This window comes from Cornus florida, unplaced genomic scaffold (genome assembly GCF_030987335.1).
Source record: "Cornus florida cultivar Cherokee Brave unplaced genomic scaffold, ASM3098733v1 CherokeeBrave_3.0.0_Hap2_Chr07, whole genome shotgun sequence".
In the NCBI taxonomy this organism is placed as follows: Eukaryota; Viridiplantae; Streptophyta; class Magnoliopsida; order Cornales; family Cornaceae; genus Cornus; species Cornus florida.
Window position 1 is genome coordinate 17,103,902 of NW_026775577.1, and position 72,089 is coordinate 17,175,990.

The 72,089-nt window shown below is 32.9% G+C and overlaps 2 protein-coding genes, 2 non-coding genes and 3 pseudogenes across 4 annotated transcripts; 1 reads left to right on the top strand and 6 right to left on the bottom strand.

Annotated features, from left to right (window-relative positions):
• Positions 1–4: 4 nt before the first annotated feature.
• On the bottom strand, positions 5–1,437 carry LOC132267521 (uncharacterized). The gene is made up of 3 exons (XM_059768676.1): positions 1,136–1,437; positions 519–668; positions 5–424 (listed from the first exon to the last, which is right to left on the bottom strand). The coding sequence occupies exons 1-3, from the start codon at positions 1,184–1,186 to the stop codon at positions 260–262; spliced, it is 366 nt and encodes a 121-aa protein (XP_059624659.1). The 5' UTR covers positions 1,187–1,437; the 3' UTR covers positions 5–259.
• Positions 1,438–6,024: 4,587 nt separating this feature from the next.
• LOC132267713 (U2 spliceosomal RNA) lies at positions 6,025–6,147 on the bottom strand (annotated as a pseudogene).
• Positions 6,148–7,423: 1,276 nt separating this feature from the next.
• Positions 7,424–7,558, bottom strand: LOC132267716 (U2 spliceosomal RNA; annotated as a pseudogene).
• A 9,229-nt stretch (positions 7,559–16,787) lies between these two features.
• Positions 16,788–18,473, bottom strand: LOC132316329 (putative disease resistance protein RGA3; annotated as a pseudogene).
• Positions 18,474–22,742: 4,269 nt separating this feature from the next.
• Positions 22,743–25,739, top strand: LOC132316330 (receptor-like protein EIX2). Its single transcript, XM_059814824.1, has one exon. The coding sequence runs from the start codon at positions 22,743–22,745 to the stop codon at positions 25,737–25,739; it is 2,997 nt and encodes a 998-aa protein (XP_059670807.1).
• Positions 25,740–28,034: 2,295 nt separating this feature from the next.
• Positions 28,035–28,109, bottom strand: LOC132268025 (small nucleolar RNA Z105). The gene has a single exon (XR_009469169.1). It is a non-coding gene; the product is annotated as a small nucleolar RNA Z105 (small nucleolar RNA).
• Positions 28,110–28,205: 96 nt separating this feature from the next.
• LOC132268048 (small nucleolar RNA Z161/Z228) lies at positions 28,206–28,302 on the bottom strand. Its single transcript, XR_009469190.1, has one exon. It is a non-coding gene; the product is annotated as a small nucleolar RNA Z161/Z228 (small nucleolar RNA).
• Between the last annotated feature and the right edge of the window lie 43,787 nt (positions 28,303–72,089).

Sequence of the window (72,089 nt, forward strand, 5' to 3'; positions counted from 1 at the left end):
GGCTACTCATATACTACTATAGTATAAAATTCGCAAGATTAATCATTTGACCCTCAACTATTTTAAAAATCAATTTTAAACTTTTGTGGGTATTACACATAGGATTTACTACCAAACACAACCGTCATTCCAAAGTTGAAGTCTATCAAATACCACAAATAATCATTAAATCAATCAAAGAACATTAAAATAAATTGGTATTTAGTTACTGAATTAATTTTACCTTGGTCGATTATAGTAACTTTTTTACGCGTGCATATCAAGACATCCGTATCCGTAATTCCCAAATACACCTTTGCTTCAAAGGTTTCCACAGGATTGTCATCCTTATCCTATCCTTGGCCTCAAAGGTAATATAATATATGAAACCACCAACAGTCATCGAGTTTGCCTTCACAACTTTCACAAATTCGTAATTTGCATCCTATAAGAAATTTTACAATATAGAAGAAGGGTTAAAAAGAATTGAAATTTATTGCACAAAAGGATAAACAAATGGTAAAAATAAAACTACACACGTATCTTCTGTTGTAATTATCAACTGCTAAATTCAAACATCTGTTAAGCTGTTTAAATGATCGGTGATCCGTGAACTCCACACCAGGCCTGAGAAATGGAATAATGATACCCAATGCAAATGTTTGGGGAAATTCAGGAACATCAAACCCCTGTAATGTACATAAAATTTAGTCATGCAATAGATTATTGACATTCAATACATATATATTTATATACAGATTAACTATTGAGGGCTTTACGTTGATGTTCCAGTATAATTGGCTATAGAAACTTAAGGTGTAATCACAGTTCAGAGAAAACAAAAACAAAGAAGTTCAAATGACAATAAATTATTGACATTATTCATATAGATCCATACAATATATATCTCCACTGTTTCATCTCCTCAAATCAAGTAATGAGAAAACCTCACCATACACATCAAATTTTACTAATAAAAGAAAATAGCAAAGCAGCAATCATTCCAAATTTGAAGTCTATGAAATTCCACAAATCGTTATGAAATCAAATCAAAGAAAATTAAAACAAATTGCTATTGAGGGCATATATATATATATATATATATATATAGACGAACAATTGACGGCATTAGCTTGAAAATCGAAGAGACACTTACATCGCTGATTCCAACAGCTTTATAGTACTCCAGATACTCTTTCTTGGTCATCCCGCAAAGCCCATCTCCATACCCATCAGATTCGCTTTCGCTATCACTGCCGATATCAGGGACAACTTCGTCTTCATCAGAGACTTTGGATTTCTACTTTTCGTCTTCATCGTCATAGTACAACTCGTGGCAATGAGGTATTTCTTTCTTCGGTCATGTATCAGATTCTTCAAAAGAGTTCGAACCACTGCTAGAACCAGAAGAATCCATGTTCGCAGCAGCAGCGATTTTGTTGAAAAAAAAGAGAGAACCCAAACCCAAAGACTATTGGAGTATTTTATACTATGCTAGAACCTCATATATATATATATACACATATATATACATATATATATATTATGCACGTAATGAATGTTTTGTAATTTATAAAATAAAAAAAAAATTATATACTTTTTAATTATTTTATAAAAATTATTTTATTTTATTTATATATATCCTTATCTAATTATATTTTTTTTTATTATTAAAAAACTTATAATAAATAGATAAATACATAGGTTATATGTGATAGAGTTCTATTTTAAAATAATTAATAATTTTTTATATTAAAAAATAAATACTTAAATGTTAAAATCTTTACACTTTTATACTTTATTTATATGTATTATTATATATTTTCTTTAAATATATAATTGTCTAATATGATAGAGTTTTATAGAAAATAAAGATAATTTGTGGTAGAGTTTTATAGAAAATAAAGATAATTTGTGGTAGAGTTTTATAGAAATTATTTTATTTTCTTTAAATACATCCACATATAGCTTGTTTTTATTTTCATTTATTAAAAAACTCATACTAAAAGATAATTTGAGGTACAACTTTAGAAAAATTATTATATTTTTTATATCAATTATTAAATATTTTTTATATTAATAATTCTTGTCCAGTTATTATATTTTCTTTTATTAAAAAACTCATAATAAATACATAAATAGGTAATTTGTATTAGAGTTTTATATAAACTCTTTTAAAAAAATATTTTATTTTCTTTAAATATAAATAGATAAATAAGTAATTTGTGTTAGAGTTTTATAGAAACTCTTTAAATACATCTTTGTCTAATGTGATAGAGTTTTATTAAAAATAAAATATGTAATTTGTGATAGAGTTTTATATAAATTATTTTATTTTCTTTGAATATTTCTTTCTCTAATTAGATTTAATTTTATTAAAAAAAATAAAATATGTAATTTGTGATAGAGTTTAATAGAAATTATTTTATTTGCTTTAAATATATCCTTATTTAATTAGATTTCATTTTATTAAAAAACTCATAATAAAAGCTAATTTGCGGTAGAGTTTTAGAAAATAATTATTTTATTTTATGTATCAATTAATAAATATTTTTATATTAATAATTCTTGTCTAATTAGATTTTATTTTATTTAAAAATTCATAATAATAAATAGATAAATAGATTAATTTGAATTTTATTAAATAGATTTTAGAGTTTTATAAAGTGCTTTTTTAAAAATAAAAAAATAATAATAATAACTCTTTTCATATCAATCAATAAATATTTTTTTATATAAATAAATAAGTTCTGAAATACTAAAACTCTTTGTACATTTAATAATAAAACTCTTTTTTGCCATAGCTTCTCTAATTTATAGATAAAAACTATTTTTATATCAATTAATAAATATTTTTTAATATAAATAAATAAATACTGAAACTTTTTGGCAGAGCTTCTATAATTCTTGGTCTATGCCCCACTGAATTTATATAATTCTAAATTTTTTTTAGGAAAAACTATTTTATTTTTTATATCAATTAAAAAATATTTTTTACATTAATAATTCTAGTCTAAATAGATTTTATTTTATTAGAAAACTCATAATAAATAAATAAATAGGTAATTTGTTTTAGAGTCTAATAGAGACTCTTTTAAAAACACTTTTCATATAAATTAATAAATATTTTTCATATTAATAATTGTAAATGAATATTTTTTATATTAATAATTCTTGTCTAATTAAATTTTCTTTTATTAAAAAACTCATAATAAATAGATAAATAGGTAAATTGTGTTAGAGTTTTATTGAAACTCTTTTAAAACCACTTTTTAGATCAATTAATAAATAATTTTTTATATTAATAATACTTGTCTAATTAGATTTCCTTTATATTAAAAAACTCTTAATAAATATATAAATATATAATTTGTGTTACAATTTCATAGAAACTCTTTAAATATTATATCTTTATCTAATGGGACAGAGTTTTATTGAAAATAAAATATGTAATTTGTGATAGAGTTTTATATAAACTATTTTATTTTCTTTAAATATATCATTGTCTAATTAGATTTAATTTTATTAAGAAACTCATAATAAAAGTTAATTTGTGGTGGAGTTTTAGAAAAATTATTTTATAATATATCAATTAATAAATATTTTTTATATTAATATTTTTTGTCTAATTAGATTTTCTTTTATTAAAAAATTCATAATAATAAACAGATAAATAGGTTAATTTAAATTTTATCAGATAGATTTTAGAGTTTGATAGACTTTTTTTTTTTTTTTTTTTTTCTAAAAATACTCTTTGCATATCAATTAATAAATATTTTTTTATATATAAATAGATACTTAAATACTGAAACTCTTTTCACATTTAATAATAGTATAGATAAAAATTTTTTTTATTTCAATTAATAAATATTTTTTTATATAAATAAATAAATGCTGAAACACCTTGGTAGAGTTTCTGTATTTTACTATGAAAATTAGATTTTCTTTTATTAAAAAATTCATAATAATAAATAGGTTAATTTAAATTTTATTACGAAGATTTTAGAGTTTTATAGAGTTTATATATATATATATATATAAACTCATTTCATACCAATTAATAAATATTTTTTATATAAATTCATAAATACTGAAATACTGAAACTCTTTACACATTTAATAAATATTTTTAAAATAAATAAATAAATACTAAAACTTTAGATTTACTTTTACTAAAAAATTCATAAAAATAAATAGATAAATAGGTTCATTTTAATTTTATTAGGTAGATTTTAGAGTTTTATAGAGTATTTTTGTCTTTTATTTATTTATTTTTTATATAAAAACGCTTTTCATATTAATTAATAAATACTTTTTATTTAAATAAATAAATACTGAAATACTGAAACTTTTTGCACATTTAATATTTTATTTTCTTTAAATATATCCTTGTCTAATTAGATTTAATTTTACTAAGAAACTCATAATAAAAGTTAATTTGTGGTATTTTAGAAAAAATATTTTATTATATATATCAATTAATAAATATTTTTTATATTAATAATTCTTATCTAATTAGATTCTCTTTTATTAAAAAATTCTTAATAATCAAAAGATAAATAGGTTAATTTAAATTTTATTAGATAGATTTTGGAGATTGATAGAGATTTTTTTTTTTTTTTTTTTTAGAAAAACACTTTTCATATCAATTAATAAATATATTTTAATATAAATCGATACTTAAATACTGAAACTCTTTGAATATTTAATAGTAGTATAGATAAAAAAATTTTTTATATCAATTAATAAATATTTTTTATATAAATAAATAAATCCTGAAACACTTTGGTAGAGCTTCTGTATCTTACTCTGAAAATTATATTTTCTTTTATTAAAAAATTGTAATATGTAATACGTGTTAGAGTGTTATAGAAAATATTTTTAAAACTCTTTTTATATGAATTAATAAATATTTTTATATTTTAATAATTCCTGTCTAATTAGATTAGCTTTTATTAAAAAAACAAACTCATAATAAAAGGTAATTTGTGGTAGAGTTTTACAAAAATTATTTTAATTTTTATGTCAATTAAAAAATATTTTTTATAATAATAATTCTTGTCTTGTTAGATTTTATTTTATTAAAAACTTATAATAAATAAATAGGTAATTTGTGTTAAAGTTTAATATAAACTCTTTGAAAAACTCTTTTTCTATCAATTAATAAATATTTTTTATTTTAATAATTCTTGTCTAATTAGGTTTCCATTTATTAAAAAACTTATAATAAATAGATAAATAGGTAATTTGTGTTAGAGTATTATAAAATCTCTTTAAATATATCTTTGTTGATAGAGTTTTATTGAAAATAAAATAAGTAATTTGTAATAGAGTTTTATAGAAATTACTTTATTTTCTTTAAATATATCGTTGTCTAATTAGATTTAATTTTATTAAGAAACTCATAATAAAAGCTAATTTGTGGTAGAGTTTTATAAAAATTATTTTATTTTATATATCAATTAATAAATATTTTTTATATTAATAATTTTTGTCTAATTATATTTTCTTTTATTAAAAAATTCACAATAATAAATAGATAAATAGGTTAATTTAAATTTTATTATGTAGATTTTATATCAATTAATAAATAAATACTGAAACTCTTTGCACAAAGGCCGAGAAAGTAGTACTACACTTGATCTTAGCTAGAAGATCAAGAAAAGTTAGCCAAAAGGCCAACTCAAAAAAATTTAATACTACACTTAATCTTAACCAAAAGGCCGAGAAGGTGTGATTATTATTTCTTTAACTTTATAGTTTTATAAGAGGTTTTTATGTAATCTTTTTTACTTAAAACCAATGTGGGACTTTGTAATTTGAATTAAACTCTTTTTATATTTGTTAATTTGAATTAATTTTAATTTTATTAGGTAATTTAAATACTAAAATACTATTCTATATATCGTGGGATATAATAATTAATGAGAGCTCTTTATTGTGAATTAAACTCTTTTTATATTTTGTTAATTTGAATTTTATTAGGTGATTTTGAGTTTTATAGGATTTATATCAATTAATAAATAAATACTGAAACTTTTTGCACAAAGGTCAAGAAAGTAGTACTACACTTGATCTTAGCCAAAAGACCAAGAAAGGTTAGCCAAAAGGTCGACCCAAAAAAATTTAGTACTACACTTGATCTTAGCCAAAAGGCCGAGAAGGTGTGATTATTATTTCTTTAGCTCTATAGTTTTATAAGAGACTTTCATGTAATCCTTTTTACTTAAAACCAATATGGGACTTTGTAATTTGAATTAAACTATTTTTATATTTTGTTAATTTGAGTTAATTTTAATTTTATTAGGTAATTTTGAGTTTTATAGAATTTATATCAATTAATAAATAAATACTGAAATACTGAACTTGATCTTAGCCAAAAGACCAAGAAAGATTAGCCAAAAGGCCGACCCAATAATTTTCATCAAAGAAAAGTTCTATTTAAATAATAATAACTGCAGGATTCTAGTTGTGCGGCAAATGGATTGAAAACATTTTTCAAGTAAATTGTTTTCTTGTATGTATATATCAAATATGGTGAACTTTTTGTCCACAGATTTTTCCCAAAGATCTTAGTTAGTTAACTGCGTTAGGTACGAGGCTGCGCCATATATAACAGAACAATATTTTAAACAAAATATTTACTTTTTCATATATTATTCCAATGATCCTGAGAAAATTGTAGGCTTGAATTATTGGAGTCTAGTTTTTGTTTGCTTGAATTATTGGAGTTTAGTTTTTATTGAGATATTTGAAAGAAATACAATCTTTTAGTTGTCTCTTCTTCACTCATGAACATCTTTTAACAAGAGTACACTTGATCTTAGCCAAAAGGTCAAGAAGGTATGAATATTATTTCTTTAGCTCTATAATTTTATAAAAGGCTTTCATGTAATCTTTTTTTACTTTAAACCAATATGGGACTTTATAATTTGAATTAAACTCTTTTTATATTTTGTTAATTTGAATTAATTTTAATTTTATTAGGTTATTTAAATACTATTATATATATCGTGGGATATAATAATTAACGAAAGCTCTTTATTGTAAATTAAACTCTTTTTATATTTTGTTAATTTGAATTAATTTAAATTTTATTAGGTAATTTTGAGTTTTATATAATTTATATCAATTAATAAATAAATACTGAAACTCTTTGCAAAAAGGCCAAGAAAGTAATACTACACTTTATCTTAGCCAAAAGACCAAGAAAGGTTAGCCAAAAGGCTGACCCAAAAAAATTTAGTACTACACTTGATCTTAGCCAAAAGGGCGAGAAGGTGTGATTATTATTTCTTTAGCTATATAGTTTTATAAGAGGCTTTCATGTAATCATTTTTACTTATAATCAATGTGGGACTTTGTAATTTGAATTAAATTATTTTTATATTTTGTTAATTTGAGTTAGTTTTAATTTTATTAGGTAATTTTGAGTTTTATATAATTTATATCAATTAATAAATAAATACTGAAATACTAAACTTGATCTTATCCAAAAGATCAAAAAAGGTTAGCTAAAAGGCCGACTCAAAAAAATTTAGTATTACACTTGATCTTAGCCAAAAGGCCGAGAAGGTGTGAATATTATTTCTTTAGCTCTATAGTTTTATAAGAGGCTTTTATGTAATCTTTTTTACTTTAAATCAATGTGGGACTTTGTAATTTGAATTAAACTCTTTTTATATTTTATTAATTTGAATTAATTTTAATTTTAATAGGTAATTTTGAGTTTATAGAATTTATATCAATTAATAAATAAATGCTGAAATACTGAAACACTGAAATACTTTGCACATTTAATAATAGTATATATATATATAAGGACATGTAAATGAGGTATAAGGACAAATAAATGTAAATTGATTTAAGGACATGTTTGGATAAAAGTATAGGACGAAAAACAGATGCTTACATTTAACCCCCTTGACTTTCACCACTTTGCAGTAAATTCCCTATTACTATTTATTGGGTTAATTTCACTGACATCCCTCAGATTTGACCAAATATCACCCTCAAATATTTTTCGAAAATAACTATCACTCGTGTTATAAACTTTGTTTCGTTTTTCACCCAACCGTTAGTTGAACATTTCAGACACGATATAAAATGACTTAAATACCTTTTGACTTTGTCGAAACAACTCTTTAGCCTAAACCATTAGATTAAAAGACTAAAATATCCTTAAAATTTTGTAACTTTACAAATTATATATATATATATATATATATATATATATATATATACCAACATATACGTGTATAGTAGTGTTCAATTGCTCCCTGATAAGCAAGGACTAGTATGCTCACTTTTAATTGTAGTTGTTAGATTTAATCCAACAAATGTCCTTTATTTGTAATAATTTAGGAAACTCTTAAAGGGTACAACTTTATTGAAGGAAATAACATCTTAGAAAATAAAAAAAAATCATGTTTCCTCATCATAAAAGAACTTTACCCCACAAAACAGATTGATCATGATCACAATTGATCGAAAAAATTATAATTGATTGAAAATATAAAATTTAAGAAAATCACAATTAATGGGAAGCCACTAGGTCATCCTCCTAACAAAACAATCAGGTAGTCATGGCTCAAAGTTGTTTTTATTATTAGTTAGTCTGCCACATTTTTTTATTATTTTCTTTTGCTCACATATATGATTATTTTTCTTAAATTTATATTTTTGATCAACTCTGATTTTTCGACTAGCAATAATTAATTATGTTTTGTGATCCAAAGTTAAAAACAGGAAGCTCTTAGGAAGGGAGAGGGAAAGAAAGAGTGGGAAGACCTTTTACAGCTATTTTAAACCCTCTTCAACTGATGATGCACCTTATAAATGATGTAGCCTATTATGTCAACAATACTGCCCTGCTTGGAGCCATAAATTCAATTAGTCACCATCAATCATTAGGGAAACCCTAGAAAGTGGTCAATCGGATTGATAGGTCCTTCATAATCTGAACAAGCCCTTCTATTGTAATACCCATAGTTTTAAAAAGGATATAATTGAAATTTTATTATTTATCTTATTGTTTTAGTTATTTATTTTATTATTTTTAGGTACTTACGTGGCTATGTGTTTAGATGGTTTCTTGTTTTATGTGTAATTGAATTAAGTGTTGTGTGGAATTATTTGTTAATTGATTTTGATGAGGTGTGTATTTAATTGTAAGTTTTATTTGCTAGATTAATTATGTATTTTATTTTAGTTTAAAAGGATGGATTGGAATAGGAGTAATGGATCGACCCAAAGGGGTCTCATGGACTATCTGAATGGAGTTAATTGTGGGTACGGATATTTACTCATATATGGATGGTTGTATGGATTTATATGGGTATATACGTATATAAGGATAGGGTATTATTTTATTAATAATTATTTATTATTAATACTAATAATGGTAGTTTAGGTTAATAGGTGATATATACATATATAATTATAAACTATGTATATATTTATTTATCACGACATTGCATTATTATGTATTATATTTTTTATTTTTCTTTCCGGGCTTAGTTTTCAATTAGGACTAGGGTTAGTTTCTGTTTAAACTATAAATATATACGATGGTCTGCAATAGGGTTTGAAAAACCCTTATAGCAGCAGTAAGGGACGGGAGGATATAGAGAGTTTTTTAGAGAGAAACTGAGAGAATAGAAGCTAGGGTTTTGGCCAAGGATTGTTGGTTGGACCAAGGAGGAAGGTTGAGGGCTGTTCGAGGGTTAGAACCGAAGCAGAGGAGTCCTTGACGGCAATCACGATCGCCAGAAAAACTTCGGAAGACGGCGACGAGGTTTTTATTCAAAAATCACAGAGGCAAGTTTTATTCTGTCTCTCTCCCGTTGGCCTGTGTTCTGTGCATACCTAGATGATCTCTAGGATTTTAATCGGATATTAACTGATTCTTGCATGATTAATAAATGTTAATTTGCTCGTCTGTATGTGTCTGCAATTGTTTTTGCAAGTCAAAATTTTTTGTCTGATATTAAAACATAATTGAATCGGTAATTGTTTTTGTTGTTCTTTTTAATGCAAATTGGTTGGAATGAATAACTGGGATGATACTGGATGCAAATTATACTTTTAAGGTCAATATAAATAAAGAACAAAGGGGTTGGAAACGGTCGGAAACGAAGCAAGCGAAGCGAGGAGGAGCAGTGCTCTTAGAGAGGGAGAGAGAGTCGGCTCCAGGAGGTTGGGAGCCGGCTCCCCTCTTCACAGAGCCAGCTCCAAGGTTTGAAGAGCTGGCTCTGAGGTGGTTGGAGCCTGCTTCATCTTCTTGAGAGCAGACTCTATGGTTTTGGTGCATTCTAAAATGGTTTTGGTGTGTTTTGGAGTGGTTTTGCGCACTGTTTGGACAAGTTTGGTTGCTCGAACTGTGTTGGAATGTTAATGAGGGTTATATATATTAATTCAGAGTGTATTAAAACCCTTTGATGCATAGTCTTTGGTTGTATGCTAATAGTTTGAATTGTATCAAAAATTAAACAATTTTGCATGTAGTTAGCGGATTGGAAGGATTAGATTGTTAAATTTTGTTTTAATAATTTAATGGACTGTAGCATAGACTCTAAACATTATATTATATAGTATTAGAGCCTGCCTTGCATATTTATTGTCTTTGTGCTCATGGATTTAACAGTAGGAAAGTTTAACCGATCTTGCATACTGTTAATGGATAGACATGATTAAATTGTTTAATTTTGTTTTAACAATTTAATGGATTGTAGTATGATTTATAAATCATGTTCTGGATGCATAATAGAGTCATTCAATTATTAGACTTATTTTATACTTACTTTGTATTAAAGTTGCTGAGCTATTAAACTTTACGGTTTTAGAGTTTTAATTACTGAGATATTAACATTCTATTCTGCAATTACGTGGATTAAATGCTTGGATTCTCTTTGCAAAACTATTAAATAATGTTCTAGCAATTTACAGGGATGTTATTTTGGATTTTGGTTGATGAACTGTTTAAATTCTGTTTTATCAGCTATATGGATTATGCGGATTATATTTGATATACTGTATGAGGTGTTGCATCATTTACGGATCATTTGCATTATATGCACCGGTACGGGACGGTGGCATATGGAGGGACAGATTAGATCAAAACGCTAATTCCTACCCATTCATACATACGGAATAGATTAACTAAAACAGTTAAATCCTACATGGTTTCATGTTTTGTCAACTAAAACAGTTGAACGACATATTAGATGGTTGTTTATATTTCTGTATTAGGAAGAATAGGGATTTAATTAAAACATTTAAATCCTAATTATATGTCGTATCTGGATGATGAACAGTTGACCGACACAACATTGTATTTGGATGGAATTTATATATATTATTATGGTACCGCGATATGAGCTTGAGTCTCATAGTCGACGGTTAAGGAGCGTATATGCAGTAAGATGCGTAGCTGGCTATGTTGATTGAGGTATACCCTGTTAGGCTTAGGTAGTCATGCCCACTCAGGTGCGTTTTGTATGTTGCCTTCTGTTCAGGTTGAGACCCTCATCATAGTCCAGTGAGAGTCCTATAGTATGGATATATATATTTATTTACGGACTATATAGATATGGTTGAGACATCTAGCATGTATCTCCGTATCGGGTTTTTGTTTGAATTGTAGTTAGGATATAACTTGTTCGTGGGCCTGACCCACTATTATTTTTCAGGTAACGGACAGTTTCAGGTTTAGATACTTGTTCGTGCTGAGCAGAGACGGCTACCCATTCTTCCGACTACGTAGGAGTTTTCTTCATGGTTTAGCATTAGATTTTCTTCAGGTGTTGTCGTTCAGTGTTGGAGTTTTATAAGGGGTCCACCAGATGGATTCCCGAGTTGTATTAGAAATGGAGAAGTTGAATGTATCAGAATAGTTTCTTACTTATAAAATTTATTCTGAATTTTCAGTTTTTGGATTATCATTTTAGTTTCTTTTCAGCAATTTTGTTTATTCCTGTTTATCTTAATTGTATTCTGTGTTCGATTATTGCTAATTGGTTTGATATCCCCTGGTAATCAGGCGTGGGCCTGGCCAACCCATATCCGGAAATCCTGGTGTATCACATCTATTGATTCAACAAATTTTTTTTTTTCTTGCTAAACAAAGAAATCATTACATAGAACCATGCTTACAATAATCCAGAATAAGGATCAAAATTTTTACATAGATACACATAACTACTGATTCCACAATTTATTAAAACCGAAAGGAGTATATAAGAAAGCAATATGCATTAAGTTGGTCTAAGAAAAATTATTCCCCAAATTGTTCTTCTTGATTTAGACTCTGAAAATCATAGACGCGAAGGGAAAAAATGAAATAGGGCATACTAACTAATACTATAGATATATTTTATTTCCTTCAATAAAGTTGTACCCTTTTGTCTTTTATTCCAATTATATTCAATGATAATAAAAAGATTTAAGAGTTTCCTAAATTATTACAAATATAGGACATTAATTGGATTAAATCCAACAGCTACAATTAAAAGTGAGCATACTAGTCCCTGCTCACCAAGGAGCAATTGAACACTGCTGTATATGTGTGTGTGTGTGTATATATATTACACAGACATATATACCCTTCTCTCTCTCCACCACTGTACCTCTCTCTCTCTCCACCACCACAACCACCACCACCACCACCACCACCATTTGTAATACCCCTAATTTTAAAAGGATAGTCTCGGTATTATTTTAATTGTTTTAATTACATTTTTATTTATTTACCTGATTATTTGGCTATTTGGTATGTGTTTAATTAACTGGTTAATTGAAAGTATGTGCTTGACTGTTATTTAATTTAGTTGATTTAATTGATGTGTTATTTGTCTTAAATTAATTGTAGATTTAATAATTAAATGTTTATTTTGGTTAGTAGTAATGGGCCAACTAATTGGGTCCCATGGACTACTTGGATAGAAGTCTAACTGGATATGGATAATTATTCACGGATAATTGTATATATATATTTAAGGGAATGTATATATTTAAGGATAATTTTTATTATTACTATTAGTGTTATTATTTTATTATTGGTAATTATATAAATAGACATTAATCTGATATACACACACATATAACATGTTAAAGATGTATATATATATATATATATATATATATATATATATATATATATATATATATATATATTACATGATTTGGGAGTTAGTATTTTATATATAAAAGATATATTATTATAAGTTATATAATATATATACACATATAAGTAGCAGACTTAGTATATATATTTTTTTCCATTTCTTTTATTTTTCCCTAGGTTACTGGAGTTGGAATTGAAATAGGACAATATAGTTATTTATATATAAAAGTTGCATGTGTCTGCCAAAACGGGTTGTTCAAAAACCCTATTCACGGTCATAGTGGAGGCAGCAGTTTTAGAGAGAGAACTGAGGAAAAAGAAGGAGGCTTAGGCAAGGAAAAAGGAGATTTGGGTTTTAATCTAAAATCCTAAGGCAAGTTTCTTCTCTACTCTTCTCCATTGACTTATGTTCTATATATATCTAGTTTAATTCCAAGATCTTTAAATTGGATTAATAAACCTGTTATGCATATTTTAAATCTGAATTTACACTACTTGTATATATGTAATGGGTTGTATGATTTTTACTTGTTTTAAATAACTTGATGCATGGTATGTGTTTTAAATTGATGTATGAATGTTTAAACACTTTAAAATCATTATGGGAACACTTTGGGATGTAGTTGATAAGCTTTGAATCTTCAACAATGGAGGTTTGAAGGAGATGAATAGCCGCGGAGTTTAGACAGACCGATTTGGCATTTCAGTTGACCAAAGTGGTTTAGAGGAGTAGGACAGGTTGGTATTTTGGTTGACAGTTTTAGGTTTCGAACGACCGAAATAGCTTTATCGGCCGATCGGTTGGTACTTCGATCAGCCGATTTGGCATAGGGATGGGTTTTGGTTTTGTGATGCAAATCTATTCTGCATGTTTGTTTGAATATATTATTACATGTTCTAAATTTGTATAAAATAGATTCATGGGGGATTGGAATGCATAATTTAAATTATTATGCTAATGATTTGAACAATATGAATTGTTATAAATTTACATGTTGTTAAATGATTATTTAAATTGCTTAAAATTTAATCTAGCAATTTATGTGGATGCTATATGATCTTAATCATGAATTTGCAGTATAATATAATCGTGTATATTATCAAATTTTATCATGCTTATATTCTAGAATTGATGGATTGTTTAATTATTTCATCAATTATTGTATTATTTGGATAGAATGCACCAGTATGGGATGGTGACATTCTCGAGATGGATTAACTAAAAAGGTTAAGTCCTACCTATTCAGATTTATAAGGAACGGATTAACTAGAAAGTTATATCCTACTTATTTTCATGTCAGGCCACTAAATAAATTGGATGACATGCCAGATATTTATTTATACTTTAAATATAATGGATTGTATATATATATATATGTATATATATATATATATATATATATATATATATAGTTATGATCCATGATATGAGCTTGAGTCTTAGGATCTATGGTTAAGACGCGTATATTGCCAGGGATGTGTAGCTAGATATAATGTAATTGTGTACCTTGGTAGGTCTAGGTACTCGTGCCCACTATATATGCGTTTTGCATGTTGCCTACTATTCAGGTTGAGACAACCCTATAGTCTAGTGAGATTCCTTTAGTATGTATATATATATTTATACAGACTATATAGTTATTGTTGGATTGACTAGGATGTATATGTATATCGAGTCTCTGTTTGAGATGTAGTAGATTAGAACTTGTTCGTGACCTGACCCACTATTAATTTTCAAGTGTTCGACAATTCTAGTCTTAGAGTTTGTTCGTGCCAAGCAGAGACAGTTATTCACTATTCCGACTACGCAGGACTCTTCTTCATGGTTTAGTTTTGGATTTGATTTCAGTTCAGTTATTTTCAATTAGGATTTTATTAGGGGTCCACTAGATGGATTCTCGAGTTGTAATGATATCGGATGTTTTGAATATTTCATTTGGAGGATTATTTCATTATTTAGTTAAGAAGTTATTATTTAGTTTTCTTTCCACTTATTTATTTATTCTTATTTCTTCTTTTTGTACTCAATTCTTATTTATTACTTAATTGTTTGATATTTCTCTCGGATTTGGGCTTGGGTCTGATCAACCCATGTCTCAGAGTCTAGGGGTATCACACCATTCCTCTCTCTTGACCACCTCAACCACCACCATCGTTCCTCTCTCTCCACCACCACAACACTGTTCCTCTCTCTTCCTACCACCACCATCGATTCTATAACCCAAACACCAAAATTAAAACAGGATAATTTTTGCCCAAATTCATTATTTGCCTTCGAGATGTCAAAACACACATAGCCTCGAGCCCAAGTCAAATAACCAGATCGAGAATATCTATCTTGCCGCAAGTGGATATCTGTGTCAACTGTTGGCTTGGTTGAGGAAGATGCCATCATGGCCGCTGGAGATGCCGACTTTGTTCTCTGAATTTAGGTTCAATCAATGGAAAAAAAAAAAAAATAGGTTTAATCAAACACAAATGTGTATGAATGTGTTTTTGATTTGATAAGTTAATTCTGAAATTGAGAGAAGTAAGTGCTCTGGTGTTTTATAATTGACATCAATTGATGAATTTTATTTTATTTTTTATTATTATTACTTTATTATTTTTAATTTTTTTTTTTTTTTCTCTCGGAAAGTAAAGTATTGTATATAACTGTGCAATTGTACAGATGAGTCGAACCCCAAAATACAGCCCAGGCATCATTGAGTCCAAGCCCAATCTCTAAGGCAAAACTAACAATTAGAACGTTAACCCTAATTGTATACCGAGTTGATAGCTAACAAACTTGTGTAGCCACCCACAGTTCAGTGTGTGAGGAGGGAAGAAGCAGAGCAGATCCGATTCGATGCCGCGGAGCTATCAGTCCGGAGGCTCCGGTGGCGGCCGGATAAACTCAGGAAGATCCCAATCAAGCTGCACTCAGGAAGATCCCAATCAAGCCAGACTGAGCAAAATTTTGCAGTCAGTCAAACTTGACAATCTCTGGAACGTGACGAAGGTACATGGGAGCAGTGGTATACATTTGAGCTTACATTTTTTTTCTATAGCATCACCTTTTGTGTTTGCATCTATCACCAGTAAATGTGTTTAATGGCACAGATAATAAATGCTGTACATCAAAATGCACTGAGATGTATAGGTCTCTCCAAAATTTCTTTGATTTTGGATTTCTCTTCCATGTAAATTAATTTCCAAAGAATAACATTAATTAATTCTACAGTTGACTCAGGTGGTAATGCTTAATTCAGTTCAAACAACTCTGCAAAAATAGCTCGGCTAGACTTTTGTAATAGAAAAACATGCTCTACAACATCAATCAGTTTTTCATTTTCTGTAATAGCACCTTTAACCTTCCTATATAGCAGAGTAGGATTCAGTTTCAATATCAGATCATTGGTTCTTTCTGATAAGCGCTACCTACTGGCCGGGGACTTGATTACCACAAAATGTCGAACACATGTTCAAATACAAGCCAGAAGCATACATGACATTGGACATGAGATGGCATGCATCTCAGGTAATAGCAGTAGCAACTTTCCCGAGTGAAAGTATTGGCCTAAAATACTGCCTCACGATCGAATGTGCAGCAGTTACTGCCTCATTTGGACTTTGTCTGACAACAGACATCCATTGAAGGAAAAAAAGAAAAAAAAAAAAGAAAAAGATTTAACCGTTTCATGGATTAAAGATCATCATGCAGACAAGAAAAGACTTGAGCAAAACTATAACCAGTTGGTGTCTACAATCAGCATTCAGCACCACCAAAAAGAAAACAGAAATTGAACAAGTTTCACTGAAGCTTTTGAGTCTAACAAAATAGCAACAGGACAACTTCATCATGAACTTGATACCTACATATAATTTTTTTGACGAGAAAAGTTGATACCTACATATAAGCTGCCTATTCTGATTGTATTAACAATTTCATTCCCAATGCCAAAACCCAACGCCAGCCAAAAGAAAACAATTCCCATGCTTGATGACAGCAACAAATAACCAAAAACACACAGTGAAAATGATTCTGTAAGCAAAAGAATACAAAATAAATGGAGGAAATGAAACCTATGTCCTACCCATTCAAGGATTGTAAAGCCCAGGGGGAAAAAAAATGTCATAGAGCTTGTATAGGATATAAACGATTCACCAGACAAAAGGATATAGAAGAAATTGAATGAACAATAATAAAGTAAAAAGAGCATTTCATTACCTCAAATTTTCGGAAATGATATAAGGGTGATCAGATCTCTTCTTATCTGCCCATAGCCATTGACCCCCCAGTCCAATCCCCATGAATTTTTTACCATGTAATACTTAATTCCGGTCAGTGTTATAACTCGCAAGTATGAATGCATGACCACCTTGTGCTATCTCACCAGGGTCAGGGCCTTGATAAATGCCCTATAAACAACCAAAAACAAATAAACAAATTAGTAGCAATTTTTTATTTTTGGTAAGCAAGCTTTGAATTTTAAGTTGGGGGAGCGTTGTCTTACCGAGCCCTCCAATACCAAGTATAGGAAGGATGGAAACATCCCTAGAGTCACTTTAAAATGATGCTTTCTTTATCCTTCTCTCTCCCATGCACACGTGGTTCGGTTAAAAAAGAGCTGGTTTGGCGCCATTCAGGAATTCCAACTGCATTCGCCACAGCCAGCTCATTCGATTGAAAATTCCTCCTCTCCTCACCAATTGAATCTAAATTTTCATTGATCTCCTTCATTTTATACAAAATCTTGGAACGAAACAGAACATTATCGACAAGATGGTAACAGGTTAAGAAATAACTGCGTACCTTATCAAGCAATCCAAAATTATAGGCTCTGGACTCCAATCGGGCAGCTTCAGTTGCACACTCGTCCAAGACCTCGTCTATATCATAAGCTACTTGTTTGAGCTTCTGCAACCAATTTTTTATTGCCCTGTCTTGCAGCTGCTTCATCTCAGCATCTTCGAGGATTGCCTTGATAGCAGAGAGAGCTCGAAAGCCTTTTCATCTCCTTATTAACACCCCAAAGCAATCCAATATTCGTTTGTATCACAGAGTACAAATTCTCAATCACAATTTGAAGAAGTGCTTCAGCCATTGTCACTTGATTATTGCAGATCAAAAAGCTTACAAAATGCGAAGTAGTAGTATTGTTCTAGGAGATGGAACATAACATGAAAGGAATAGAGTATATATTCCGCGACCACGGAATTTTTTTTTAGTAATGTTAACATTCGGAAAAAACAAAAAAATAAAAAAATTGCATACATGTCATTTCCATGCTAAGCATTATTCCAAAGACAGTATGAGTGACCCTGCCAGCTGGCAAGTCTCTTTTGGATGATGCTAACAGTTCTCATGGCATTTGCTCCGGTCAAATTTGTGTGACACCATGCAAACTACCCCTCCACAAGGATCGGGTAGAGCTCAGGTTTTTAGTCTCAAATGTAGCTCCTAAGGAATTGTTTGGACTCAATAAAAGTCGAACTTTAAACCTAATAATTTATGAGACACGACTTACCACTTGAACCAACCCGTTAGAATTATTTATAACTTCATTCTTATAAAGCAAATATTGTTAGTGATGTTCATGATTTAGAACGCAAAAGGGCACAGAGTAGAAGGAATTTAGAGGCTGTAGGCCCAATATATAAGTGATTAAAGTTGACTCTTGCACTGCTTGTTGATTGAAAGAAAGCATATAGCATAAACCAAAAGAAAATTATGGAAAATTATCAAGAAGTTTTTCTTCTCTTATAATGATCAATAAGTCCTATAAAGTGCATATACAACTACCAAGTCCTATTTTTGAACCCTTTTTCCACCTAAGCTTTCAGTCTCTGGATATTAGTGCTATTTCGTCTATAAAGTTAGATCTATTTTACGAGAACTTCTACAATATTCTGGGTATGAGACACGACTTACCACTTGAACCAACCCATTGAATTATTCAAGTGAACCCCATCATCATATCCAATGGCTGAAAGACGTGGGTGTATAATATTTCTGAGTCTCCCAAATAAAATGAAAACTAGCTACCATGCCATGAATCTCTATAACTAAGTTTTATCGAGTCCGTAATAACCATTTTCATGTTCCCTCCCATTATAATCCACTAATGCATTGGAGTTTTACTTACGTAGTAACATATTTTCCGGATTAATTCTATCAAATTGTGGTTGAAAGAAAACATAAAGCATAAACCAAAAGAAAGCATAAATCACAATAAATATAAGTGATTAAAGTTGACTCTTGCACTGTTTGTTGGTTGAAAGAAAGCATAAAGCATAAACCAAAAGAAAAATATTGAAAATTATCAACAAGTTTTTCTTCTCACTTACTTATAATGACCAATAAATTTTATAAAGTGTATATACAACTATTAAGTCCTAATTTTGAACCCTTTTCCCACCTAGGTTTTCAACCTCTAGATATTAGTGCTATTTTTGTCTCTAAAGTTAGATCTATTTAATGAGAAGTTTTACAATATCTCGGGTACAGTACCCCGGGTTTCCTAGACTAAGATCTCGGGCTCTCTCAATTGTTGAATTATTCATCAACTAGACCCCATCACCACATCCAACAACTGGAAGACTCGGGTGTATAATATTCCCGAGTCTCCCAAATAAAATGAAAACTAGCTACCATACCATGAATCTCTATAACTAAGTTCTATCGACTCAAGTAATAACCATTTTCATGTTCCCTCCAATTATAATCCACTAATGCATTGGAGTTTTACCTTTCTAAAAAATAACTAAATAAATAAATAATTGGAGTTTTACCTATGTAGTAATGTATTTTCCGGATTAATTCTATCAAATAGTGGTGAATTGATGTTGTAGGTGATAATTTTGTGTCTGTATGAGAATCTATGTAACATGGAGAGTTTGGAAGCACTTGTCCTTAGGGCCAATCAATTATCTGGAATCTCCCAATAGTGTTACAATGAATTAAAGAGTTAATCTTTATTCATATGACAAACATTAATAATAATATTCCAAGCACATTGTACTTCTTTTCTTGATATTGGGGCATACCCAATTGCTAGGAATATGTATCATGATTTACATCATTTACTGCTGTAAGGTGATAAAGGGTTCGCATATTATTGCATTTCTTATAGTAAGATAATTCTTTCTCGAGGCGAAATTGGACTTGTCATTTAAAAATTGAAGCCCAACTCATTGGCTCGGGCGGGATTCCTCAACAAACTCATAAAAAGCTTTGAATGGTGGAGGAGGTGGTTTGGCTATCATCAGGAGTGGAGCTAAGATTTGAATTCAATGGGGCATAGTGGGAATTTTTTTTTTTTTAAAAAATAAGAATAAGAAGAAAAAAAAAAAGAAAAAAAAAAAGAATTTTGAAGGAAATAAATTAGAGCATGATTAAATAAGAGAAATTTAACCTTTTTAAAAAGATAATTAAATAAATTTAAAAAGTAAAAGAGAAAAAATAGAAAAAGTTTAAAAAAAATTGGAAGGTAATAATTTTAGGGGAGGCATAATATACAAATATATATATATATGTGTGTGTGTGTGTGTGTGCGCACGCGCGCGTGTGTGTGTGTGAAAAATAAACTAAAAATCATATATATACATAGGGCGGGGCCAGGCCGAGGGACGTGTGCCTCCCGGGCACACATTTGCTCTGCCCTTGGCTATGGTGGATGCGGTTGTGGTGGTGGTGGCACATGGCCTAGGTTTTTGATTTTAGTATAACAATATATATATACACAATATTAAATATATAGTAAAATATAATTTGACGAATAACATAATAATTTTAATTTGATACTCAAAAATTGTAATAGTTATAAGTTAATTTGTTTGGTCTTATGGAATTAAGAACGAAAAGAAAATCAACTCTCTAGTGCATGTCATTTACATCTAGGAATTGTGTTGATCGAGATAATAAATGAAGACTTTAATGTTTGCCATTATCAGGTCTTCCTTGACTCCACTATGTAACATATACGTTGAGGAGCCAAAATGAGACTTTATTTAGTAACAATCACACAGCAGTTGACTGTGACCAGTGGTTTGCATAAAGAGAAAATTACACGATAAATTCAATTAGAATTACATACTATTGACGTTATGAATGGGAATCCACAGTAGGCAGGATTTCGGTCTTTCGAATCAAATAAGAATCAACATTCAATAGGAAGGGGGCTTACCTATTTTAAGAGTCGCTTTACAGATTAGCCTTAGCATTAGCATATACTACCACGCAACTCCTTGCAAAAGATGCGGAAGAACCCTAACACCCTACATAGTGGTATGGATGAGATGATGACAACGAACAAACGTATATATATGTACCACCAACATATGTATATATATGTACTACAACATAATATAAGGGTAGAATTGGCATTTTCAATTTTCAGCATATGCACGTGACTATTTTATGGCCAAAGTTTACCGGAATGGTGTCATTTGGCTTCATTTTTTTTTTTTTTTTTTTGCTAAAAGTGTGATAGTTTAGGGAATTTTTTGTTAAAAACATAGTTCAGGGAGATTTTTTGGAGTGAGAGAATAAAGTTAGGGGATTTTTTTTTTTTTGGTAAATAGTTTAGGGGATTTTTTTTCACTTTACCTTATATAATATATATTATGATTTCTAATGACTTGACATGTGGCCATTGTAGGATCACCTCATTGGCTTGACTTGAGTCTTTTGGTGGAATGACTTATTGCACCAATTCCATAGTAACGATGACTCAAGTCTTTTGGTGGAAAGACATTGCATCAATTTTAAAGTCACAAATCACAATGCACATGTTTCATGCATGTCTCAAAAAATAAAAAAAATAAAAAGTCATTAATTGAAACTTCAAAGTCTTGTGTCATCGCTATTAGCCTCACAAAGACTAAAAGATACAAATTGAGTAAACTATTGTGATTTTGTCAGTTCAGTCACATAAGTCAGTCAGAATTATCCAACTTTCGAATTCTAAATCATTATTCTTATAAATTTTTATATAAGATGTGTATAATGTATAAAAAGTAAAGATGTGAAATGATTTGAACTAAAATTTAACAATAACTAGAAAAAAATCTAAAACAAAGTTCCCACCTCATAACTAGCATGCATGTGCTTTTGCATAAACAGGAGAATAAATTGGAGGATAGGAAACCAATTGTCATTGTCTGTGCCATATGAATACATTAATGATTTGTCTGTGCCATCTGCATACATTAATGATGCTTTATAGTAGTAACCTGAATTCATTGCGAGCTTCAAAGTCGTCTGCTTCTCTCTCTCTCTTGTCTGTGTGTGTGTTTGTGTAAAATATAATTTGATGAATAACAGAATAATTTTAATTTGATACTCAAAAATTGTAATAGTTCTAAGTTAATTTGTTTGGTCTTATGGAATTAAGAAGAAAAAGAAAATCAACTCTCTAGTGCGTGTCATTTACTTTTAGGAATTGGGTTATTGATTAATAAATGAAAAAGTCTAAATAGAGTTGGTAAATGGTGGACTAATAATTGTTGGTGTACTAATCCTCTGTGGAAGTCTTTGGCGTTAATTTGGGGCAAGACTAATGAATAGTAGTAACTTCTCTGCAAACGACTTCACGAATGCTTATAAAAGACAGCTGTGTGAATACTACTACTATCATTGCATATCTTCAAGAACACAATGGCCAATAATAGCACATTTCTTAGTCTGCTTCTTGTTCGTCTCGTTTTTCTTGTAATGTTGTTTTTAGGGTCATCGTCATTTTTGGTGAACAATATGACTAAACACACCTCTGCCAAGTGCATTGAGATAGAGAGGAAAGCACTCGTCAACTTCAAACACGGTCTCAAAGATCACGCGGGTAGCCTTTCTTCTTGGAAGGGCGAAGATTGCTGTCAATGGAGGGGCGTCGGATGCAACAACATAACCGGACATGTCGTCAAGCTCGATCTCCGAGGCAAGGCTTTTGATCCAAATCAGGAGGATGATGTACAGAAGACATTTGAATTACATTACCGAAGGTCGCGTTTGGGAGGTAAGTTAAGTTCTTCTTTGCTTAAGTTGAAATATTTGAATTATTTGGACCTGAGCTCCAATGATTTTGGAGGAATTCGAATTCCTAAATTCTTGAGTATGTTTGAGAACTTGAGATATCTCAATCTCTCTTCTTCCTTGTTTGGCGGTGAGATTCCACCTCATCTTGGAAATCTATCCAGCCTGAATTATCTTGATCTCGGGGTGTACGGCTACCTACACACTTCAAATTTGAAATGGCTCTCAGGTCTCTCTTCTTTGAAATACCTTAACATGCAAAGCTCGGAAATCAGTGACACTAATTGGCTGCAATTAGTTAATATGCTTCCTAACCTCATGGAGTTACACTTGCCTTGGTGTGGTCTACCGAGCCTTCCACTCTCACTCCCGTTTGTTAACTTAACTTTGCTTTCGGTTCTTGACATTTCTGGTAATGGGTTTAACTCCTCAATGCCAAATTGGTTGTCCAATCTCACGAGCCTCACCAAACTTGATCTTAGCTATAATAATTATTTTAGTGGTGTCATTTCAAGTGAATTCGTGAAGTTGACGTCTTTGGAAGACCTTGATTTGTCTTATAATAGTTTTGAAGGTCAAGTACCAATATTTTTTGGGAATCTTTGCAAGCTTAAAACTTTACACCTTCAAGTAAACAATTTCAACGGTGAGGTGGTTGAGTTTTTTGGTGCATTCTCGGGCTGTCCAACCAGTAGCTTAATGTCACTAAGTCTAGCAGACAACTCTTTTGAAGGGGAACTGCCCGATTCAATAGGAATACTCAACAATCTTCAACGATTGTATCTCTCGGGAAACTCTTTCTGGGGTTCAATTCCAAAATCGATTGGAAATTTGTCATCCTTGCAAGAGTTTGGTCTCTCTTCCAATCAAATGAATGGAACCATTTCTGAAAGTTTTGGACAGCTCTCAATACTCAGATCCTTATTTCTCGAAAGCAATTCATGGGAAGGAGTCGTCACAGAGACCCAGTTGATGAATCTCACAAGATTACAAGATTTTACAATATCAACAGAAAAATTCGGATCCTTGATTTTCAATGTGACATACGACTGGGTACCTCCTTTCAGGCTCAAATTTCTTGCAATAAAAAACTGCCTGGTGGGTCCTAGATTTCCGGTATGGCTTCAAGTTCAAAATGAAGTCACTGATGTGACCCTTAAGAATGTTGGAATTGCAGATACCATTGCCGAGGAATGGTTTTCCATGTTGTCTTCTCAAGTTGTCTATTTGGATCTGTCTAACAACCAAATAAAAGGGAAGCTACCAATCCATTTAGAATATCCAGAATTATATTGTATTTACTTGAATAATAACAGTTTTGAGGGTTCGCTGCCACTTTGGTCCACGAATGCGTCCATTTTTTATCTTCATAGCAACTTATTTTCGGGGCCAATTCCATCGAATATTGATAAATTGATGCCGAAGGTAAATTATTTCTATCTATTTGAGAATCGTCTAAATGGTACCATTCCATCATCGATCTGTACACTGGAGAGTTTAATAGATCTTGCCTTGGGGACCAATCAATTATTCGGAGAGCTCCCTCATTGTTGGAACGAATTGCAAATGTTAAGTTTTTTGGATGTAGCGAACAATAGTCTTTCAGGTAATATTCCAAGTTCAATTGGTTCTCTAAGTTCTCTTGAAACATTATTGTTGAGTAGCAATAATCTAAGTGGACAAATTCCTCAATCCTTGCAAAATTGTTCAATGATTTGTATCATTGACCTTGGGGGAAACAGATTAAATGGAAAACTACCTTTGTGGATTAGATATAATACAACTCCATTTCTTGAGTTGTTACGCCTACGATCTAACTCATTCAGAGGAAGCATTCCTCAACAATGGTGCAATCTTAAAAGCCTTCACATCCTAGATCTTGCACACAACAATCTTTCGGGGGTCATTCCCACTTGTTTCGGAAATTTATCATTATTGGCTACAAATAATTCATTTGCAATTGGAGTGGAGCAAATAAGTTTGGTGGCAAAAGGAAGAGAGCTGAGATATGGCCGGACTCTACAATATGTCAACAGCATTGATCTTTCAGCAAATATCCTAGTTGGTAAATTCCCTGAAGAGATAACAAACCTAGTTGCACTTGGTACCTTAAATTTTTCAATGAATCGTCTGTCTGGACGCATACCAGAGAACGTTGGAAATTTGCGATTTTTGGAAACCTTAGATCTTTCAAATAACAATCTCTCAGGACCAATTCCTCAAAGTTTATCTTCACTGACACTTTTGGCCCACTTGAATCTGTCTCACAACAACTTGGTAGGAAAAATTCCAACTGGCAATCAGCTCCAAACACTCGATGATTCGTCAATTTATGAAGGTAACCCGTTACTGTGTGGGCTTCCTCTTCCAACCAAGTGCCTAGGCGATGTTACATCTAACGTGCCTCCTCTCAATGGAGGTGATCTGAATGATCGTGACAACGGAAATGATCTTGACATGGCATGGTTCTATTATAGCATGGGACCGGGATTTGTTGTCGGATTTTGGGTTGTTTTGGGTACTTTGTTGATAAAGAAGACATGGAGGCATGCCTTGTTTCAATTCGTGGAGAACATGACCGAAAGGATAGCCCTTATGATTGCATTGAGAAGGGTTCGTTTGTAATCTATTTTGTTTTCAGGGTGTATCCCTGTAACTATGTGTGTGTAACCCATAGGCAAGTGCAATCCTTTGTGATTTGCTTGGATGTGTAATTGTGTGCGCAATAATATATACATTGTGTGTGTGCAATAATACATGCATTGTCTTGTAAGTATATGTGTGTAACCCCCATAGGCAAGTGCAATCCTTTGTGATTTGCTTGGACGTGTAATTGTGTGTGTGCAATAATATATGCATTGTCTTTTATAATTCCATCACATTGCAAATTGTATACCACTCGAGCCTGTCGCAAAATAAGCTCCTGATTTCACTCACCTACTGACTATTGCAATAATATATGCATTGTCTTTTATAATTCCATCACATTGCAAATTGTATACCACTCGAGCCTATCGCAAAATAAGCTCCTGATTTCACTCACCTACTGACTATTGCTAGATTAATTTAAAATTAAAATTTTACTTAGTGGGACAAATAGGATTTGTTGTTGCTCCTTATATTAAAATATTTGGTTTAGTTTTGTTAAAAACAGATTTTTTTTTCAAATATAATTTTTGAAAAATCATGTGACACATACAAGTTTACATATATTTATGAGATGGGGAATTCAATTATGCTAGTGAAAATTATTCTAGAGACTGAAATATCCGCAAAATATTGTGATTCCCATAAGAAATTACTATTAAATTTGAATATAATTTTGATTTTTATAATAAATGTAATGCACCGAATATTTCAATATCCACATATATAGATAATCAATTTTTTTAAAAAAATTCAATACAGCCAACAAAGCTAAAATCTAAAATCTAAGAAAAAGAAACACAAATATCAAAGAAATAATTACAATACAGCCCACCGAGCTAAAATGTTAGTAAGTTGTTTAATCACATGAAGAAATTATTTTTTTTTATTTTTTTAATCTCACAAAGGAGGGGAAGGAGACCTCGAACATGAGCATATCTGCTCGAAGAGCTGGGCACTAAACCAACTAGTTCACTGGATAATAACCTATCACATAAAAATAATTAAGACAAAAATGAACATAGAGAAGTGAAATCAAGATGTTAATTAAGAACCAAACTCTCACATAATCAACTAGTTCACTGGGTAATAACCTATCACATAAAAAAAATTAAGACAAAAATGGACATAGAGAAGTGAAATCAAGATGCTAATTAAGAACCAAACTCTCACATAATCGTCCAGATCCATGGTGTTTCATCCCCCAAAATCCGTGGTGTTCCAATGCCAACCTAGCATCATCACAAACACATGAACAAAACTGAAAATTGACAATATGATATAATGGTAGTTCAGAGAAAACAATAATAGAGAAGGGTAGTTGGCAATATATTATTGCCATTCATATAATATATATATACATATATATATATGAATGGCAATAATATATCCAAATAAAAGATCTCTACTGTTCCATCTCCTCAAATCACTTTACCAAACCTAATACACGGTGTCACGTTCCTAAACTTAGTGGTCGACTCTAACCCAACCTTACCAACCATCCGAAAGAAACCCAATATACACAATAAACAGGAGTGAGCCAACCAAATCACGAGCTCTAATTTGTCACATGCCTCTCAGGAGTGAGTACTTGAAAAGATATAAAGGAGAAGTTCAGAAATTGCTAAATACAATCCTTGTTCAACAAATCAATCCAACCATGTACTTTCATGTATAAATACAACTCATATAAGGTACATTAATCAAATATAATTTATCTCTAATCACTTTATATACATTATCACCATTCATTTCATATAATAATTAATATTCTATCCATTTATGACCCGCCGCCATTGACGGATTGGGAATGGGTTACTTACTCATTCATACTCAACCCATTCAAACTTCTGATAGCAAACTTCTGATATTGTGATAGCAAACTTCTGATATTGACTTTATTTTTATTTTTTTTACTTTTGCAAACTTGATCTTTTGTGATAGCAAACTTCTGATATTGACTTCAACTGTCAACAAATTTAAAATGACAAACAAGTTCAAATTTTTTTTTTAATCCTCAAACAAGGTTTCTTTGACTACCATATTAAACTGAAAAAAAACAAAGATTAACTTAATTCGATAAATGGTTATAAAAACCGACTTACCGGAAAAAATAAAAAAAATTACAGAATTTGAAAAATGATTCTCTACTTAATTCAACAAATGTTCTATTCTATCAATTTACTTATATATATATATATATACACACACACACACATACATACATACCGAGATGCAAAAATCACAAATTGAATACAAAATATAAGCAAGCATTCAGTATGAGTAGGAGGTTATGTATTCCTTTCATGAAAACAATCGGAATATATGTTTAGTTCATCATCATTATGCTTGCTTTATCAACAATTTTAATTTTTATATATATATATATATATAGTAAATATATATAAGTTATAATGAGAACAATAAACAATATTAAGATATTGAAACCATCAGAAACATTGGATGATAGCATCAATTATGACACATTGAGGTGTCTCAGATGACCGTCGTGAGAAACTTATCCAAAATCATCATCTGATTTCACTGTTTCTATAGAATCATAAATGAGAGAGGAGAGAAAAAAACACATAATGCATAAATATATGTGTATGTATGTACATAATCAAACAGACAGATATAGATCAGAGAGGGTGAGAGCAGAATGGACTGAAAAAAAGAATGATTATTGCTTTAGTGACTGCTGTGAGACCACAGGAAAATAAGAGGAAATTTAGAGCTTCAGTGATTATATATTTATAGAATCATAAATATTATAAAATTATGTTTATTTATTATTTATATATATATATATATATATATATATATATATATAGGAAGTTGAAGGGTGAGGCAGAGAGAGAGAGAGAGTGAGTGAGAGTTATCAGTGGGAAAAAAAATAATAATAATTTGTTTGAGCGGGTTAAGATGGATACCCACATTTAACATAATAATCATCATAAGGTCATCCCTGTCATCCCTGCCATTCCCTCCGACTCTCACCTAAAGTAATAGTGTGAACCAAGGTTATTAAAATCGGGGATGCTAACCAACTTTTGGGAGAGATGCTAGTGCTTCTAACTTAGATGTTACTAATATATGAATTACTGAATTATAAGATAAAGTTATAAATATTATACACTTAACAAAATTATCAAATTTATATCCAAAAACAATAGAACATAAACATAACAGATTAACAAAGGTACAAGTACAACTAGAGCTACAAAATGAACCGAGCCGTTCATGAACGACTCGGGCCCGACTCGTTAAAAGCTCGATCCGGGCTCGTTCATGAGAGCTTGAACACATTTTTAGGCTCGTTAGGCTTGTGAATAGGCTCATTTAAGAAGCCCATATATTCTTATTTTTATATTAAATTAAGGTGCTAGCCCATATATATTAGAAGTGTGGCCCAAAGTTCTTTATGTTTTAAGCCTGCTTGTTAAGGCCCATAAAACTAATACCATATGAGCCATTAGATTACATTAAAATCCAACGGCCCTAAACAAACTTTAGTACAACATATATTCACTTCACTTTCACTTGAACCCTAATTGCCGCATCGACAATCGCCTCCTCTTACGCTGGTTATCTCCCCATCCTCTATCTTCTCACTCTTTCATCTTTCTCTCAAATATCTTTCTATCTTCTCACTCTTTCATCTTTCTCTTAAATATCTTTTCTACCTTCTCACTCTTTCATCTTTCTCTCAAATATCTTTCTATCTTCTCACTCTTTCTCTTTCATCGTGGTCTCAACTTTGAAGATCGACCAACAAGTGCCATACACATCACCAACCCAGAACACAGACGATGGTTGAGAATCAGGCGCTGACGGAGATCGACGACCATGGGACTTTCATCTTCTGAGTATGTGTGTACATATATAAACAGATCTTGGGATGTTTTGTGTGTTTATACGCATGTGGTTGTATATATATATATATATATATATATATATATAAACGAGCTTGAGCCGAACCGAGCCCGAGCCCGAGCCCAACCAAACAAGGATGAGCCGAGCCCGAGCAAGCCTTTGATTTTCGGCTTGGTTCATTTGCAGCCCTAGGTACAACTGATCAAGAAATACCAATGCATAATCAATTAGGAACATCTGAACAAGAAAGTAAGAAACCAAAAAAAGGCTTGATGTTGAAGAGCAACTGAATTTTGAGTCTTCAATGTTCCCCAAATTCAGAATTTCGTCTTTATCTTTACTGTTTTGGGCAACAAGATCATTGGGATTTCTTATTAAAAGAGCCCAACCCATCAAAACAGTGTATAACCCCAAAAAAACATGGCACACAATAAAATTGTATAGAATCGGTAGAATCTTACGATTCTACTGTAGGATTCTACGCTTTTATCATAGGATTCTACACAAAAGGGCGATTTTCATGCAATTTAACTTGTTTTGGGGGACTTGTTTTGGGGGTCTAGGGCACGATTCTACAAACTAGAATCACGATTTTAACAACTTTGATTCAATACATTCTCAAGCATTGTTCGCATCCTCAAAAGTGTAATCATCCATCTGATATATCATTTACAATTGTACAAGCATTATCCGCCATCTAGGTAAAGTGTTTTGCACTTATAGAATTAACATTCCAAGCATGAACTCAAAACTTAGGAAGAGTATATCTAAAATTCATTATCCATATTCAGGTATACCTGTGTAACTCTGCTTCCCCAGACTCTCTAGTATTTTGAATAGTATTTTGAAGAACCAATTTTTGGGTAATTATATTATTAAACAGCCTATGAGTCAGTCTAAAATTACTTGATTAAGTAAATTTTTATTTAGAATTAGCAACTATATTTTTTTGGTAATTTATGAAATTTTCTAAAACTCAATTCTATTGTTCTCTAAATTTTATTAATTATAAATACTATTAGATGGATCAGAGGGTAGGCCCATCATGCTGTCCTAAGCATGTGGAGTCAGGAAGGTCCATTATGCCGCCAAACCACCACCCATCGAAGCCTCACACGTGTATAAGCATGAACTCAAAACGTACACGTTTAAAGGGTTACACAAGTTTATAAGCATGAACTCAAAACGTAGAAAGAGTAACCCTTTACTGTTTTCCCATAGAAGTACCAATTTTTTTGGTAATTATATTATTAAACAGCCTAGAGTCAGTCTAAAATTACTTGATTAAGTAAATTTTTATTTAGAATTACCAACAATATTTTTTTGGTAATTTATGAAATTTTCTAAAACTTAATTCTATTTTTCTCTAAATTTTATTAATTATAAATAATTATCAGATACGCTTATTGATTTTTCAAATGAATTCATGTGCAGTTTTGTTATCCAACTTGTCTTGTTCATGAACTAAATAAATAAATAAGTTGCTCCACTTAAGCTTTTGGAGTAACCATTTTTTGACATGGTATTGTAACATGAAGGTGGTATGTTCAAACACCAAGACCTCCTCGATAGAGTACATTACGGCCATGTGCGTACACTACACACAAGGGTGTTTGTGCCGAAATAGAGTAACAAGTACACTACACACAAGGGTGTCATCAATCTTCTCAGCCTCAGCCTTCATTGGAATCAGATCATCCTCTGCTAAAAGGGCTTTCTCCTTTGAAGTTTGAATCTTCTCCTGTAAGTCTACAATCTCCATCTTGAAGCTTTTTACCTCTTCCTCTTTTTTCTCAATGACTCGAACCTTTCTCCACTGCTTCACCTTTAGGAGGAATAGCCCCTGAACAGCTGTGTGGCCTTAAAAATATCATCCAGCCTCTGATGCAGCCATCCAACTTCCATCTTTACAGTTTCCAAAACACGAACTTGATCAAACATGGATTTGAGGTCTTTATGTGTGATTCGTGTGAATTCTGTATGCTGTAATTTTTGGACAATGTCACAGATAATCGCCAAGAGAGAGATGTAATACTCAGCAAAGCGCAGTCTTTAGCAATATCTCCATGTTTCAAAAATATGGCTTCAAGGAGGTGCCCATTCTGGCTTCACTCTGTATCCATTAACTGTGTCCAAAGCAGAATTAGGAGAAGATCCAACCTCATTGAGATCACAAGAGTTGTCGTCGAACATTTCAGCCATTCCCGTTAGGTTAAGACTAAAAGTTCGGCCTAGATGCTCTTCCCTTTGGTTATCATTGTTGGCACTTCCTTCTAGTCTGCTCCAAAAAATATTTGATGCTTCATTAGCCTCCCTTATTGGCCAACGGTTATCAGACACAACCTTATAGGATACAGACAAAGCAGCAGCTGGTTCGATTTCTTCATCTCTCTGAGTTTGAGAAGCCCTGTACCAAATAGAACAAGTAACAACATGTTTTGAAATCAATTCGTGCTTAAACAACACTGACCCATCAAAAATCGCAAACAAAGCCAGTTTGTGAAGGGCAACCAAATGGAAGAAGAAGGTACAAACCGAAGCGAATCGGTCGACAACCTCGTTAACAGAGGAGATGTTGATGAAGCCATCTCTCTTTCTGGACGGGTAGTTTTGAACTCATCGCATTCGGATCCTCAATTATCCTCTGATCTCTTCGACTTATCCGAACTCTACCACTCCAAAGTCTTCTCTCTCAAGGCCGACGAGGCTCACTCTCACACACTTGTCATCAGACAACAGTCTCAATGGCTTTTAATTTCTCGGGTTTTTTATGTTGTCTTTTGTTCAGGGATTTAAATTTTGATTTAAATTTTATAAAGAGTCGGAAGAAGAAGGTCTTGCAGCTTCTTGGGTTACAGCTACTAATGGGTCATATAAAGAGTTGAGCTCAAATTTTAGTTCGGTCATGGATGCAGTGTAACGTATGCAGGCATAACATAATGAAACTAGCGTCACATTCCTCTGTTCTTTTTCACCTCACACATAAGGCCTTAAGGCCTCAAATTCACCAGTATATAAATTTCTACTATAGAATTTAATAAATAGAGTTTCGAATGAATTTAATGATTTTTTGTTGAACTTTTAAAGATATTTTATTACAACTAATAACTTGTGCATGGATTTTAAGTTGTTGACAGTAAAGGCTTAATAACTTAGCCTTGTTGGTAAATTAACGACCAATAATAGGCTATGATGTGAAATAAATAAAAGTTATGAGACACATTAATACATTGTACAAGAATAAGTGACACATTAATACACAGTGCAGTGGATAGGATCTAAAACAATATTAGATAGATCAAAAACATTATACATTATATTGAAAAATCTGGTAGATCCAAATAAAACCTGTAGATCTTGTGCAATTCTATACTATGGATATGATTCATGTTATATTTAGCCATTTAAAAGAACAAACCCAAAAAAAATTGAAAATTTACTGATCAAAACTGTATTTGATTCAAGATATTGTTGAAATTGATATTTGAAATTCAAATTTAACTTGTTTTTGAGTTTTAGAAAGAGAGAATGCTGGTAGAGTGAAAAATAATAGAGTGAACAAATGGAAAGAAAGAACCAAAAAAAAAAAAAAAAAAAATGCTTGGGATGCATAGGTAAGTATGTTATGGTGTAATCATTAGTGGAATAGTGGGGAACTGTGGCTCAAACTGAATCTAAGAAATACAATATTACTAACATAATCAAGGACCAGATCATATTCTTAATAAAGTATATTAAGCATTGAACATTAATATTCCGTTTTGGTGAATAAATAATCAAAATTTTCTCCTTGCAGCACAACAAAACAGGAAAAAAATTTCATAACATTTCCATTTCTTTAATTTTTTTGCAATGTTCCTTGAAAATAATATAAAAGGGGTTTTCGCTTTAGACCTTAAACGCCACTTCCAAAGAAAGAGATAGATAGACACTGGCAGAGGATGGGGATTGTCGGACTGAGGGTTCAGTAGGAGCACATTGAGCAGAGGAAAAGTTATGTATGTTTGAAGATAACAGACAAAAAATGCAAACATATATACATTCGAATCTCAGAGAAACACACACTGGTTATTGGGAAAGCGAGAAATTTTCTAGGAAAACATGATGTGGTTTAGAAAAGGTGACATATATCTATATATACACAGTTACGCACACTTATTATGAAGAAACCCTGTCTTATCAGATAATTTTTTACTCCATTGGCTTATATTTTTCCCTGAAGGAAACACATAAATTCACACACAATATGAAGAAAACTTGTTCATATCAAAGCATTTTCTATCCTATTGGCTCATATTTTTCACTCAACCAAACACATAAAAACATACACAATATGAAGAAACCCTATTCCTATTAGAGCATATTCAAATCCATTGGCTCACATACACAATATGACAAAACCATGTTCCTATCAGACCATTTCTACCCCCCATTGGGTCATATTTTTCATTGAACCAAACACATAAAAACAAACATACACAATATGAATAGATTTTTTTCCTATCAGAGCATTTTCTATCCCATTGGCTCATATTTTTCACTTAACAAAACACATAAACACACTCACACACACAGATAGGTTACCTCAATAGATGAATCATCTTCTTCTTTTCTTTTTCTTCCTCTTCCTCTCTTCCCCATTGCTCTCTTTTATTGAGCTCTCTCTCTCTCTCTCTCCTCTCAATTTGAATCAAAGACCACTCTTTCTTTCTCTCTCACCTTTCTTACTCTACATGTCTTAGAAAATGGCAGAGATTCTATTTCAAGAGTACTCATTTTCTGAAGTTGAATTGCATTTTATTGCTTTTTTCATGGTTTGACATCTGTTATCCTCTTAATGGGTTTTTTTTTCTTTCTTTCCTCTCAATTTTTCTGAAATAGTTTCCTACCCCATATGATTTTATGGGCCTCTTCTTCAGATCCCGCCACATCAGATGTGACCCACAAATTGTGGGTCCAGGTTATGACTTGGCAATATTTGATGAGAAGCTTCTTTCCTTCCTTTATTTTATTTTATTTTATTTATTTACCTTTTCTTTAACAAAGGTAACCGGAGTATTACTCTTATGCTATTTTAGTTTGGGATTAGAATTGGTGGTAATTTAGTGTGGTAATTTAGTTTGAATTTTGAAGGTAAACTAAATTCCCTTCGATTTTAATTCCAAACGCAACATTATAATTTTAATTTCAATATTTATGAGGTCAACTTCATGACAGTTGTTATAAGTCCTCTCTTAAATTAGTATATTTTGGGCAAAAATAATAATAATTAATGCAAAAATTGCGTAAACAAGACGGTCAAAATAATAGTTCATTTTGGTCAAATAAAATCAAAAGAAAGAGAATGTAAAAATTTGACTAATTCGTGTGAGCTACTATAAATAAATTTACTAATCTGTGTGAGCTACGGTAAATAAATTTTAGTATGAAATTTTAATGGTATAATCATAATACAATTCTCGTTTCAGATTGTTCTATGTGCATCTCAATATTTGCACATGATTACAACAAAAAGACAGAGGGATCATAGTTGTCATAAAATCAACCTCGTGACAGGGTTACTCAGTATATAAAGCAAGAGAGAGAACTGAGGACTGTTGTACGACAACAATATATAAAGCAAGAGAGAGGGTTGAGGACTGTTATATGACCGTATAAATGTTGCAAAGTTATACATATATGTATGTACGTATGTATGTATGTATGTAGAACTATACTTGATGATGCATTAACATAGTCATGACGTAATGTTCTGAAAATATGAAGAAACTTGACCCATAAAAATTCCTTAGGATGCTATAAAGAACCTATTTCAGTATCATGATCATGCCCAAGATGAGGTGAATGAAAAGCAAGCATAAACTAACAAAAATAAATAAATACCTAGCTATTGTGGAATATATGGGCCAGTAACAAATAACAATATATATCTTAATAATATTGGAGTTCTGTCAATAGAACCAAAAGATATACCAAAGGAGCAGTGTTTTTCTTTATACCTGAATCTGAAGGGGGAGTTCCGAAGTAATCTTCTCTGAGGTTGGAATATCCGTTTCTGCGAAATCCCTCTTAGATGGTGTCAATATGGAATAGTGACTGGGGATCCCCCGGGTGCTTCTATGTTCTTCCTTTTGGTTACCGTTGTTGGCACTCCCTTCTAGTCTGTTCCCAACATTTGAGGCTTCATCAGCCTCCCTTATTGACAGATGGTTCAACCTCATGGGGTGCAGAGAGAGCAGCAACTTGTTGGGCCTGAGTTTGAGAGGAAATCACTTCATCATTGTTCATATTTGTTTTTGATATAGAATTAGTAAAGTTGTCTTCTTCTTTTTTTTCCCCTCTTTGCCGCCCTCGGGGTGCCAGTATGATTGGGAGTCATCTTTTCGTGTTGACTTGGGTACATCAAGGAGGCAGCTGGAGAATTAGACACCTGTATGGACAACGCCAGTGCATAGACTGATTGATATATATATATATATATATATAGGAATGAACTTGACCCATAAAAATTCCATGGGATCCTTTGATGAATTTGTTTCTATAACATGATTATGCGAAGATGACGTGAACAAAAGCAAACATAAAAATAAAATAAAAATAAAAATAAAAACAAATAGATTCCTAGTGTGGAATGTCAATGTGTGGTCTAGTTACCACTAAGAACTGATCGTTTTTTCCTACTGTGGAATGTTAATGTGTGGGCTAGTTATATCTTAATAGTACTGATATCCTCTCAAACACCACTCACCGATATGCCAAAAGGATGGGAAATGCTTTTATTTATACCTGAATCTGAATGGGGATTTCTGAAGTAATCTTCTCTTTGATTAGAATATCTCCAGTTCCTGGAATAGAAATATCTGTTCCGGTAGAATCCCTACTAGATGGTGTCAATGTGGAACAGTGACTATGGATCCATCTGTTGCTTCGAACTGTATATCTTGAGGTAGAACCCTGACCAAGAACCGCCTTTGCATGTTGAGATAGGTATCTAGACGGCACAGGTGAATTATGTGTGGGGCAGTTGAGAGAGCCCTACTCAAACAATACCAATGCATCAGCTATTATTTGACATCAGAACATATATAACTACAAGAGCTTCTATAAAACAATGAAGATATCAATACTTGTTAAATTTCATAACCCATTAACAAATAATATCTAAAGAGTCCAGTTCTATACATACGGTTGTAATGAGAAACCATAAGCACAGAACAGTTGTACAGGAACATATATCAGATGAATTGACAAAATTGAGTGCCAAGTAACCATGCAGTTCAACAGTTTCAAACAATTTGTTTGAGCTTCCAGAAGATGAATTAGTGCCTTCCACGAGTAGAGATCATGGTTCAGCACAATAAGGGTTATTTGTATATGTAAAATCCTCTGGCACATAGACACACACACAAGACTTGAAATATTTACCTGAAAAAAAAAAAAAAAAAAAAAAAAAAAAAAAAAAAAAAAAAAAAAACTTGAAATTCTTGGCATTGGCATATATGGCTAAGTATGTTAAAGGTAAAATTGTTAGTATGGAACTGTGGTTCAAACTGAACCTAAGAAATACAATACTATTAAGATAATCAAGGACCAGAGCAGAGGCAATTTAGGCAATGAACATTAATACTCCACTTTTTTAAATGACATTTCCATTTTTTTCCCCTCATGTTCTTTAAATTGATAAGTCCCTTTAATTTTAGCATGGAGTAAAGAAAGGGTCATGAAATGTTGTGCGTACAGATGTATTGATAATTGCTTGTGTAAATTTTTGTATATACGGAGATCACAGACACAATACATACACAAATATACATGCATAGGCAAATGGTAGATGATCTGTTTGGTTGTTTGAGTGGGTGTTAGTAGCAGGTGGTTAAGTTGGTAGTGGATGGGTGCTTTGGAACTAACTCGATGGGGAACAACATTAGTGGTTTTGGCTCCATAATGGTGTTTTTATTCATTCGATCAGAAAAGGAATTATCTCAGAAATATAGAGAATGGAAAAGAAAATGTGTAAGGAAAAGAAAAACTATAGAAAAGAGCCTTTTCTTAGAAAGCATTTTCATATCACACGTTTTTTTTTTTTTTTTTTGAAAGATAAAGTTAATTTATTTAAAGAGAAAAGGATATTACAAGGATATTACAATGAAGTTCAACAGTTAGCCCATAGCTAACAAGAGAACAACCAAGCCAGAGCCCAAGAGCTCAAAGGCAAAACCCATTGCAACAGGAGAACAACCAGCCTAAGTGAAGAGGCCCAAGACCAACACAATGAAAAGTAGAGAGCAAGAGTTCTACAAATCAATAGGAGTGTGATCAAATAAAGCATATTCTGGAAAGAAAGGTAAATGGAACAAGCTTTAATAGAAAAATAAACAAAAGTAGAGTATGAAATGGTGTTTTCTCTTGCATTCTTGGGATCTCGGAGAAACACACACTGGTTTTTTGAGAGAAAGAGAGAAATTTTCTAGGAAAATATGGTATGGCTTAGAAAATGTGACATATATCTATATATACACAATTAAACACACATAATATGAAGAAACCCCTATCAGAGCGTTTTCTATTCCACTGCTCATATTTTTCAATGAAACCCACAAACACACGCACGCACGCACGCACAAACACATAATATAAAGAAACTATGTTCCTATAAGAGTATTTTCTACCCCATTGGCTCATATTTTTCACAGAACCAAACACATAAAAATATGCACACACAATATGAAGAACCCTTGCTCCTATCAGAGCATTTTCTAAAACCCTGTTCTTATTAGGGCATCTTCTACTCCATTGGCTCATATTTTTCACTGAAGGAAATACATAAACCCACACAAAGAATAAGAAGAAACTCTATTCCTATCGTAGCATTTTCAAACCATTGGCTCATATTTTTCACTAAAGAAACACATAAAAACATACAAACACAACACAGAGATGAGTTACCTCAATAGATGAGTCATCTTCTTCTTTTCTTTTTCTTCCCCTTCCTCTTCCTCTTCCTCTTCCTCTCCTCCCCCATTGCTGTCTTATCTTGAGAGCTCTCTCTCCTCTCTTTTCGAATCAAAGTCAAATGGCAGAGGATTCTATTTCATGAGCCTGTGAAGATTACTCATTTTCTAAAGTTGAATTGCATTTTATTGATTTTTTTATGGTCTGACAATTGTTACCCTCTTTTTTTCTTTTTTCTTTTTTTCAATTTTCCTGTAATGTACGAGGACATGAGGTAGGAAACATTACAGGACCAATTTAGTTTAATATTTGAATTAAATTCCCTCTATTCTAATTCCAAAAGGAATTCCATTGGTCTTTGAAATAGTACTAACATCAGTTGGCAGCGACTAAGTCACACAATTTTTTTTCACGGTTGCCCAGCCGAGCCCTTTCGTTTTGCCGCTTTCATGCTCCCGCTATCGAATTCGCTCCCATTTTATATGACTTGGGGTAGTAATGGTACTTTCAAAAACATTATTATATAAATATCTCAATGTATAAGAATAATATTATTATGGCTCTCAGGGATATAGCGGTGTTAGTAGGGATGCACACGGTACGGTTTGGTACGATTTCGTCAAAAACTGGAATCGGTCTCAACAGTTCCTTAAGAATGGAACCGGAACCATTACATATGGAACCAAACTGAACCATGAATGTCGATTCGATTCGGTTCCACAGTTCAAAGACCGAAAGTATGTGACAGGTCCACAAATCACAAACTAGAAAATCTAAGAAGTATGTGACTGGAATCAGTGAACCACGAATCAAAGACCGAACGATATGAGAAGATAAGAGACCGATCTGAAACCACAAATCGCGAATCGCCAACGGTGATATTGTGATACAGATGAGAAATGAGAAGAATGCGAATGTGTCCGGAGTATGTGAATATGTGACCGTGCAATACATGAGATCATGAGAGATTGAGACCTGAGAGGAGGGGAGGCAGCTCACCGGCTTCAAAATTTGAGTTTGAGAGGTTAGGTTTAGGTTTTAAGTTTTAAGTTTTAACTTTTAACTTTCTTATGTAGTTTACATTTTACAACATTACAAGGTATGAGTCAGAGTAATTGATTATATAATTAAATATATTATTATATGTGACACTAATGATAGACCTGACTTGACCCTTGACAGTATAGTTACTATATTGACAATATTGTTACCATAGTATATAATTAAATATATAATATAATCAAATATTTTATATATATATATATACGGTTTGGTTCTGGTTTGGTTCCCATTGGTCTGGAATCAGAACCAAATCGTAAATGAACGATTCTTGATTTTCATAACCAGGATCGGAATCGGAACTAGAGCCCCAGTTCAGTTCGATTGCACGGTTCTTTTGTGCACCCCTAGGCGTTGGTAAGAATTCAGAAGCTAAGTCCTCGAGGTCTTACTTTTGAACTACACTCCTGACTTGATTAATATGTATGTTGTATGGTTGATACACATGCTAAAAAAAAAAAAAAAAAAAAAAAAAGAGTAATATTATTATGAATTTATAAGGTCATTATAATATATATTTTTGGCAAATAATAATGAACAATTTTGCATGACCAATATTGAAGTTATCTTATTGTAAATAAAAAATAGTTCAAAGTAATATAAAATAAAATTAAACGAGAAGGTCAAAAAATAATAGTTTAATTTGGTCAAATAAAATCAATAAAAAGAGAATGTAAAATTTTGCATTTTGTGTGAGTTAGTATAAATAAATTTACTTTTCAAACTGTTCGGTGTACATCATAATATTTGTATATGATTATTATAAAATAAATAAATAAATAAACGTCATAACAACTGTGAAACTGACCTCATGATGTTACTTACTTAATACATAAAACCTAAGAGAAGGCTGGGACCATTAAGAGAAAAAATACTTTCATGTAGTAAATTCTATTCGATCAAATTTGAGATGTATGGTGTACCTTATAAGAAAGATTGAAAAATTTATTAAATATTTTAATATTTTTGTAAGGTGCATAAATTGAAAGGAATATGTTTTACCGTTCCACGGAGAGGATTCAAGTCCGAACTATCATACCATTGTTAGTTTTGCAAAGTTATATATATATATATATATATATATATATATATATATATATATATATAGTGACGAACCCAGAAAATTTTGTGAGGAGGGGCGGCTTTTTAATTTGTGGGTACAAAATTATATGATGGGTTCATTTTTGTAATTTTAATAGGGTTTTTTTCATAAATTTTAAAGTATAAAATGAAAAAAAAAAAAAAAAAAAATCAGTGGGGCAAAGTATAATTCTAGTGGGGACATCTTCATAAATTATCAAAATTTGATGTATAAAATGCTAAAAAAAAAAAAAAAAAAAAAGAATCCAGTAGGGGCGAATTGTAATTTTAGGGGAGGCATTTTCATAAAATTTTAAAAAATTAGAGTATAAAATGAAAATATTAAAAACCAGGGGGGCATCTGCCCCCCCTGGTCACCTGCTGGGTCCGTGCCTGTTTATATATATATGTGTGTGTGTGCACGCATGCATGTAGAATTATACTCGATGATTGTAATAACATAGTCACGAGGTAATGTTTCAAAAATGGATGAGTAGTGTTGCAACAAACAATTGAAGTGAATTTCTCATAAAAAATAAAAATTATCAATCATAAGAGAAAGGATAATTATATTTTAGTATCAGACTTAGTAAAAATAATTAATTTTCTAGAATTTTTGTAGAATGGCAACGCCCCAATTTGGTCCCATTAGAAAATTCGTCATACCAACTCCACTCCTATTCCCAAACAAGTTTGTAATTGGTATACCATTCTCGCTCCTATTCTGGTAGACAAAGTACTTGCTCCGCCCCGCGTACTCCGTTTAATTCGAGGGCGGGACGGTTTATGCTACTTTTATTATTTAGTTAAAAAAACTAGTCCAATGTACTCAAATTAGGTTCATAAATAAGTTGGCCCAAATTTTAAATAACTAAGTAGTGGATATTTAATATATTAATAGACACTCTCAACAAACTAACAAAGTTTTAAAAATATTAAATATATATTTTATATATTTATAAAAAATTTAAAAGTACACGTCTAATTGGGGATGGGGCGGGGCAGGCTGGGGCGGGTTCATCAGTGAATCCTCCCCGCCCCCAAACCCCCAGAATTTGTAGGGCATGCCACATAACCAATCCTAAACCATTAAAGATGCATGTACAAAGAAGATTTCAGAATATCTATGAAATATCTTCTGTAACACAACTGCAAGCATTGCATTTGACTGTAAGTTTGAACCTCTCAAGTCTCAATCTTCTAAACCCAAATGCCCTAGCTAAGGACACACCATTGAACCATGGATCAAAAAACCAAACTCAAAACTTCTGCCATTATGCTTCTGAAAGAGAATATTATCAAGCAATTTCTCGGTTACTGTCAGAATACTTCTCCAAACTGCAGAATCACCAGATTTTGGATTACAAATCCTAAAATTCTGAGTTTTTTTTGCGTACTTATTCCTAAACCAATGGATCCACAAAGATTCTATAGATTGAATAGAGTCCCAGGACAAACTTTAGCAGCAACATCAATGGTAGCAACAGGTGTAGAGGTCTTCTGTATGGATTAGTCCCCCAAATGAAATTAATTTCTCATCTTTGCCATGTTTTTGGACACCAATGGGAATGGTAAACACATCAGTCCAGTCATAGAAAAGACCAGAAACCACAGTTTTGATTAATTCAATTCTACCAGCTAAAGAAATTTCTCATCTAATACCTGCAAGCCATGCTTGTTAAGTTTTTTTAACAATAACCACAAGAGAATCACCAATCCAATGTTTTATTATGTAGGATCACACGATCGGTCTCTTTCTGTATCTCATTCATTATGATAGAAAAAATTGTTTCACGTATTTTAAATTTACAAAAATTGAAAGTAATCATGAAGAATGTGAAGAACACATCATACTATTGTAAAGAAAATGATGATAATCTAGTAATGATATAAATTAGGGTTAAAAAATAAATGCAAATATAAAGGGCAAAACATTGAGAAGTTAACAAAGCCAACCAAAAGTTGAAGCCCAAATAAAATGGAAACAGTACTAAAAAAAGAAAAAATCAGTTTCCGCTCTCATTGCTGTCTCCATTGCTGAGCCGCAGCGGAGGTTGAGGGATGAGCAAAGGCATGTGTGAGCGGATGGGCGCCATGTTAAACGGGTTGCCGGAGCTAGATGCGATGGGTAACGGCGGGGACTGGGTGCTCCTGATGGAAGATTCGAGATCTGCTACTACTTTGTGGAGTGCAGTGAGGTTGTCGAGTTGCTCCCCCATATTAAACGGGTCGAAGGAGCTAGACTCGTTGGGTAACATCGCGGATTGGGTGTTGATGACGGAAGATTGGAGAATTTCTAGTTGTTTCAGGAGTGCAGTGACTATGTCGAGTTGCTCCATCTTAAACGGGTTGCCGGAGCTAGACCCGTTACTGGTGTAGTTACTGATGGAAGATATGAGAATTTGTAAGTTTTTATTGAGTGCAGTGACCATGTGGAGTTGCTCCCGGAGTGCCTTGACCTGCTTTTGGAGATTGTAATGTAATTTAGCGCACCCAAATATAGGATCCGCACTGACAGCGTTAGCTAGCCATTCCACCGATGGTCGTTCTGAGTCGTAGTCGTAGGTGCATTCTTGTCCGACAAACTTGCACGCAGCGCATGGAGCACGCGACATCTTTTCTCCCTCCTTCAATTAATTAATTCAGTGAAAATCTGAGAAAGAAAGACAAAACCATACACAGATTCAAGCACTGATTTATAATTTATAAAGATCGAGAAAGAGAACAAACAATTGTTTATACCCAAATCAAAATATAATACATGGGTATATAATGAATTGTTTCTCACACAAATTTGTTTCAATCTCTTCTTTCTCGAAGCTGATCTGTTTGTTTCTTAAAATCAAATAAGAAGAGGAGAGAATGGACTGAGAAGGAGAAGAAAGCTCTTACCTTGGCTACTTCGACTCCTTGTAGAAACCCCCAATTTCGCTTTTGGGATTTGAGAGAGATGATCGTAGTTTATAAAGGCTTTCCGCTCAGCGTGGCCCCCATATATACACCCACACATATATACACACACTAACACACGCATATATACATAGGTTGACACACATATATGCATAGGTTGACACACATATATGCATAGGTTGCCTAGCAGACAACATGCCATCAAACCCATCATATTTGTGTTATATATGTCAATTACCTTTTTCATATTTGTGTTATATATGTCAATTACCAAACTTCAACAGTCGCCTTAACCCCAAACCTCACTGCCACCACCACCGTAAATCACGTCGTCCCCCAAAATCAGTACAGCGAACTGTTTAGGATCAGGCCAAAGACATTTTTGTAAATTCTTTGAGGGCGACCCACCATCGGTCTCTTCAGATCACCTCTCTCTCTCTCTCTAGATATATACCGTTTGAAATTTAATTTAGGTCATTTTTGTACTCAAATTGACATTCTTGAAAACAGATTTTCAATTAATGGTACTAGTCTCATTCCAAAATTCCAAACATGGAGTGAGTTATGACCATTTTAGTAAGGACTGGTCATGTTTTCCGTATATTAAAAAGACTGATTCGTATCGAAAACATTCCTCTAGGGCCTAGAATGTTATAAGATGTTCATAAATGTTTACCATGACGTAAATAGACTTCATTTGACACACCATTAGGCTAACGTGGGTTTTACTTTCTGCATTTTTGGACCTGAATTCTGGGTCGAGTTTGGATCTTCATGGTTAATGCACCGGATCACTGGATTTGGGTATAATTCTATATTTTTTAATGTGTTGATTGAAAAGAAAATGAATTACGTAATCTAAGGGGATAACCTAATGGCAAAGATTCTTACTTCATTAATTGGAGGTTGGGTGTTTGAATCCACTTAAAGGCCACTCCCAAAAAAAATTCCGGTAATTATCGGGTGCATTTGAGACGGGGATGGAGAAGAGATTTCACAACAAAAAAATCTATGGTTATTTCATGCAACTTTTTTGTTTTTCTGTAAATTAGTTTCATGCAACTTTATTTCATTGTAATCATACTCTTATTTTTCCTCTTTAGCCTCGTGGTTTACAATATTTGCAGCATAATTTTGCTTGATTGTATTTTAGATTACGTAATTTGTAGCTTAATTTTGTTTGATTGTATTTTAGTTTATTGCGATGCAGTTCAATATATTTCTCTTTTCTTCTTTTACTTCAAAATATGTATTCTTAATGAAATTCTCATTCAGTGGGTATACCTCTCAAATTTTAGATGAATGTTCATAATCTTATTACAAATTTTCTCATTTTCAATAAATTTTCACAATATTACTTTACAAAGTATATTAGAATGTGTTCTTCACATTCTGAGTCTTGGGTCCAAGACCACAACCATTTTCTGAGATCAGGGCAGTGAGACGGTTACAGAGAGTGGTCTTTGATTCAAAAGAGAGGGTCTCTTCAAAATACACTCATCTATTTCATCTTTCACCTAGACATTTTATAACCTTTATTATTCGGTAGGAGCATGCAAAACCACATTATTATTATTATTATTATTTAAAAAAAATTCTCTCTCTTCATCTCTTGATGATGTAAAATTATTGAATCATGGCACATTACGTAACACAAGAAAGGGCAAGGAGAATTTTAATGTTGTTGCATAAGTGATTTAATATACTTACTGCTACATTAAAACAAAAGAGAGTATCACAAGTGAAATAAAGTTGTTGCGTTCTTCTTGAGATCACAAGAATGCGCAATAGATAATGCCCCTCATAACCTTGTTTGCGAAAAAAAAAAAAGAAAAAAAGAAAAAAAAAAAAAAGCAAATATAATGGCAAAACATTGAGAAGTTAACCAGGCAAGGAAAAGTTGAAACCCAAATAGAATGGAAGAAATTAGATGGTGTTCTCTTTTCTAATTGATGCGAAACAATTAAGCCAACCAAAAGTTGAAGCCCAAATAAAATGGAAACAGTACTCTAATAAATAAATATGAAAAAAAAAAAAGAAAGAAAGAAAAGAAAAGAAATTCTCAGTTTCCGCTCTCATTGCTGTCTCCATTGCTGAGCCGCAGCGGAGGTTGAGGGATGAGCAAAGGCGTGTGTGAGCGGATGGGCGCCATGTTAAACGGGTTGCCGGAGCTAGACGCGATGGGTAACGTCGGGGACTGGGTGCTCCTGATGGAAGATTGGAGATCTGCTACTACTTTGTGGAGTGCAGTGAGGTTGTCGAGTTGCGCCCCCATATTAAACGGGTCGAAGGAGCTGGACTCGTTGGGTAACATCGCGGATTGGGTGTTGATGACGGAAGATTGGAGAATTTCTAGTTGTTTCAGGAGTGCAGTGACTATGTCGAGTTGCTCCATCTTAAACGGGTTGCCGGAGCTAGACCCGTTACTGGTGTAGTTACTGATGGAAGATATGAGAATTTGTAAGTTTTTATTGAGTGCAGTGACCATGTGGAGTTGCTCCCGGAGTGCCTTGACCTGCTTTTGGAGATTGTAATGTAATTTAGCGCACCCAAATATAGGATCCGCACTGACAGCGTTAGCTAGCCATTCCACCGATGGTCGTTCTGAGTCGTAGTCGTAGGTGCATTCTTGTCCGACATACTTGCACGCAGCGCATGGAGCACGCGACATCTTTTCTCCCTCCTTCAATTAATTAATTCAGTGAAAATCTGAGAAAGAAAGACAAAACAATACACAGATTCAAGCACTGATTTATAATTTATAAAGATCGAGAAAGAGAACAAACAATTGTTTATACCCAAATCAAAACATAATACATGGGTATATAATGAATTGTTTCTCACACAAATTTGTTTCAATCTCTTCTTTCTCGAAACTGATCTGTTCGTTTCTTAAAATCAAATAAGAAGAGGAGAGAATGGACTGAGAAGGAGAAGAAAGCTCTTACCTTGGCTACTTCGACTCCTTGTAGAAACCCCCAATTTCGCTTTTGGGATTTGAGAGAGATGATCGTAGTTTATATAGGCTTTCCGCTCAGCGTGGCCCCCATATATACACACACGCATATATACACACACGCATATATACATAGGTTGACACACACATATACATAGGTTGACACACATATATACATAGGTTGCCTAGCAGACAACATGCCATCAAACCCATTATATTTGTGTTATATATATGTCAATTACCTTCTCCACCCATGACCCAACCCATAAATAAAATTGTTAATAAATTGACCATTAAAGTAAAAAAGATGAATTGTTACAAATTTAAAAGTTAATTGCAGATAATGGACCATTAAAGGGTAGTATCGTCAAAATATCTTTTCTTTTACATTTTTTAAAAAATAATAAAAAAATTATAATTTTCAAAATGCACGGTTTATTGCATGCGCTAGCCACCCTGAGGACGATTGCATCCACGATATCCAACCCTAGGGTTGAAAACTAGGTATTAGTGATTCAATTTTTTTTTTCTTTTTTTTTTTTTAAAAAGTTATTAGTTCATTTTGTTATTGCAGAAGTTACATAGAGAAATGAACAACGGACATTTGGTTCTAGTGGGTTAGTGGGTTAAGGTGAGGTAAGGTCAAAAGTGTTCATTCAAACTTCTGATATTTTATAATTAAAAATAATTCAATATTGTTCAACATTCTCATTTTTTCTAACCTTTTAAAGGTTGGTTAGTTGGTTTGGATCGAAATAATAACAGAAATATCATTATTCAATAACCCTCTAACAAAGAAAGCGTGTCATCGTTCAAAAAAATCAACTCATAAATAATAGATTTATTGTAAAGAGTGGTGTTATTCCCCCCGACTACCAAAAACCGACAAATTACGATTACTACGTGGATTTCGCCGTATGGGCCAACTGTTCACAAGAGACTTGCACAATCCTTTTTTCTTCTTCTTTTTCTCTCTCCCCACCAAATAAATCATGCATCATCCATCGCCCATTCCTAGCAAACTATATTCATGCGTGGATCGCCAAACAGTTCATCAACCCATTAATGAATTCAACATCCCCAAGGGTTGCTACTTTGATTTCTTTTCTTCTTCTGAATCTCAATCAAACCGAAAGTAAATAATTCCATATAAATACCACTCAAATGACTAATTCTTGACAGAAATCAATAAAATACATGCCTGATCGAATTGATTGTCATGTGGGTCAGTGATCTCAAATTTAATCTAGGCATAACCTTCAATTCGATGTTGTTCAACTTGATTATCATGTGATTGTCATCTGGGTCATTGAATTTTGGGTTCCGGCTAGTGTAGAATTCGACGGCGAGGAGTGGGGCGACGCTGGGGACGTTGGTGTTGGAGAAGATGTCGAAGAAGTGGCCGGAAAGAGTGCTGGCGGGTAAATGGAGTTGGAGATGACGAACGCGAGGCCAAAGCAGGGACTGAAACTGTTCTCCAACAAGATGGAGAAGACGAAGAAGGTGGAGAAGGAAGAGATGATGGTGGAATTGGATCTGGGTTTTACTGGAATTCGAGATCAATGGAATTAAGAACAAAAGAAGGGAAGGAAAGAGAGTGGAAAGGGTTTTGCAGAGGAGAGACTGTGAGAGAGAAGGGCGTGCGCAGAGAAAGAGAGAGATGTGCACAGACACGTGTTGAGTCGGTTTTTTAATCGGTCGTAAAAAAATATCATTTTCCTATTGTAAATTATTCATACATTAATTACTTGTCTTATATATAAATACATTAATTACTTACATTATTTCATATATACATTAATTACTTCCACTCTACATGTGTCTCAATTGTATGGCATAACTATACTATACATGCACTTTACCCTTATTATTGGTGTATATATACACGCGATTAAAATCCAAAACATTACAAGTACTGGTACTCGTGTGGTTCAAATCAGACTAATCACACTGTGCACTAAGTTCCGAACTGAAAACACGATCTAGGATCGGTTACCACTTTAATTTGAGATTATACTATTTTTACTTCAAATTTACTTTTTTAGTAATATATCTTTGTTAAATTTTTTTTTTTTTTTTAATTGGTACTCACACCCACATATTTTTATGGAGGCTTGAACTTCTGACCTCTCTGAGTCCGTTTGGTTAGCAAGAAGTAGTTAGAAAGAAAAAGAAAATGAAAAAATTTAAAAATTATATGCGTTTAGTTAGATGGAAAATGAAAATTTTTCTCTCCACTCTTCAGTTTCTCCACAAACTTCACGTGGAGGTAAATTTCCTTTTTTAAATTAGTGCAATCCTAATTTAATTATTTATATTTCTATATATGCATATAAAATTAATTTTTTATTATATTTATTTTGGGTTCTATAATTAATAATGATTAAGATCAAGTGGTATACATACATGTTTTTTAGTTTGATTTTAAAATTACGGTTATTGTTGGTGTTGTAGACCATTGGGATTCTTAGTTTGATTGATTTGGCTTTTACAATTATTGTGTCCATTAAAGATACAATTTAGATATTAATAGAAATAATTATATTATTATTTTTAATAATATATTATTTAACTTTTTTTTTTTTCTTTTTTTCTTTTTTTGGTTAAAAATGGATATAAACAATTAGGTATAAGATGATTTATCAAACACAATTTTATTTTATTTTATTTTAAAATATTTAAATTGCTAAGGGTAGCTTTGGTAATGGAATCATTCTCAAACTTGATTTTCTTTTCCTTTACTTCACTTTCTTTCACTTTCACTTTTACTTTACCTTTCAATTTCACTTTTTATCATAAATTTCTATTTAACCAAACCGACCCTGGGAAGTAAGGGCCTAACACTACTGTGTTATTGGCCCGTTGGTAATTAGTTCTTTTTCGGTTATATATCTGTAAAATATTATTATTGTTTTCCTTGAAATTATTAAAAAAAATTCTTTATTACCCCCTTAATATAATTTTCTGAGTCCATCCTTGAGAGCAAAGTTGCACCACCACTTTTAGTTCAGAATTGTACTACTTCTAATTTTGAGTTTTGATTAGTTTTAGTTTGAGATCACGTTATTTCTACGAGTTTGAACAAGTTTTAATTTTTAGTTTGCACTTGTATATCGAGCTTGCACCATTTTTATTTCGGGTTTGCAAATATAATTCAACCTTATAACCAATTTTAGTCTGAGACTATACCATTTAGAATTCAAGTATGAACCACATTTACACCGTGATCACACCCTTTTCAATTCAATTTTGTGAGTAATATGACTTCCATTTTTTTTATCGGAGACAAGAGTCGGCCTATGCTAGCAGGGCCGGCCTTGAGATTGATAAAATCTTGAAACACCCTAGGTAAACTTAAATGTGAGACCCTTTAATTACTGAAATACAGACTAACATATACATAAAGTAGTAAAGGGCCATATTCAATTTCGAATTTAATCACCAAATTTTTAAGGATCCTAATTTTGAATGGACTGTAAATTCGTTTAATCAAAAAGTTCTAAATTTTTATTTATTTATTTGGGTCTATCACTCATGGAAATGGCCTAAGTTTTTTTCTTTTTATTTGGACCTATCATTCATGGTAAGGGACCTACGTGCTTTTTTCTTTTTTTTTTTTTTTTTTTTTGAACCTATCATTAAAGGACCTAAAAAAATTTGAAACCCTTTAATTGTTGAGATCCTAAGCAACCACCTTGGTTGCCTTGGGCCAAGACCTGTATGCTAGGCTATATTCGGTTTAAGTAAACATTATTTAGTGCGCTCTCTCTCTCTCTCTCTCATGTTATGTAAACGTTGGTTTTCAAATGCCATCAAGAACCATTATGAAAGAATAAAAGTCCAAGTATGGTGTCAAGGCCAATGCCACTGAAATTACAAAGATTAACGAAGAGGCCTCCAAACAGTGGAAGCGAATGGATGAAAAGGAGGAGCATTATTTGTCCGCTGTTGCGAATTCAAATAAAAAGTTATAATGAGTATAAATTAATTGAATGTTGATCCTACTTAATAACTTAAATTTTTTAATTTAATCGTTCAACATTTAGTTTGTTATAATTTGTATCGAAGTCAAAAACATTCCGCCCATACAGGTAGGCTTAAAAAAAAACTATAGAAATGTGTTAATCTTCATACATGGCAATTGATCTTTGCTTAAATTTTGGAGTTAAAACTTGTAAATAATGGAGAAAATAAAATTGTGGCACGTGGAGTACGGTTTGGCCACAAACATGACAACATTGTGTCACGTCACTCTTAATGTGGATGCCATATGGTGGTGCTAACATGGCATCATGTTTGAACTTGAAATCAAAAGACATTTAATATTTTATAGAAAATGGAAAAATTATAATGTGGAACTTAATTCATTCTACATTTTGCTTACTCCATCATATGAAACCCATCATGTGGCAAGCTAATAGCTGGTGTAAGGAATTCATATATATGTTTATTTGCTGAGGATAACTATCAAATACAAAGGAAGTATGGTTACCCCATTGTGTCTGAAGATTATTAAATAGTATTGTCATCATGTTTAAAAATATTTAGTTAAAAAAAAAAAAAAAAAAAAGAGTATTCACCCAAATAATTTGTTTTTTTTATTAAAAAAAAAATAAGATAAAATAGATATAATCACACCCAAGCGATTAGTTCAAGTGGTTTTGTGTTACTAGTGGGACTAGTCCCACATCAAAGAGTAGCAGCCTCATCCAATTTATGAATTTGCGCCCATCGTGCAAATAAATCATGTGATTACCAACTAAGGAAGCAAAAAAAAAATATATATATATATATATATATATATATATATATATAAGTATAATCACTAATTCTTTTTGTTCAGTTATTAAAATCTCTGGCTCCCTTATTTTTTTTTAAAAACACTAACTCACTGAATTATCGAGACATCTGCAATCTCCTGCTCCCTCTCTTTTCCATTATTTTTAAAGGAAACACGAAATAAGCTTTTCATTCGGGAATAAATAAATAAATTAGCTATTGTCCTCCCCCATTCTCTTTTCTCTCCAACTCCTTCATTCCAAACGTAGTGTAAATAAAAAGGCAGTGTTATAATCTTTAACAGAAAATGAAGAAAGAGGACTGCTCGATCCTACATAAAATGCCAGCATTAATTTCAATTCAACCACGGACATGCCTGATTGATAAAATGATTTTAAATCTCAGATACAAGTTCTTTTGCCCAAAATGAATGGTTCCATCTAAAAATTATATATATATATATATATAAAAAGAACATCAACTCTGGAATTTGTAGTTATACAAATGACAAATCTATACTAAAAAAACCTCCGTTTGAATAAAAAATACACTGTTGTTTTTTATAAAAAAAAGATTATCAACTTTGGAATTTGTAGTTATACAAATCACAAATCTAAACCAAAGATAACAGCTGTTTTTCTTCTCTGTTAGCAAATATAAAGCATCATCACCAACTTTTTCCCCCAAGGGCACTAGGACAAAGGTTATTGAACCAACAGAAAATGGCTAATCTCCTCTCTAATTATTAGAGTAAAAGTTGACAGTCCTCACAAGATCAACAGCAGCCTCCTCGTCCATTTGCAGTTGCCTCCGACGAAAAGTTTTTTCCATCTACTTATAAAGAATAAACGGTACGTGAGCAACACCATCAAATGGGTTACATCGAGCAAGCTCAGCGTTATTGAAGCCATTATAGCAACTCTTACTTAGACTTGTGTCTACGGGCCTTTAAACGCACGCTCAACTGATGATCCGTCTGTGATGGTGTTCGCCAACATTAGCTCTAATTTTTTTCTATAAAGGAATGAAAACAATTATTTAATTATCCAAACAGATGAGAGAAAACATTGTCTATTAGCTCTACATTGGTAATTTTAAAAGGATAAGCATCTATTTAGCAAAACATAAGTGACTACCTACACAACATATCAAATTAAACATTGTCAATTAACTACTAATTTAAGTAGCCGAAGAGATTGGAATGAGAGAAGTGTTGTGAACTCGTGAGAATGAAAGTATTACCTTAAATGTCTAATAGACAACATCATTGTCTTGAGGTATTATCTCTTCATTTAATCTGGGGTAAATAGCTGGAATATTGCTTTGCTTCTACTCCAATTTCAGCCTTCCAAAGTGTTACGTTCTCACCCAGGCTGCAAATGTCATCTGTAAACGAATTTCTAATGGCTGCCTCTTATTATTATCCAACACATACTCCAATGCCTTGTTTGTTGAGGGTCCACGCCTTTTAACGGAAGTGGCACAACAGCAAACAAATCCTCTTCAATATTAGTGATACTCTAAACAACAATAAATCATTCTATGAACTTACACCGACCATCATCCGGCATGGACTGCACCTGATTGTTGTTGCAATCAGTGGCGGTAGCCATCCCCCTCCATACGACTAGTAGGAGCCATGTATACACTGGAGAAAAATACAGTAGCATAGAAAGTGTAGAACTTTGGCAATCAGACAGACTATAAGCTGAAAAAACATGCTAAAAGCATAGAGAAAATTCACATAATTCATTAAACCATAAAATTTGTGTCCAATCTATCAAAGAAGAAAATTTTTCCACCTTACTAAAACCATGACCATCAGCATAACTTGTCATGGATTAAACTAAAAGAAGAGCAATCATCAATCAGTTCAAAAGAAGAGTAATCATGAATCAGTGCTTGTGTAATCATTTATATCGTGATGTAATGGAGAGGATGTGATCCTTTCTCAAGTCTCAACTGAAGTACTAAATATTAGTTTAAGGATATCCACAAATTAAACTGCTGAGCTTATTATTATTCACTCTTTTATCCTAGTGAACAAGAGAGGAATTTACAATCCTGGAAACAGAGTGTCATTCAAAATGACTGTAACACTTGATCTTAATTTCTTTCTTAATGAAGTTATAATGTTTTCTCGTTAAAAAATAAGAAAATAAAATAAAATAAAATAGTAATAAAGTGTTGAGTAAAATTCACCATGAAGAGTCATTCTTATATGGGCTGTTGGGCAATGTTGGTTGTGGTCAATAGACGCCAACAATCACAAATCATCTACCAACCTTAATTGGATTTAATAAAAAACTATAACCCAAAAGCTTAATTTGAATTAGAGGTAGCGACAATAGGAACACAAGACGAACCCGAATTAAAGTCATTTTCATACACTTTTAAAGTTGAAAATATTATGAATTTATAATTGTGATAAACTATTTTTTCAATTATTTTTCTTCAATTTAATACTTTGGATACTTATTTTTTGAGAAAATGTTTACATCCAACTTTTTAAATCTTTAGCCTTTATGAGCAAGTTTAAACCAAGCGAGACAATGGGGAAATGAACAAAACTAATTCATGACAAACTTTGTGTTTTTTTGGGCTAATTGGCTCATTCAACAATTTCCCATCCTTAAATTACCAGTACAAAAAGAACGTGCCATCCTTGTAGAAGAATCCAGGATATGTTCTTACACCAATTATGTCATCACCTATACCACCTTCTAAAATTATTTCATCACTCCAATAACCTTAATCAAGAATAAACTCTTGAAATTCAAGCTTAAAAATTATAGGAAAATTTCATTTCCATCCAAAAATAATTAAAATTCTTTGACAACTAACATTCAGGCCACACAATTGACTCTTCAACAGCACAATCAAGGCATGTAGGCAACAGGTGGAGAGTATTTAACCCATATGCATAATCAAAATTAACCCATATGTTCACAACAAGTATTTAACCCATATGCATAAAAGATCATTAAACTCATATAATCATAACATATATATATTTCATCTACAGGATTGAGTGATGAGTGATTTTTCAAAAGCAAATCAAAATACTAAACTAATCTTGCTGTTGAGCTCTAATTAGCCAAGACAAAAACCTATATCCCACATTATTTGCTGCCTTCAAATTGATTTCCTATATACATTTTTTTAATATACACACACAAACACACTAAAGCTATGGACTTTGACATTTTCTGTAAATGATGCATTAAAATGATTAGATGACCAAATCTATCATCCCTATCTCTTAATGGGCAAAACTGGCATAGCAGTTAATTGCTAACCTTACTTATTAATGTGTTAAAAGACAAGATAGCCATAGCAAATATAAAATATACATAAATAAATGTATAAAGAGGTCTCTCTATATATGTATATAAGTTTTAATTAGTATATATCAGTGAAGTCTGCTTCAGAGGCATCACTCCAGCCACGAAAACCATATTATTCATGATTTTTTTTTTCTTTTTGAAAAGTTAATAAATATTATTATTAATAAACTTTGAAAGGAACATAAGGATAGTTAGCCCAGGCTAACCAAAATACAAGCCCAAAGGCAGCCCCCAAGGAGCAACAGAAATAACGAAAGCCCAAGCAGGACGCAACACAAAGCTGTGAACATGGAGAAGAAAACTCTCCCAACAAAAACTAAATAGTGTCTGGAGGCTTTGCCGGAGGATGGATAACGGAGGCTGATAGCTCCCACTCTTCAATGATACGCTTGGAACTCGACGAATCTGTAAGTGATGCTGACATGAGTTTCAGTCTAACTGTATCCAGAATTTGGTGCAACAGAGCATTTTGAGATAGGGATTTCTTCCTGAAGATGCGTCTGTTACGCTCCATCCAGATACTATAAACAAGTGAGCTCAGAGCTAGCTTTGCCACTGAATTGCTGTAGAACCTTTTGCAATTTCTCCAATGATGAGATGCCCAGTTGATGAGGCTCTGCCATGAGTTGGAAAATATATGAAAACCACATCTTGTTTGAAGAAATGACCACAAAGGGCTTTGTGTAGTTGCATTGGAAGAATAGGTGATCATGGGACTCTAGGTGAGAATTGCAAAGAGTACAGATGGTAGCATTAATATGGGATGTACACCTTCTATTTAGAGTAGGAAGTTTCTGTTGGATAGCAACCCATATAGTAAATGAATGTTTGGGAATTGAATTCTTGAACCAGACAAGGTGAGTCCATGGTGGACTTGGTAGGTGTTGATTCATATGTTTTAGGGTTTGTGCTATTGAGAATCCTCCACTAGGAGATGGAATCCATAACACTTTGTCTTGTTTTTCTAGACATGGCAGGGACATGTTATTGGCTTGCAGCAGCTGGGGAAATAAAGTGGTTATGGAAGGGGGGAAGAACCAAGAAGAATTTGATATGAAGGTGCTCAGTTTTGTTTTGGAGTCAATGCCAGTATCAATGAGCTGTTGAGGAGATATGAGAAGATGAAGTGGACCTAGGCTGCACCAATTGTCAAACCAAAAATTGGCAATTGTACCATTACCAATTTCAAGTTTGACAAGAGGTTTGATAGAAGGCCTTAGGTTAAGAAGTCTCCTCCAGCTCCAAGAGCATTGTCCAGGGATCTTGACTTCCCAAATGCTTCTCCCTTTAAGCAAGTATTGATTGATCCACTGAACCCAAAGCATCAGTTTGGAGTTTAGGAAATGCCAGAAATGCTTCATTACTGTAGCCTCATTCCACAATGCAAGGTTTAGAATACCTAGACCTCCAGCCCTTTTAGGCAAATAGCAAATATCCCAAGCTACTTTAGAACCAGTTTTCTTGAGTGAAGGCCCTGACCACAAGAAGGATCTAAATAAGCAATCCATTTCATGGATGATACTCATTGGCAAAATGAATTTTGAGCTCCAATAGAGTTGGGTGGAAAAAAGCACAACTTAAATGAGTTATAATCTGCCAGCAAAGGAGAGGTCCTTAATGGTCTAATGAGCAATCCTCTTGGAGATTTTCTCAACCAGGGATCTACAGTCATTTACTTTCAACATAGATATTATCAGTGGGACTCCAAGATATCTTTCAGGAAGCAGACCTTTTTCAAACATAAGTAGAGAAAGAATGTTGGACTCTAATTGATTATTAACCCCTGAGATAAAACACTGGCTCTTGTTGTGGTTAATATAGAGTCCAGAGAGAGCAGAGAATGTCTTTAAAGCGTGCTTCAAAGTTGTAATTGATGGAATACTTGCATGGGTGAAGAGCATAAGATCATCTGCAAAGATAAGGTGAGTGAGTTTTAGTTGTTTGCACCTCCAGTGGAATTTGAAAGGCATTCTGGATGTTACTTTATTCAGGATAAGTGAGAACACCTGCATAACAATCACAAAGAGAAATGGTGGTAAGGGGTCACCTTGTCTCAACCCCTTGACACTGTTAAAAAACCCATTGAGTTCACTAGTTATGGAAATGGTAAATGAAGGTGTGGTAACACAAGTTGAAATCCAGTTGATGAACACCTGTGGGAAATCATTCAGCTTCATAAAATGGAAGAGAAAATCCCAAGACACTGAGTCAAAGGCTCTTTTCAGGTCTATTTTAAGAGCACATCTTAGAGAGGTTATGAGTTTATGGTACCCATTCAGAAGCTCCCGGGCCAGAAGTATAGTGTCATCAATTTACCTTCCAGGGATAAAGGCTGACTGTGCTTGGTCAATGATCAAAGGGAGGGTAGGTTTGAGTTTCATTGCAAGGAGCTTAGAGATGCACTTGTATATAGTGGAGCAGCATGAGATTGGCCTGAAGTCACTTATAGTGGAGGGGCTTGGGACCTTAGGGACAAGAGATATGTAATTGGAGTTAACCTCTTTGAGAAGCTTCCCAGTAGAGAAGAATTGGCTAATTGCCTTTGTAACATCCACACCAATAATAGCCCAAGATTTTTTAAAGAAATGTGCATTGTATCCATCAGGCCTTGGAGCCTTGTCGTAGCTAAGTGAGAACATATAGTCCTTGATCTCAGCATCTGAAGGTATAGAACAAAGAGAATTAATGAATGATGCAGGAACACAAGGCTGTATGAGGGATTGAAGGAGCTCCAGCTCTGTGTAGAAGTGAGGATTCTTCCCAAGGCTCTCAGGAAGTGTGAGACAATTTCATTTTTGATGGCAGATTCAAATTCAAGCAAAGTGCAAGTAGAAGTGGTAATAGAAACAATTTTGTTCTTATTGCATCTAGAGGTAATGGACTTGTAGAAGAAGGAAGTATTTAAATCACCTCCCTTGAGCCATGGACTCTAGACTTCTGCCTACACATTTGCTCCTCAGTGAGTTTGAGAGATTTATAGTTTCCCAGCAGCTGCTTCTTTTGGTCCCTCAGTGCCAAATTATCTGATGCATTGTCAAGAGTTGATTGGCAAGCAGTGAGAGCTACTTTAGCACTCTGGACCTCCTTCTGTAATGAGGAAAATGGTCTTACAAATTGAAGTTTTAGGGGCTGCTTAAGGCTTTTCAGCTTGGACACTACTTGAAACATAAGATGCCCCTTACAATGTCTATTCCAGTAAGACTGAACAAGTTGAAGAAAATCATCATGATCACTCCAGCTATTGAAGTATCTAAATGGGACTCTTCTCTGTCGTTTAAGACAACCAAGGTTAATAATCATGGGGCTGTGATCTGAGATGCCTGGAGTGAGGAAGTTGCAATGTGAGAGGGGAAAGGTATGGCTCCAAGAGTCATTAATAAGAACTCTATCAAGCTTTCTTGTAATGTTAGCAACCCCGGGGCTCCTATTAGACCATGAGTGAAGAATCCCTGAAAAATGAAGATCTTCAAGGTTTGTTGTGTACAAACATTTCCTAAAGTCTAACATAGGCTTGGATATTTTCCCCTTGCCACCATGGTCCTCATGTGGTGATTTAATGGTGTTAAAGTCCTCCCCAAGGATCCAAGGAGCTGAGGAAATGATGGAAGATTGTTTGATGATGTTGTCCCACAGAAATTCCCTCTCTGAAGTATCATTTGCAGTATAGACAAAAGATACAAAGAAGGTTGACTTGCAACTTAGGATGGTGACATGGCAATGTATAGCTTGCCTTGAACTTTATAGGATTTGAAGATCCACTGCTGAAGGGTTCCACAAGACCTAAATTCTCCCCAAGGATGAGAAGCTATAATTGTGTGCGAGCCTCCAATTTTTAGAAATAAATTTGTGAATTATATCTGCATTAACTAGCTGGACTTTGGTCTCAATAATGGCAGCAATGTCTGCTCTATTTTCTGATAAAAGAAGTTTGACTTCATCTTGTTTCAAGGTGCTGTTGAAGCCCCTGATATTCCATATAGCGATGACTACCATTTGGTAGTTTTGGAGGGTCTGCCTTTTGGGAATAAATTCCTTTTTAAAAGAATGCACTTTTTGGATTGCTTCTTTTTAGAGGAGGAAACTTTCTTATCTTTGCCTTTGCCCAAGGCAGTAGGTAAGCTAGCGGTTGATTCAGTTTTAGATAAGCTGGAGCAGTCATCTTCAACTGGTTGATGGTGTTGGTTGAGTAATGTAAAGTTCAGTAGGGGTGGGGAGGCATCAGTGATGGAATTTGGAACAAATTCAGTAATAAGATTAGTGAGGTTGTAGGAACTCATGTCAATTTTGAGGTTGTCAGTGGGTTTGAAATAGTGGGTGATAATGTTCTGTCCAGGTTGGATTGCAATAGTGGTGTGGGAGGAGGAGGACTGATCATTGGCTGAAATATTGTCCACATTTTGGGGTGATGGTTGAAAGGTCTTGGGAGGGCTCTTGTAGGGAATGATTTTCCATTCAGATGAAGGTTGTAGGTTGTTTGAGGGGGAAGGGGTTGAGGAGTGACAAGTTTTGGCAGAGTGCCCGAAACACTTGTATGCATGGCAAATCACTAGCTTGTTAAGGTATTCAACAATGACATTTGTTATCTTCCTTGAGCTCTGATGTAGTTTGAGAACAGAAGGAAGGTCAGATGATGAACTAATCTCAACACAGACCTTAGCAAAACGAGTTTTTTTGCTTTTTTTCAGTTATGGGGTCAGCAAAGAGAGGAACTCCAATGAAGCTGGAAATGTAGTTGAGTCCTGGTTTGGTCCAAAAGTGAATTGGTAATCCATAAAGCTTGATCCACAAAGGAAAGGTTGTGTGCTTTGATTTTTGAAAATCAGGTTCCTAGTGGTTGAGGACAAATGGCTTGTTAGCCAGAAACTAAGGCCTTTCATCAAGGACCGTGGTACATTGATCAGTTGAGGAGAAGTGAAATTCAAAAGGCCCTTTCTTGGAACTGGTTACCTTAAGAAGACCTCTTTCAGCCCACAGAGAGTTGATATGTCTTTGACCATGCCAAAGGGGAGAGGTTTGTGGATAAAATAACCAATTAAACTAGTCTTAAGGTGAGAGAGTCCCACAACTCCTAAATCATGTGGTGGTTCAATGATGTCATTAGCTAACAGGTTGTGATGTATATGGTCCAAAGGGTATCTGGATTGACTTAGGGTTATATCAACCCACGTTTTAGAGTGGTTAGTTGTGTGACTGGGAAGGTTGGTCTGTAATGTGTTGGTGGGCTTGTTCAGTTGTGGATCATTAAGTATGTGAACCTGTGATGAAATTTGATATGATTTGATTGGTTCATGGAGTTGTGGAAATGGATAGAGTGTTGCGTGTGGTTTGAGAAATGCCAGACCTATTTCCTAAAGATGATGGGTTAGCTGTGTAAAAGCAGGAAAATGTGGGGATGTAGAGTTACCTGATGTGAATGTCACAGAGTTTGAATTCAAATTCAAATTGGCATGTGGGTCCCATTTGGTCTCCGGAGTGTGGTGTTGACTGTAGTGGTGAGGGGAGGAGTATTGCTCAGGCGAGTGAACCTGGTCTGGTATAGGTGGTGGATTTGCAGGACCAATGAATGTGCTATCATCCTCATCAACTTTGGCAAGCAAGTCCAACATGGTTGAGTGATTAAAATTGATGATGATGTCACTAAGCCTAGTGACATTTTCCCTTAACTTTGCCTGGAGCTTGAGGCCATCCCCAATGATGCCCCTCAGCCATTCCACCTCTTCTAGAAGGTGGTTGTATGTGAAATTACTTTTGAACTCAGCATTGGCAACTCTAAGTCTGAAAATTTCATCAAGAAGAGCTTGTGTGTTGGTGGGGTCAATGTCAGCTAGGATCCTATTATAATCATCAATGAATTTTGATCTAGCCTATTTTTGATGGTTAGAGAGGGTCTGAGATGAAAATGAGACCTTTTTAGGTTTGTAGGTGAAGGGTAAAGGTAGGCTTATGTGCTCGTCTGTGACTTTCGGGTCAGTAGCAAGTGTTGTTTTCTTAAGGATGGAGATAAGATGGAGGTGATTAGCCTTGCTATCTTTGGCAGAAGGGTAGGAGAGATGACTAGTGGAGGTGTGAGAGTAGTGGAATGGTGGCTTAAGGTGGTTGGGTGGTCAATTCCGGTGGGGTGGATAGGTGGTTCTAGGTGCTCTCATGGTGGCTTTTCTCCAACACTTTTGGTTGAACACATTGATATTATTCATGATTTAAAAGCAAAAGTTTATAGCATATATGGTTTTTAGTCATAAGGTACTACTAAAAGTGTGCCGTTATTCATATAATTATAGTGTCAAACTGACTCGAACGAACTTAATTATTACAAGTATATAGTATCATAAGCCAAAATGGACATTATCCGCTTATTTTATTCAAAATTTTTTATTGAAATCATGCTGTCAAGTTTATCAAAAGCTTAATGGAGTGTACTCAACCATTATACAGCATGACCAATGAAAATTAAAAATACAAGTTGTAATATTATATGCCTCGTACTTGTAAGAAATTTTCTTATTTGTAGCCCACATAATTTGGACATGTGATATATTTCTTGGTGGCTAAGTAAATAAATATCACACTAATATTATATTATTTGGTCAACTTATAAATTATTTTTTTGTTAATTAATTATTGGGGAGGTGTTTTTCTATTTGTTCTTTACTTTGATGGAAAGTGAAATTCGAGTCCTCTCTCTGCCTATGTATATAAAAGAGCATATATCCCATCAATTATGTACACCTATAAAGTTTTATGAGTGCAAAAAGGTTAAGAAAGAGAAACTGGTTTCCTACGCTTTGGCTATTGTTCAGAGTTGCAGTCTTGCATGCTGTTCATTCCGCGTAAGGCATCTCAACAATTGGCTTGATCTCTACGAGATTTGCCATCATGGATCAAGATATACGTACATGTTTATTTATTCATTATAGCTGACGGATCAGATCCGTGAAATAACGGATCGGATCAGATCCAATCCACAGATTGGATAAATTACAAGAAAGGAAAACCCGCCGCTAGGGGTCAAGGGGAATCCTGTTTGAGTGCTTGCTATGTCTATGAAGAAAGTCAATTAGTGAGTGTGATTGACAGATTGTATCAATCAAAAGGGCGCAAATGCCAAGCCAAACCAAACCTTCCAAAAAGGTCCTCTTCTTGTAGAAGAATTTGATAAAAATTCTTATAGAAATTTTGAAAAAAAAAATTTATGGGCAAGTCTATGATTAAGCAAAATAATGCAAATTCCCACAGTCTAAGGATCACCAAAAACGGTGCAAATCCAGACGATGAAAGAGTCGTTGTTGCGATTTGGTGAAGGAGAGTCAGGAGATAACACTCAGCAGAGCAAATCAGAAGAACTAAAGAAGAGAGGGGAGACGGCGGCTGCTTTTCTGATTTCTCTTTGCTATTCTTTGAAAAAAATCACTTGGTGACTTTTTGGTGCAACTCCCAAAGTAAAGTAATTGTATTTTATAATATATATAGTCTACGGATTGTCCACGGATTTGGATCGTATTTTTAACAGGCTAATCCGTGAACTACGAATTCAAATTTTTTGAATTCGCCCCCCGATCCGTGGGGTTAGCAATCCGACCCGACCCGTGGATCGGGTCGGATTCGCGAATCTTTTGCCTAGCCCTACGATGGACAATTCTAATTGTTTCTAGAATTCAGTAGCCATGGCCAGTTTCTCCTGGAGTGCTTTGTAATAGAAATTATCCTGCCCATTGATAGGATCCAAGATCGTAGCGTTTGTTAGCAATACAATGTCGTGTGTGATAGATAGTCGGTTTGAGGGATTGAGTTGGCTGAAGAATTTCCCGACCTCACTTACACCGTACACCTCATGTACGTTTAGGAAGTTCTCATACTGATCCGCTAGAAAATATGGAGGTCAATACACAATCGTGCATGCAGCGCATGGAGCACCCGACATCTTTTCTCCTTAATTAATTTTAATTATGTGCAAAAATCTAAGAAAGAAAGTCAAAACAAATACACAGAATCAAGCACTAATTTATACTACTCCCTCTGTTTCAAAATAAGTGTCATGCTTTCCTTTTTTGTCCGTCTCAAAATAAGTGTCCACTTTCTTTTTTCAAACAATATATTTTACATCATTCCAAAAATGTCCTTTGAATTTAAATTTCAAACTTCAATATTTAAAACTTAAAAGGGTAACATAATAATTTTTCAGGCAGACAATACACGGTCTCACATGTCCCCTTAAAAATTATTACTCTCTGGGACAGAGGGAGTATAAATTAAGAAAGAGAAACGCAATAAATCAATAAGTAAAATCAGATTAAAAGCAATAAAAGTACCTTTCTGTCCTTGGACCGAGACCCCAAAATTTCCTTGCCTAGTTAGCTTGCTTTTGGGACTATTTATAGAGAACTCTCCTTTCCTTTTTTGTCTTGTACGCATCATCGCGCGTGTGTCGTAACGCCTATGGTGCCCATTTGGCTATATTGTGGACCAGTTACCTATAACCAGAAACTTATTTTATTTTGACGCACAGGCCCTTAAGAATTTACCAGATATGGTCATTTGACAAATAATACACTTCACCATTTTATCTTATAAGAACTTGTACTATCAAATCTTTATTTTGATTTGAATTATTATGAGAAAATTAAAATAAAAAAACAAAATTAAGAAAATCCTAAGAACAAAGTCTTTTTTGAATGTAGTCTTTATTATTGTCATAACTAATTTAAGTATGCAACAGCCTCAAAATGTGTTGGCATTGTTAATTTGATAGCATTATATTGTTATAAAGAAGATGTAATATGATAAGAGGGTGTTACATTTTTTAAATATATATGTTGCACTATTGTATACATGAATGTTCCATAGTTGTTGCATTTCCAATATAGTGTTCTGTAATTTCGATTTAAGTGACGCAAGATTCTATTTAAGTCAAATGTTCTTCACTCTTCCCTCCCTTTCTACTGCATTCGGGCCATCATTGCGTTCGAAAAATGATGGGTTCGTGGACTGATGAGCCGTCACACGATCAATGGGGTGCAATGTTGGCTTTCCGTTAAATTTTGAACATTAGAGCAAAATGTGAGTCTGGTTGGTCATACCAGCTACCATGTAAATGATGTCATCAATTAAATATATTTATTTTTATGAATCTTATCATTACATGATTTAACGAGTCATATACAATATCATTAGTATTCTAAGAATATTAAACTTTTTTTTTAAATGAAAATTGAAATTAATACTGTTTTGATTTGGTTACCAAGACCAAAGGTTTTGTAGCCCACTGATCGTGAATTTAAGCACACCATATATATACAATTTGTATTAATGAATTATTTATACTTAATTCATGTATTGCACTAATTACCAAATAAATACAACTACTCCATATATATATATAAGAAATCTATATTGGTCCTATAAAATTTTAAAATTTGACAAACAAATTAGAATGATTCGATGAGATTAGGCCCCTAAAATATTTTTCTGTAAAACTTTTCATAGTAAACTATTTTCGCTTTTTTTCTTTTTCTGGTGTTTGGCAGATATATATATATATATATATATATATATATATATATATATATATATATATATATAGTGGTATTTGGCTTTTGAGAATATTTTTCTGAGTAAAAATCAACTCTCCCTCGTTGCCTTTTATGGGATTGGCATTAAGAGATCACTCAAACTACCACCATGGATAATTATGAGCCAGCAAACCTAGCAATTTTTTAATTTTTTTTTTTATTTTTTTTATCTCTAATCAAACATTAGATTAAAGAACTGAATAAAATATAAAAAATAAAGATAAAAAAAATAACCAAATCCCTTGTTTATTCGATTCCTGTTACTGGCATTATTGTGGAGGTGTGTGAGTATATTTTAACTTTCAAAAACTAACTAAATTCCTTGATTGATTTTCTTTTTTCTTTTTTTCCCTATTAATTATATCCTTATGAATTCCTGAATGAAAATGGGTTTTCTACAAATCTTGGGAAGTGTTTAATTTTTCGACAAGGAATTTAATTCTACAGACATCAAGAAAGATATCATCTCAAAGCTGGGAATTGAATGCCACCAACCAGCCAATTAAGAGAATTTTGTAGAGAATTTATCTGTAGAGGGTTGCGGAGAATAACAGAATTTTAGAGTATTGCAGATATTTTGATGGAATCTTGTGAATGCTTGATCTTGATCTTGGTCATCTATTTAATGTCACAAGATTAATTTCTATAAATAGAGAGGAAACCACCCATGCATGATTGAGAAGGGCGTTATGCATAAATACAGCTAAAATTGACTGAGTTTGATAAGCTTTGTGCTGTTTTCGCTCATTAGAGAGTGAATTATTCCCTCAAAGTTCCGTGGTAAAATTTCGTCACAATTGCTACGAACATGATCATAACCCGAGTTGAGTTAAATGTAATTACGGTTAAATTGATCTATAAATAAGCGACCATCAACTCTCAACATGCAGTGAATCGTCTGTTCTATATGAGTGATGGTCCATTAAATACTTCAAAAAAATGATAAATAATAATTTTACTCTGTTTATTATTTTTATTTAATGAAAAAAAAAATTAAATATAAAACCTTATTTAAAGTCTTAACAATTTATTATGCATGTATAGAATTTGCAAACCAAGTCCGAACAAGCAAATTATATTGATAAGTATAGAAATTCCAAGAGGCCCAAGAAGGGCCAATCTAGCCCAACTACAGGCTAGAAGAAGCAGACTCAGAAGTAGTAGCCCAGCAAGAATACAATAAAGCCCACAGAAGACTCTAACCCGTCTCAACCTAACCAACAGTAGCACAAGTAGGAGCTCAATGTAAGGCGCATAACCTACCCAACAAGTGTGTGTTTATGAAGTAAACTACGTTTAAGAGGACAACGCAAGTACAAGGCATATAATATTACGACTTGTATTTTTAATTTTCATTGATCAAGCTGTATAATGGTTGAGTACACTCCATTAAGCTTTTGATAAACTTGACAGCATGATTTCAAAAAAAAAAAAAAATTCTGAATAAAATAAGAGGACAATGTTGATGTTGATGTTGTTTGTTTAAGTTTGACACCATAATTATATGAATGACGACACACTTGCAGCAGTACCCTATTACTGAAAACTATAAACTTTTGCTTTGAAATCCTGAATAATATGGTTTTCGTGGCTGGAGTGATGCCTTTGAAGCAGACTTCACTGATATATACTAATTAAAACTTATACAATATTTTGCATTTTATATTTCTGGTCTCTAAATTATCTTGAGATTTTGTGCTCAAAGTAATATCAATAATCCACAGTTAAAACTAAGGGATGTTTTAATGAAACAGGAGTTACACAGGCCTTATGTGATGAATTCTTTAACATGATTTCTTCTGCAGCTATGAAGTTTCGGATGAAAAGAGTATCTTCTTGTGGTATGGTAACTGGCATGCACCCAATTGGGCCACTGGTTAAGATATATATATGTCCTAAGCTAATCTTCCATTCAGCCGGTACTAGTAGTAAGGCCAAAGTCTCATCAATAATCGAAATATTTTTTTTTGAAAATGGACTATATATATTTGTTGAGCAAAGATTATAGAGTTTTTTTCTTGTCACTATAAGGATGAATATCGAATGTCCAGATTAGAGATGAATATAAGGAAAGAGAGAGAGTTTTTTATGCCTTTGACAAAGTAAATAATATTATATTTCACGCCATTACTTTATAATTATTATTTAATTTTTGAAATGTCACAATTGCTATGCTATTAACCATTCTCTTATCAGTTTTTAATTTTTTTCTTTTGCTCCGCAACAAAATAGTTGTCACAATTGCTATGCTTTTTTCTTTAAGGTGTTCTATTCCATATTATGCTCTTGTTTTGGCTAAATTTGTCTGCTCTTGTTTGCCGGATTATGTTTGGCTGGTTGGAGTCATGCCTTGAATGCTTTGGGGTGGAGTTTTGAGCTCTGTTACGTGGACTCTTTAAAAGTAATAAAATACTCGTATCGGACATGTATCCCTTGGACATGGGTATGGGATATGTGTTGACACTTTTGGTTAGACTTGTACTTAAAAAGTATATTCAAGCATTCAATTACATTATATTGTTACTTTAAAATGAGTTAAATGCTTATGTTGAACATTATATAAGATAAAAACACTACTTTACTCTAGAAAAGAAAATAAATTAATTAATAAAATGAATATTTAGCGGTGTTTATGTGTCCTTTTGTTTGGAGATTTAGCACACACTACAAGAAATCCTGATACTTGGGACAGATTATTTGGGACGGATTATATTCCATCCCAAAAAGGTAGGGTTTTTGGGACGGATTAAATTCTATCCCAAAAAGGTAGGGTTTTTGGGACAAAAGAGAATTACTGTCCCAAATCACCTAAAAACAGAGATGGCGCTATTCTAAGTAAACCAAAAAAAAAGGCGCTAAACAGATTGGAGGGAAATAAATTTGGCGGAATTAGATTTTGGAATGGATAATATATGTTTAGGGACAGAGGGTTTTTTTTGTGCCTAATCATCATTTATACGTGTCAGTGATACAAGTCTCTATTCCTTTCTAAATATCAAAAAAAAAAAAAAAAAAAAAAAAAAAAAAAAAAAAAAAATTAACAATTAAAAAAAAAAAACTACGTCGTTTGGATTTTTTACAAAACCTACCCTCTTCAACTCTTCAGTACTCTCTTCAACTACTCAATGCGAATAACTCTCTCTCTAACCCCATGGCCAAATCGCCTTTTTCCCTCTGTAATCCATAGGCACCGACTCTCTCAGCAACCCTTCTCTCGGCAACCATACCAATTTTCTTCTATTCTTCGATCTCTTCTTTGATTATTCCCAATTTCTCTCTCAATTAATTTGTGCCCTAATTTGTGAAGAGCAGTAAAATCCTATCGATCTATCACACGTTCCTGAATATTGACAACATGTTTCGATTTGTCTTGGCAGGTAAGAGATTCAGATTTCTGTATAACTTGTTCCTTACTATATTTGTTTTCTAACTTAACATATTCACACAAATCTGTGTTGGTTATAAACTGAACCAGAAGGTGGGCTCTACTCGTGTCCTACTGTCTTTTCCTCAATTACGTTTAATCCCATCCTTCCTTCCTACAGCAGTATCCGGCCGTTTCTCGCCGCCGTCGACCTCTCTGTGAGTGTAATGTTTCTGAACTTTTGGGGGCGAACTGAGGCTGAATTTTTTTTTTTTTTTTTTTACTCTAGGCTCTTTCACTAAATTAATTTTTTATTTATTTTTTCTTTTTTGTATTCTATAGATCGACACTCAAATTACAGAGAAAAGCCTCATTTAGAGAGAGTGCAAAACGCCTCAGTTTCTTTCCTTAACGCCAGCGTTTAAATTGAAGGTAATCCGCTTGTTCTTTGAAGGTAATTTTTCCAATCAATTGAAGGATTTGTGGGATGTATTTTTATTTGTATGCCTCTGTGTTTTTTTCTTGTATTTTTTGTGTAAAACCTTTGAAGGATTTGTGTGTGTTTTATATTTGTATGACTCTGTTTGTGATTTTTTCTTCTTCTATTTTGTGCGTGTAAGAATTAAATATATAACCACAAGAAGAAAAAAATTGTGTTCTGATACTGAGTTGGATGGATCTGAATTCTGATTATTTTCATTGAGTGAATGATCTCGTGTTCATTCTAGTTTGAGATCCATTCTAGTTAATCATGATTGCATAAAATCTATATGTAATAATGGTACTTCTATATGTTTAATTTTTTTTTTTTTTTTGTTCTTCCCAAGTAATTCTATATTAATTATTAATTCTGGATTCTTAATTGTTTGAAATGTATTGATTGATTATGCCCTTAGAAGTTATTTGTGTCAGAACACAAGATTATGGGATCAGGGATGGGATTTTATTTTTTATTTATTTATTTTTATTTTTATTTTTATTTTTTTATGTTGGGTTAGAATTAGCTGATCTATTACTATAATTTTGTTATTCACTACAAGAAAATGTAAAAGTAATGACAAAAGTTTACTTTTTAAAAATGATTAATAATTCTAAAATTTGCAAGTGATAGTGGTGTTTTGAAAATGAGTAAAAGATTATTTGTCTTTTATCTTTTTAAGTGATAAAAATGCTAGCCACCTTATTTCTTCTCCTTAATACAAAATGTAACCATGCCTGATTTCTAGTTAAGAGTGCACCAATGTGTCATTCTTTATTACTTGATGGAGTAGTTTTCATTTAATAATTTTGTTTTAACTTGTTCATAACTTAAAATATATCATGTTGCCGACTTTTAAATAACACACACAAAAGGAACAAAAAAAGAACCTTAATGGGATAGGACCATGGATGAGGAAATTAAAATTGTTATACATACATATATATATTCAACATGCATCAATCTAGTGTATCCATAATTGATTTTATTTTTGCTGAACCAGTTACATGGATAAGTTTTGGATTTATCGTCATGCTAGGGGTAGTGAGGAGTATAACAAAGGCATGAGAAACTTCATAAAGTTGGCTAAAAGACATAAAGAAGGGCAGACACACAAAAGAATTTCCTAGATGGTTGGAAACACTGGTAAGTCTATAATGTACTTGACATACCTACCATTTTTTTTAGATGTTGTGTCCTTGTGCATTAGTTTAACACTCTACAAATTTTTCATAGATAAAGGAAGAACGTTATCATAACAAGTCAACAATTAATAATGACCTTTATTCATTAGCATGTGGACCTGAATCTTGGATACATCGATATTCTAGTTTCATTGTAAACAGGGTTAGGTTCCATACAAAGGAAAGGGAGAGAAATCGAAGAACACAAAATAGTGGTGTGTTAGTCAAAATAGAGGACCTTGATTACTATGGCGTCTTGAGTCCTAATAGAGCATAACATGTGCACTACTATTGTTTACTGCTATGTAGATCTTTAATGTTGTATAGAAGATATGTAGTGTAGCTATAGGTCTAACCTTATACAAACAACCACGCTAATGTAATTCTAGACTTCTAGTTGTATATGATTTCAAAAAATATGAATTTCCTTTTTCAAGAAATAATTACCCTAAATGCATTTTTAACAATATTATGGGGTTTCCTTTACGTCTTCAATGTTGTCTTTAAATTCACAATTATACAAAAATAGACTATCACCATATGTTTTGGTAATCGTTTTTAAGGGGAAGAAGGTTTCCGTCAAAGTCAGACTGCCAAACCTCCAACTCCTTAGCCATATTTAGGATCAAAGTGTTAAATGTTGTGGAAAGTAATAAACATCAATATGGTTGTGCAACTGCCAGAACTTGGACTCACAAATTATACTGATTGATTGTGTAAGGTCTACAATTTCAATTAATAAATAAGATTTCTAGTACCAGATACCCATAATACAAAAAATTCATATTATGCCCTACTCAATCATATTATAGTGTTCAATAGTTGGTGGATTATCATGATCATAACCTATAATTAACCTATTAATTAATCAACCATGCATCCTCATCAATGTAGGCAGTTCGAATTCATAAATACAAAATATAACAATTTAGGCATGATCATATGTGTAGTGAAATTGTTGTTACATTTTTAGGCACATTCATATATTTACGAACACCAATATCCAATTCAATTTTGCCGTTTAAATGCCAATTGGTTTAGGACCAAATTATGCTATTCTTGCAACTCTTTTGATGCCAATTGATGACAGGGCTCTTTGTCTTGGCTGCGTCCATTAATGTAGAAAACTACATATCAAATGTAGAAGCTATGAAGGCAAACTACATTGTTTCTCTGTTTTAGAAAATGTATATCAATTTATGGTATTTTCCTGGTCAATTTTAAAACATACTTCTGTGCTTTGGGCCTCTAGGAGTTGCACCAAAATTGGCCAGCATTTTGGTGCCTTACCTAGCTGCTTCTTTTAGTTGTTTTGTTGCTTTGTTTCTCTGTTTTAGACAATCTCTATAATAGTATTTTTTTTTTATTTTTTTTGGAGTACTGGTTTTCAATCACACTCTTGAACTAGCACACAATATGGAGTGGATGTGAAGTGGAACAGTGTAAATTATAGTTATGATCCTATGTTAATGTCATGGTTTGTTCTTGAATCTCATGTTCGTTTTCAAATTTTATGAATAGAGTTCATACCATAACCATGAAAATAGTATATATCTTTTCATCTTTCTTTTGTTTGAGCAATTTATAGAATTCTTCTTGCTATATATTGTGTAGAGTACTTGTGATTACTATTGTGCTCATTCAAGTTGTATATGCAATTTTTTGAAATAATGAATACTATGTAAAAAATAAGGAATCTATTAAATTACTTCATTGACATTTCAAAATGCAGGATAATATGGTGGCCCAATCAAAGGAATCTATTAATGTGGATGCTAGTAGTTCAATTCCAGTGGATGAACAGATACTAGAGAATTGTCTTGGAAAAGGAAAGGGCACTTATTTTCACGGGTTTGGTCATGGAAAGAAGGCTCCTCCATTAGGACGTAAGAGGGATGCCAATATTGAAGAATTGGTGGCAGAATTAGAAGCTGAGAGAAGGAGGGCTAATAGAGCTGAAGAAAAATGTGATGGAATGATGGAGTCCATAAATGATTTGAAGGCAACTATGGCTAGTCTTGCGGAGAATCAAAACAGAATATCTTCTCAGCTTATATTCACATAATTTGGAGTGCATCGACCTCCGTTTGGTAGCCTACAACAGCAGCAACAACCGTCAACTTATGGACCATTTGGCTGTCTATTAAATAGTCCTCAGCCACCTATGTTTGGGGCATTTGGTCATCCGTACAACCATTTCAATCCGAGCCTGATGATCAATGATTACTGATTTCAGATATTGATGTTTAGAAACTAAGTTTTTGGTAGCATTTCCTAATAGCTTGGCACACAAATAGGTGGCAGCTGCTGCACCTCACTGCCATGTTTCTAAACAAAAACTTTCAAGGCCAAGAAAGTTTTTGATTAGAAACTAAGTTTTTGATGATTATATATGATAATTTTTGGTACTGTTTTGAGAAATGCTAGAAGTGTGATTTGAACTACCTATATTTATTTTAATTAATGGTTATTATTAGTGTTGACATTAAATTTAGTTTATGTAGAAGTAGATTATGAATGGATATATATAACAGGTAGATTATGAATGGATATATATAATGAATGGATGTCTATAAATGATGTATGAAGCAGGCTATATATGAATCGCATATACAAATAATATTACTAATAAAAAAAATAAAAATAAAAAAAACATGTCCGTCCCTAATAAGTATTTAGGACAGAATAAATCTCCATCCCAATTGGGATAGAATAAAACTCCGTCCCAATTGAGTATTCGGGACAGAATTTCATTCAGTTCCAAATACTCATTTGGGA

Coding starts and splice junctions, on each gene's coding strand:
- LOC132267521 (XM_059768676.1), bottom strand. CDS start 1,186: ATGACCAAGAAAGAGTATCTGGAGTACTATAAAGCTGTTGGAATCAGC. Junction 669..1,135: donor AAGCTGTTGGAATCAGCGAT/GTAAGTGTCTCT, acceptor TGTACATTACAG/GGGTTTGATGTTCCTGAATT. Junction 425..518: donor ATAATTACAACAGAAGATAC/GTGTGTAGTTTT, acceptor AATTTCTTATAG/GATGCAAATTACGAATTTGT.
- LOC132316330 (XM_059814824.1), top strand. CDS start 22,743: ATGGCCAATAATAGCACATTTCTTAGTCTGCTTCTTGTTCGTCTCGTT.